Raw genomic sequence first — 72,089 nt, 5'->3', positions numbered from 1 at the left:
TTTCATTTTTCCAATTTACATTTTTCATCAAGTTATTCCATCTAGTCATGCAAATTAATAAGACGCATTTTGAATATTTACCTCTAGTACTATATATAAGTATTTCTAAGGAAATCATTACCAAAAAAATGACAAGTTTCAGACGATTGTTACAGAGACAGAAAGGTAAAGTGTTTTACCAATGTCTACGAAAATTGCATGTTTGAGGTCATATGTTTCATAATATAAATGAACTCTTCTCTGCAGAGTCAACCTAGCATGTGTATCTTAGTTACTGGATAAATGATTATCAAAAATTTAGTACACATCTCTGAAATTTCAGAAATAAGAATGAGAGCATTAGTTGTGTATTCTTAATTACTGGAACACAGCTGGTATTCTATGGGAAAAATAACTTTGTATTAAAAATTCTGGTGCTGAACTGTTTTACATTACTTTTTTCTGCATGCTGTGGAAACATATTGGAGATATAAACGTATTTTTTTCTCCAAATGCAACACATAAGTAAATCAAACCCAAATGTCCAAATGACAGCTAAGACTTATGAGCAGCAGATGGCAGTAGGTTATTTATTATTTTTACACTGTGTTGCAGTGGATCTGTCCTTCTATAATCTACGTCTATCATTTATAGAAATTGCAGGAAGTATATGCATATTAATTAATGGGTCATCTAACTACTTTTTGTTATTGTTTACTGTTGACATATGCATCCTGTCTCCTCATCTTGCAGTGGAATCTCTCAATAAGAAAATACAGGAAAGGTGAACTCAGTAATAAAGTTGTGCATTGTCAAAGACATGGTACATATCTTTATAATCCCTACTTGTTGCTGCCTTTTGTAAAACAGATAACTGTAGCTGTCTTATAAAGCACTTGCAGAAGTTAGAGGGATAATAAAGATAATAGAGGGAAAGTCATAACTTTAGGAAACCAGTGTGCCATATATAGCATTATATGTACTGATTGATGAGAGCTGCTGTTAACAGCAGATACAGCAGAAGGAGGAAATAAGTGGCTGAAACTAATATGTCTGAGAGGAGAGCACAGACAGTATCAATAATATAGGTTTATTTGTTGGAATTATACCACTTCACTCTAAACAGTCTTGCTCAGAATTCCTAGTAATTTTGAGGAAATTGCAACACTGCTCAAGACTTCGGTCATAATGCTTTATCAGAGTATGCAATTGAACTATAGAATGAGGAAATAATGGCATAATCAGTGGTAGCTTACTATGTAAGAAATGCCTCTTCAGAGTCATGACTGCAGTAGGGAAAACACTAGAGAAGCACTGTTTTTTGAGATGTGGCATTCTAATTAGATAAAGAAAATGCAGAAACTTATAAAAGAGGAAAAAATAGCATTTATGCTTCATATCATTTCATGTAAACATATTTTCTCTGAAATTTTGATAATGATGATATTTTCATTATAGATAAAGAGTATTATTATTATTATTATTATTATTATTATTATTATTATTATATATTTTTTTCTCCCTCTGGAATTGCATGTAGCAGCCTCTACTATCCAGGTCACATCTACCAACTGACAGCAATTTATATCAAAGAAAGTGTGTGTTACATGTCTTATAATAGGCAAAAATATGATCACTTTGAATACTAGTCCAGTTAAAAAATACAGTCTCTTTACACTTTGGAATACCTACAAGAAAACTGAAGCAAAAGGTAAAGCAGAACTTGGTGGGAAAAAAATCTTTGGTAAATATTGTCCTTGAAATCTGTTGCTGTGTGCTGATTTTATAGCCATGGAAAAGCATAGAAGAATGATGTTTAAAGTAGAACATACTTGACGATTATGATTGTGAAATAGATGAATGGTCTTGAAATTCAGTTTCCTTCTGAACTCTAGAAAAACTATGACTTGGTGCAACGTTATACTGGAAAGATGGCTATGAAGATCAAATTTTAATTTTGTGATATTTAGAGTAGTGTAGGTAGTTGATGTTCACATGCTGTTATGCATAATGATCATAAATACATGCACAAATTAGAACAATGTTTAATGTACAAGGTACCAATCAAGTCAGTCGTGAAAATGTTTGTTGTTTTTTTTTTTTTTCTTTTTCATCTAAATGTACTGGTATTGCCACAAAGGCATTATATTATAAAAAAAAATCCTTATCTTCCCAGTATCTTCCAGATTTACAATAACCTAATTTACAGAGTTCACTTTCATTTAAAATTACCTGTGTGTTATGTTCCAAAAAATGAGAAAGGATTGAATATGCTTTCTTGCACGACAGCTATTTATTTCAAGATACTAAAACATATATAACATAAGGAATTTATCATACTCATGTTTCATGATGCAAAAAAAAAGATTGCAAGCTCCTCATTTAGCAGAACATCCCTCTTAGATGTTTAATTCAAACTGAATACTCTCACAGAATTTAATTGTCAAAAGATAAGAAAAAGTATGGATTAAACTGTTTCATGGTATTCAGTCACACATGCAAGAGATGAAACAAATCTGATAAAAAAAAAAAAAAAAAAAAAAAAAAAAAGTTAAGAGTTGAATGTACATGCCTTATGTTTAAAAAAAAAAAAAAAAATCCGTTCTCTTCAGCCAAAGGACACTGTATTTGTTTAGACATGAGGACTATACCATGTTCAACATTATGAAGAGTAGGGGATGTCAGTGACTTGCTGGAGGACCTGTGGAGGTCCTAGACCTCAAGCCCACATGGATGGCACTGTTACCAATGCTAGTCAGATCTGGTGTTTTAATATAGTCAAGCATTGAAAATATCCAACTCCTGAGAATCTAAATAAACTGAAATAAAATTGTTTCAAAACATACATCTATTGATTCCCTTTTTTTTTGAATATTACCTCTGACATCACGGCAGCTTACTGAGTTAAATAGTCAAATGAAAACTTATACATTGAAACAGTCGATTGTTGATGAAAAGGTATGTACTCCATTTTTTTAACTACTACTGTCACAGTCAATCAACTAGACAAAGCAAAACACTAAAATGAAAAAAAATGAAACAAAACAAAACAAGAAACAACCTTACATGTAGCATAAATCTCCTGCAAATATAAACAGCTTCACACACACACACACACACAAATAAATAATAATAATAATAATAAAAATCCAAAGAACATAAAATTATTCCTTGAAAAATAATGGAGTGAATTTTAATTACAATTTGACCACATTTGGCAGTAGTTTGCATAGATATTCAACATGTTATGTTTTACAAAGGACAAATATTCATCAAATGTTTCTAGAAATTGTAAATATTCAAACACTTAGTAAGACACATTTCAAGTTTGCAATTCACATAGTGCTTTTTATAAACTTGCATACAAGCTATATAATCAAGCCAGTCATTTGCTGAAGCAAAACTTAAGTAATAATAAGTTAGACACCTTGCATCTGCTTATGAATGTTTTGTAATATGTGAAACACAAGTAGCACCAATGCCTTTTACTCTTACAGGAGATGCTGGCTCCTAATTTGTATTCAGGTGACCACGTTCCTTCGGTTTTACAGTCTCTTATATTAAAATTAGATGCCTACATATCTCCGAGGCCATCGTCACCCATTAAAATAAGCTTTATAAATAGTTAATTCAGGTTTTACCAGTATATTGCCTCTCCAATGTCTGTGAGAAGAGCTTTTCTCTAGGTATTCTCTGAGCTACTGTCCAAAGGAGTCATACAATTGTTAATCAGACAGGTTTTTGCTAGTGCAGGAAATCAGTCACAGCCAGGGAGCAGTTACAAGCTTCTGATAATAAAAGCACCACTGGTGCTCAGGACAAAGATGGGTGTTCTGTTTTCTCACCTACCAGTGCTGTAATGTTACAGACAGAAACCCCCTTCCTGCTAGGACCAATGCACAGACACACTCACACAGTTTCTGGAAATTCTGCTGCTAAAATTACTCCCACTCCCATTGACCTGCTACTGTTCACCTACTATTAACATTTCCATCATATCCAGGATTTCATTATTACTGTAATTATTTTCATTTGTATGCTATTGTACATGCTTGTTTATCAAATGCTCAGAAACTTCCAAATTTGTCTGATGTTAAATTGAAATGTAAATGTTTAAAATTTTTGTTCATTGTACACAGAAAGACAAAGAATATTTGAATGATTTTTAAAATATTCTTTTTACTACTTAATTTTAGGTTTTGAATGTCAAGATTTAGTTCTTTCATCTTAAATTATCCAAAGGTCTAGGTTTGTGATTTCAACATTCTGTGCTTTGACAATGATTGCCTTGTGGTGATGTTTAGCTTTTACTGAAAACAAATAAACAACAACAACAACAGAAAACAACAGCAAAAAGAACACCCCAAACCCTCCAAAACATTATTTACTGTGATTTGCCTTGTTTATTCATTGAAAAGATAAGTGTATGTAGCATGTTAAGGCTTTTCTTAATTTATAAAATATAAAGATTCATCTGAGTAGACAAATGTCATGGTAATATCCATGCGTAATTGAGATCTGAGATACAGAAAATGAAATCGTAAAGTAGGAGAGGCACAGGTAGTAAGCAGATAACACAGGAGAGATGAAATGAGGTTATCAGCACTTGTATTATAACAAACATCTGACAAACACAGCTGCAGTGATGATCAACAGCTGCATGAGAAAGGAAAAGTCCCTGAAATTGAGGACATTTTCAAGGTTGAGGAGAAGAAACCATCAGCAACTGAAATGAGGAAGTCATTAAGTTGGTGGAGGAGAGTAATTTCCTTGTGAAGGCCACAGAAAAATCCCGATTAAAATCAGTCAAGGGTATTGTTGTGTGCAAAATGTTTCTGATGTGGTAAGAGGCTACTTTCTTGAACCTTTTTCCTGTGAACACAGAAATTAGAGATTTTCTTTAAGGTCAAGCGAGATTTGTAAAGGATTTGTAGCTCTTTAAGCTATTTTTTCTGTTATATATTTTTTTTTTTTCTTGGGTTTATCACAACTACAGCATTAAAATAGACGACATATAAATTCAGATAGATCATGGAAAATATTGAGTAGACAGTGGAAGAGAGAACAGACATTGACAATGTTAACAGTAAGTGTAAGATGTTAAAAAGAAGCATGCTGTTAAAAGCTGTGCAGTTTTATAAAACTGATTGATATCTGGAGACTTGACTGATAGTGTAGACTAAAACATGTACATTTTGGAAATAATTCTGTTTTTAATGTTCCCTTGATAACAGGTCAAAGCTGGAAGAACATTTCAACAACAGAAAAATGCCCACTGGGCTGATGTGCCCTGGGTGTACACAGCAGGATGGAAACAAACAAACAAACAAAAGAACTTACAAGGCAGTGTTAGAAGAGATTGTAATGTATAATAAAGATGAGTTAGATGAGTTCATCTGTGTATTTCTTAAAGGTTTTAATGACTTTATTTAGTCTTGTACTACAATATTATTACGAAGGAAATGATGAGAATAAAGACTGCAAATCAAAATCTGTGAGGTAGTTAATTAGGGAGACATCACAAGATATTATTGGGGGATTAAAAATATTTAATAATATTTAAAAAACAAGTTGTTTGTAATTAGCACAATGGATTTAAATAATAGAATGGAAAAAAATAAAAATAGGCAATATAGAAAAAATAAAGACCATCTTCTGATACTTTTTGTGTGTAGAAAGATCACAAAAATAAATCCAAAGGTAAATGCATTTGCTTATTTTACTTTAATAAAACTTATGACAAAAAATGTTTACTTTCTGGTTGCTTTCTTAGCTTATTTTATATGGATCCATGTTGCTCCCAAATTAACTGTTTTTATTAGTATTTTGAATATATACTGAGACTGTTAAACCAATTCATACAGTTGGTGGAATATCAGAGTTGTTGTCTTGAAAAGAATACTCAGCTATGCATCCTTGTCAAATACAGTGGGATAATAGCTTGTGACTGAACACTTGTCCTCTGTCAAATTTCTATTATAATTATTTTTCCTTTTTTTTTTTTTTTTTTTTCAGGTTACCTAATGGTAACCTAGGTTACCATTTAGGTTACAGGCATCATCAGAAATAATGTTTCACCTGTTTTTGTACCCTAAGTTTTTTCAATCTGTCTTGAATCTTGTACAGTTTGACATAATTCAAATAGTGTCTTTTTCTGAACATCCCCAAATACCTGGCATTCTTACTGATACCGTTGGTAACCTCTGTGAAGGGAGTTCTTGCTGCTGCATGCAAAATGGCTGGTTTCCCGGGATGTGTATGTGAGGTCAATACAACAGCTGAAAAAAAGGAATTTTTTTCATTGTTTCATATTAAAATATTATCCATGATAAAGTAATATGGTAATTGTTTTGACATATGTATGTGCATAAATACGCTATTCATTACTTCATCTTAAAAAGATCTTAATATTTTATATTCTATTTACATATATTGACTATATATATACTTTTAATGATGTAAAAAATGTGTGTATACAATGGATGTCCAACCAGTGTTGCTCACAGCTTGGCTTTTGCCAGGGGCAGATCCATTTTGTAGCTGGCTGGATCTAACTCCTCCCTAACACTGGGCAGCCACTGGACTCTTTTCACAGAGGCCTCCCCAGTGCCCTCCCTGCTACCAAGTACTTTCCATGTAAACTCAATAAAATGGATTATTATTCTAGAAGATTAAATATGTAGATGTAGCTGTACATGGAAAAAAAAAAAAAATCTACCCCTTGTTTTTTCCAGCATATATGACATATTTTTCAACATATTTTTCATATTAACTGTGAGATATTCCTTTTGCAGAAGATAGTTTTCTATATTATTAGCTTTTCCTATATTTTTATTTTCTGCATAGCTTTCCATAGTACTGGTACTTCAAGAGGTTATTTAATATTTCTATCACCCTCTAGAACAGTGTGTTAAGAAAGCATATAAGAACATGGCTTCACAAATCATTCCTGACTAATGCGGAGGCCATCTAAAATAGATTGACAGCATTGGTGGACAAGGGAAGAACAATTGATATTATCTACCTTCACTTAAGCAAAGCCTTTTTTATGGTCCCACACAACATCCTTGTCTGTAATTTAGAGAGACATGGATTTGATGGATGGACTGTTTGAAATTGACTGGATGGCTGCATCCAAAGAACTTCAGTCAATGGTTTACTGTCAAGGTGGAGACAATGAACAGGGATGTCCCTAGGGTGTCTGTATTTGTGCCAGCATTTTTTTGTTTTCATTGGTGACATGGACAGCAGGATTGAGAACAACCTCAGCAAGACTGTATATGACACCAAGCTGAGTGGTGCTATTGATATGATAGGAGGAAGGGATGCTAACCAGAAGGACCTTGACAAGATTGATAGGTAGGTCCATGCAAATATCACGAAGTTCAACAAGGCCAAGAGCTGAAACTGGGTTAAGGCAACACCAAAGATCATTACAGACTGGATGATTAATTGAGAAAAGACCTGTGGAGAAGGGCTTGGGGATACTAGTGGATGAAAAATTGAATATAAGCTGGCAACTAGCTCTTGCAGCCTAGAAAGCCAGTCATATCCTGGAATACATTTAGCTGCTAGCCTCAGTAGTGGGATGAGGGAGGTGATTCTCTTCTCTCTGTTGTGAGACCCAGCTGGACTACGACATCTAGCTCTGGGCCCTCCAGAACAAGGACAAGAGGATGATCAGATGTCTGCAGCACCTCTACTATAAAGAAAGGCTAAGAGAGCTGGGGTTGTTCGGCCTAAAGAAGAAAAGGCCCCAGGGGGACCTTGGAGTGACCTTTCAATATATGAAGGGGACTAACAGGAAAGATCACATTGCCAGTGCCTCCAAGGACAGGGTAAGTGGTAACAGTTTTAAACTGACATGGTAGGTTTAGATTAGACACAAGGAAGAAATTCTTCACTCAGAGCGTGGTGAGGCGCTGGAACAGGTTACACAGGAAAGCTGTGGATGCCCCATCCCTGGAAATGTTCAAGGCCAGGTTGGGGCCTTGGGCAAACTGATTTGTTGGAAAGTGTTGAAATTCAGTGATATTTAAGGTCCCTTCCACCCTCAACCATTCTATGACTCTATGAAACTCTTCTATGTTCACTGAATGAATATGTTGCAAAGATGTGAATAGCATTAAGAATTATTCTAACCATTTATTAAATCATCTTCCTTCTTCTTAATCTCATTTTATATGTTTTTTTTTTGTTTATTTTGATTTATAATGTGAACCCATAAGTGAATGCTCACAAGTGTCAATCAGAAAATGTAATGCATATTACAGTGGTGGTAAACATGCCTTTCAAAATGTAGTTGTACTTCTAAAATCAGAAATTGGGCAAGGTATCTTCAGTAGTTTTCATTACATAAATCATGTCATCTTTTCTGCCTTATGATGCCACATTGCTTTTTCTGCAACCAGGAGATCAGTTATCAATTTCAGTTTTGCTCTCAAAATCAATAAATCACAGAATCACAGAATTTCTAGGTTGGAAGAGACCTCAAGATCATCGAGTCCAACCTCTGATCTAACACTAACAGTCCCCACTAAACCATATCCCTAAGCTCTACATCTAAACGTCTTTTAAAGACTTCCAGGGATGGTGACTCCACCACTTCCCTGGGCAGCCTGTTCCAATGTCTAACAACCCTTTCAGTAAAGAAGTTCTTCCTAAGATCCAACCTAAACCTCCCCTGGCTCAACTTAAGCCCATTCCCCCTCGTCCTGTCACCAGGCACATGGGAGAACAGAGTCCCCACCTCTCTACAGCCTCCTTTAAGGTACCTGTAGAGAGCGAAATCATTGAATCCAGCTGTTTCCATAGATGAAGGGTGATTTTTAGTGGAATAGTTGCTTCGTATAAAAGACAGTAAACATATTCAATATTTTTTCAATATATTTTATTGCTAAGAAGTAGGAATGCATGGCTACTATATCATTGTAGGTCATTTGAGTCCTGGTCACATTTTCCAGAAAAAATGAACCACCAAATTCTGTCTCTCACACATATGGATTGAAGTCTTTTGGCGGTGTTACTGTCATAGAAGCAACAGTAGTTACAGTATCAATGATTGCTTTCTAGAAATGAGTGGAGATAACGAAAAATGTGCAGGATACACTGACAGTAGAAATAAGGAGTTTAGACTTCTTTGAATAATAAAATAAAAACAGAAAAAGATGAAAACACCATTAATATCTTTATATTTATTAGAAATCATCATTTATCACAATATGAAAAAATACATAAAGAGCTTTCTGACTGCCTAGGTAAATACAGGTCATAGTTATATCCTTTTACAAGAATATTTTGTTTTAACCATTATGGTGTTTTATTTTAAAGTGTTATTGTCATTTTAAAATCATATTTAAAATTTCCTCTATCCCTGACTTCTAGACATTCCAGCATTGAAGTAAATGTGTTTTCTTTTGGATGCAGCTATGCAAAGCTCCAAAAAGAATAAAATTTCAAACCAATCTGAATATCAATAGGTGATTTGAAACAAATTGGCCAGTTCTTTCTATAAATTCAATACCTAGTACAGAATGTATGAAGGAAAAACAAAACAAAACAAAAACTTTATGGAAGTACATCAAAGCAAAACAAAACAAAAAATAAAATAATTTCTGAGAGGTCTGTCCTGTTGGCACAGGCCACCTGTTCAGGGCAGCTCCTACCTATTGTTACAGTATTAAAGATCTTTTTGCTTTTCTAAGGGACAAATGCCAACTCACATCATAAGGAAATTCTTTCACTGATATCTGAAATATTAAAAAACAAAAATAAAATACGTGACTACAGCCTTTCATGGACATCACATACCTGAAGTAGTCTGACAGCTTCTCTTTTAGCTGAGACTCTTCATTCAGAAACAAAAACTGCTATAAAATTTTCAGGAGTGAAAGAACCATTGGAAAAGTAGGTCAGTTGGACCAGACATCTGCTCTTTTCTTAATACATGTAGGTGCATCAGTCTATGCTGCTAGTCAGCATATAGCCCTGCTCACTACCTGAGATTCTCTGAGGGTCTGTGCTTGAACATGTTTACATATATATATTTACATATATATACTTTTCCCCAGAAAGATTAGACAATTAAATTAGTGGCTAATGATTATTAGTAATCACTTTTTCTTTATGCTTCTGGCTGCATAGCCAAGCATCAGTGGTGACCCAGCCAGAGATTTCCAATGTATAGAAACTGTTGTTTTAGGTAACCGTTCCTGCACACCTTGGTGATAGGACACAATTCTTCATGTCTGGTGAGGGTCTCTAATATCAGAAAGATGAGTAGCAGCAAAACCTAGAAGACAATCCTCAGAATATTTTGCATTGTGTTTGCCAGCTCCTTTGTCCACCTCCTGTGGCCTCGTGAGGAAATAATGAGGTGTAGGTGCTTCTGGGATAAAAACTCAGTCCTTAACTGAAAAATACTTAATGAAAACTGCATTGATTAAAGTGAGATTAGAAACATCATAATGATAAACCGATATGTGAATAGAGAAGTATCTATTTATGCAAAACGACAATTTGAAAATCACAGTTTGTGTGTGTGTGTAAGACACAATCAAACTGCTGCATAACATCTAATTATAACAGTGTTTTTGAGTTTAACAGCAATCTCTGTGTTTGCAGTTCTTCTGAAGTTGAGGCAGAACTTTTATAATGTTCTCTGTTGTTCCCACAGGCATAGCAAAATGAAAACCAGATGACACAACGCTTGATAGTATTATCCAAATAGCACCATCCATCTGATCAAATGTCATTTTTTTCTTCCTCACAGCTGGTCAAGGCTTTCTGTTCAGCACTGCAAAATTCTGCTGGAAAGGAACAATAGTATTGATGCAGATTACACTTATGTCCACAAAGAGAATTGTGATAAATGCTTGCGGGATGGACACATGAAAAAAAAATCCCAGAAAATAATAAATTGTTCTGTCTGTCATTAATTGAAAGAGTTTGTCTAACGTGTTATTGATTCCAGATGGCATAAACAGAGGATAAAATGATAGAAGGGACTCTCCAATTCTCTCCCATTCCTATCCTTATCCTTCCATAGCCAAAGTGGAGCTAAATTTTACCAAGTTGCTTTGGGTCTTATCCAGGCAAGTTTTTAATATTTCTAAGGATAAATGGTTCACAACCTCTCTGAGCAACATGTAACCACCTCACAGTGAAAAAGTTTTTCATTTCATCTAATTGTAATTTCCAACATTGCAGCTTGTTTCTTCTTGTTCTGTCATGGGGCTCTGCCTAACACTACCTTTCAAAATTATATGATGAAACTTGTGTTTGTTAAGTTCACTCTCAGTAAGCCAAATTCCTGCTAGTCAAGGTTTGTACAACATACTGATTTTTTGAACCTTGGGGGTTTAAAAAAATAAAAAATATATTTTAAAAAAAAAGGAAAAATAAAAATAAAAAGAAGAAGAGAAAGAGGAAAAAAGAGTGAGATCCTCCTGCCCCTTACCTGACATGTGTTGAAAACAATATGTGGAAGTGATCCAGTTGTACTGAAAAAGGCAAAAGAGAGATAAAAGTAATTAACCAAGAGGAGTAGCAGAAGAAAATTACCCCAGCTGATGCACAAGTGGAGAAAATTAAATGAATAAACACAATTGCTATACAATTAAAATTTCGTCCTAGAAACATGTCCTAGTTCACTTGAGGGTGTATGTATGTATGTGCATATACTTTCTCGAAAGCTGCAGACCTTAAACCAGGGTACCTTTGATTGATGGCTCTCTGATTACCTGGTAACCACCAGGCATCTTGCAGCTTTCACCTCCACATCTGTGATTGCCATTTTGAGGAGACTTAGTTGCTGCTGTCAGACCACTATACAGTTTACAGTTACGTTTGCATTATCACTGTCACTTGTAATCTAGTTTAGAAAAGATATTGTGTTTTTTTTTTTGTTTGTTTGTTTGTGTGTGTGTGTGTGTGTGTGATGGTTTTGTGCACCATTGTTTGCAGCTCCTGTATCAATAAGCTCATTGCCATCTTAAATGTTGAAAGTGGAATTCTGGTTTTATGTCTATTGCACAAAACCTCTTATTATGGCTTTCACATAAATAACTACTACCTTATTGTGCATAGCTGCAATGCATTGAATAATTTAATGACATGAAACTATACAGGCTGAAATTTTGCAGTCATTAACGTATTATTATCTTCTGCCATCTGCCTGCATCTTGTTGATTTTCCACTTGAACATTTCAGTAGATAAGGAAAATCTCAAATGCTCCTTATAAAAGATGTGCCAATGGCATTATTTGCAGTACCAGAAATAACAGTAAGGCACCCAGTGTTCTTTGAATTGCATTGAAAACTACAGCAAGTGACAGAGGAGACTAACTTTCTAACTGAACTTTCAAAAAACTTTATGCATAGGGCATTAAGATGATTTCCTGTGATTTTGTTGTTGTTGTTGTTTTCCCCTAAGCTTCATGACTTGGCATCGTCATGGTTTGTAAAAAATAAATATTCCCCTCTCAAATATCTCCTGAGGAAATAACAGCTCCCTTTATTTTGCACAGAGAGTAAACTGCTGAGAGACTGGACTCAAATTTTAGTTGAAAAGAAGGAAAGAGAGAACATATTTTTTAGGGAATGGTCACCAATTAACTCTCTTTTCCTCTCTTCTTGAACAGAACTCATATCTCAGACCTAATTTGTTGCTGTAATCTGTTCTTAAAAAAAAAAAAATAATAATAAAAAATTATATCTGGTGCCAGAAAAAAAAAAAAAAAAAGCTAATATATTTCATTCAGGTATTCAGGTGTTGCTTGTAACTTGATCATTGTGACATTCCAGTTGGAGGCCAGTCACTAGTGGCGTCCCCCAGGGCTCGGTGCTGGGGCCTGTCCTCTTTAATATCTTCATCGATGATCTGGACGAGGGCATTGAGTGCACCCTCAGTAAGTTCGCAGATGACACCAAGTTAGGTGCATGTGTCGATCTGCTTGAGGGTAGGAAAGCTCTGCAGGAGGATCTGGATAGGCTGCACCGATGGGCTGAGGTCAACTGCATGAAGTTCAACAAGGCCAAGTGCCGGGTCCTGCACCTGGGGCGCAATAACCCCAAGCAGAGCTACAGGCTGGGAGAGGAATGGTTGGAGAGCTGCCAGGCAGAGAAGGACCTGGGAGTGATGGTGGATAGTCGGTTGAATATGAGCCAGCAGTGTGCTCAGGTGGCCAAGAAAGCCAACGGCATCCTGGCTTGTATCAGGAACAGTGTGACCAGCAGGGCTAGGGAGGTGATAGCCCCCCTGTACTCGGCTCTGGTGAGGCCGCACCTCGAGTACTGTGTTCAGTTTTGGGCCCCTCGCTACAAGAAGGACATGGAGGTGCTTGAGCGGGTGCAGAGAAGGGCGACGAAGCTGGTGAGGGGTCTGGAGAACAAGTCCTACGAGGAGCGGCTGAGGGAGCTGGGCTTGTTCAGCCTGGAGAAAAGGAGGCTCAGGGGCGACCTTATCGCTCTCTATAGGTACCTCAAGGGAGGCTGTAGCGAGGTGGGGGTTGGTCTGTTCTCCCACGTGCCTGGTGACAGGACGAGGGGGAATGGGCTTAAGTTGAGCCAGGGGAGTTTTAGGTTAGATGTTAGGAAGAACTTCTTTACTGAAAGGGTTGTGAGGCATTGGAACGGGCTGCCCAGGGAAGTGGTTGAGTCACCATCCCTGGAAGTCTTCAAAAGACGTTTAGATGTAGAGCTTAGGGATATGGTTTAGTGGGGACTGTTAGTGTTAGGTCAGAGGTTGGACTCGATGATCTTGAGGTCTCTTCCAACCTAGAAATTCTGTGATTCTGTGATTCCCTTGTGAAAGCACTAGGTGTTTACTTTCCCATACTTTCCTACCTTTTTACCAACCTGCAGTTACTGAGGAGAAGAGATGTCTGCCCATCTCTTTAGTCTACTCTCTCTTCTGCTTGGCCAGGTCTCACATAGCAGCTAAAGGGACTGATCCTGTAGATAGATCTGTAGTTTCCATAGATATGGTGCAACTGTGCAACTGCATGACACAGTTATCATAAAGTTATTCTGATGTCACTTGACACATATTTTTTCACACATTTAGAAAGCTAAAGAATAGAATTTAAACAAGTTCTTCTAATATAGTGACATTTCTTTCTGTATATTTTGACATGATATATCAATAGAATAAGATTTGAGATAGCGTGGCAGTGGCCTTTATTGTTGATACTCTGAGTAGAGCCCATGTGTTTCTAGTATTTACTACTCTTTCAGAAGCAGATGCTGAAGAATTTATTTTTCATACACTGTAGATATTCTGGTTCTGTTTTTACAAACATTTTCATAGATGTATAGTATTATCTGCCTAAAACTTCAGTGAAATCATCTCAGCTTCAGCTGTGGTTGGGGATACTACTCATATGGACTCATACAGACTGCTATATGCCTGGGGTCTAACCTGTCTATTGCATGCTTTACTGCCTAATTACTGTGGTTACAGTTGCTATTGTTATGGTTATTACTTACTACACTTACAGTGACTGCTACTGTTACATAGTTACTATTTACATAATTGCTATAGTACTACTACTGCATTTACTTAAAAATTACATTTTGCAGGTTTTCGACAAGTTATAGAGCTGAAACTCTTATCGAGAGTTAGCTGCAGTTGATGTGTTGATGCTTTTCTGTGTGCATGAAAGACATGTAGGTTCACTTTAAAAAACAGGGAAGTTTGGCTACCTGTTTTATTTGCTTACAGTGTTGTTAAGGAAAATCACAGAAAAAGCAGGGGGTTCTGAGAACAGCATGCTTATAGTGAGGAGCCTCAGATTTCCTACAATAAATCTATACCATAAATGTGACAAACCATGTTAGCACCAGTGCACTTTGCTGCTGCTTTAAAACTGGAGGTAGGTCAAACCACTGTAGGAGATATACTCCAAAGGAGACAGATGAACAGTTTTGCTGGACCTGTGAGAATTTTTCCTACAGACACTGTAAAACTACTCAAATAAGCAGTTTCAGCCAGCTCAGTTAAGAAGCTTTTGTTAAATGTCCATTATATGTTCAGTCTTTATACAGGTTGGAGTGGGGAAGAACACGGTCATTTTTTTATTGTTGTTGTTGTTTGTTTGTTTGTCTGTTGCTGCTTATTAGGATAGCAATGTGAGAAAGAATTAGTTATGGGATGGAACAGGTCTACAGTGCCTTGATAAAACCAAGTTGCTTGTAGTGCTTTTCTTCCTCAAAGACTCACAAAGATAATTAATCATGTGACGTTTGAATAACAGTAATATTTTGTTTTATTATTTTATTTTTTCTGTGATTATCATTAGTTAAAAGAATACTGTCAAAAATTAATGGAAGCTAGTACATCGGAAGAAATTCAGTCTGTATATAGAGTTCATGCTGACATCACTAATTACATGGCACTGCATCATCAAATACATCAGATACGAACCATATAAGATTTTTCTCTTACCAGATATCACCTCTTTGTTAATATCATATCTACGCATAAAACCATATAGTAAAGTGTTATTGAATAATTTGTAGGGAAAAACAAAACAAAACAAAAAACAAACTTTAGAGGTTATAGAGATGTGCTTTTTTCAATGTACAAATAGACACAGAATACAAACTAATTTTACAGAAAATCACCATTCAATATGCTACATTGTGCATGTTGGACTGAAGTTTTCTATTGTGATTCTTGTAGTGGGTTTATGTGGCAAGGTTTTGATAGTGGGGGGCCACAGGGGTGGCTTCTGTGAGAAGAATTTGGAAGCTGCCCCATGTTAGATAAGGGCCAGTTTCAGCCAGATCCAAAGGGAATTGCTGCTGGCCAGAGCCATGCCAGTAAGTGATGTTGTTTGTGCCTCTGTAGAGCAGATTTAAGAAAGGAAACAAAAACTGCTGGTCAGTAGCAGCTGGGAGGGCAAGGAGTGAGAGCCAGCCCTGCAGCCCCCAGGTGAGTGCAGCAGGAGGGCAGGAGGTGCTCCAGGCAGGCAGCAGCAGTTCCCCTGCGGGCTGTGCAGGGAGAGGCCCCTGGTGGAGCAGGCTGTCCCCCTGCAGCCCATGGGTCCCACATGGAGCAGATCTCCACGCTGCAGCCCCCCCATGGGTGAAGGAGCCCCAGGTGGAGCAGGTGGATGTGGCCTGGAGGAGGCTGCGGCCCATGGAGAGCCCCTGCAGGAGCAGGCCCTGGGCTGGAGCTGCAGCCCGTGGAGAGGAGCCCCCGCAGGAGCAGGGGGTCTGGGGGGAGCTGCCGCCCACCCGTGGGGGACCGTGCTGGAGCAGTTTGCTCCTGGGGGATGGATGGACCCTGTGGGATAGAGCCATGTGGGAGCAGTTCCTGAAGGGCTGCAGCCTGTGGGCAGCCCCCGCAGGCTCAGTTTGGGAAGGACGGCATCCCGTGGGAGGGACCCCATGGGGAGCAGGGGCAGAGAGGGACCCTGAGGGAGCGGCGGAGACAAAGTGTTATAGACTGACCACAGCCCCCATTCCCCACACCCCTGCACAGCTTGGGGAGAGGAGGTGGAGGAAGGTGGCTGTGGGGTAAGGGTTTTTAGGTTGTTTTTGTTTATCACTTCTCTAGCTTCGTAGTATGTCAATGTATTTTCTTAATCTCTCTACTCTGAGTCTGTTTTGCCCATCATGATAATCGTTGAGTGATCTCCCTATCCATACCTCAAAGCTTGAGCCCTTTGCGTCATATTTTCTATCCTTTCCCTTTGAGGAGGTGGAGTGGGAGAGTGGTTGTGGTGGAGCTCAGCTGCCCACTTGAGTAAAACCATTACAATTAGCTAGTGTAACAGCTATCGCCAGCTCATATTTTAATACTTCATGGTGTTGTATGAAATTCAGGAGGAGCCAACTGCATGAGAGTTTAAAACCTGGAGGACCTTCTCTGCTTGTGGATTTCATTCTTATTTTAATGCTTATTCATATTTATTTACTTTAATATTATTACTAATTGCAAGTCTTATATTCATATTTTGAAATGTGCTCCAGAGCAAAGAATAACAATAGAACGGAAGAAAGGAAGAAAGAAAATCTTTCAAACCAAATCCCCCAAATGGATTTTTTCCTTGTTTATTTGCTGGTTTTGTTTACAGATATATATATACCAGGACAGTTTGGACGGGACTTTGAGCAACCTGATCTATGAAATGTGTCCTCCATGTCAAGGAAGTTGGAACTAAATGTGTCTCCCTTTCACCCAAAACCACTCTGTGATTCTATGATATACACAGAATCACACAGAATCACAGAATTTCTAGGTTGGAAGAGACCTCAGAAGCAGATACTGTAGATATTGAGAAGTATATCATGAAACACACAGCTAAGTGTCGGGTGCTGAAATTTGTTCTTTTCTACACTTTTTTGAAACCTTCAGTATTAACCTGAATATATAAATTTTATATATATATATATATATATATATATATATATATATATATGCCTGAATACCTGTTTACAGAGGTCTTCTCTTATTAACACAAGAATAACAAAATAAGCATTATCCATAGATTCTAAAACATGATTGGTACAGAGGGGACACTGAATGTTTATGCTATGTATGGTCTCCCCTTAGCTTCTTTCAAAAGAAGGTGGAAGCAACTTTGAAACTACAGAAAATATAATTACAAATTACGAACAAAATCTTTATATTTGTAAGTTGAGAAAAAAAAAAAAAAAAAAAAAAAACTTTCTTAAGCTAATTTAGGTTTCTGTTCAACAGCATTAGTTTAAGAGAAATTTCAAACATTAAAGCTCTGTGTCTATTAATATATTGAGCATGTAGGCTTACTTGTCACCTTAAAAATGTTTACAGTAATTAGGATATTTGTGTTCTTCTGTTTGAGCTGGGTTTTGGGTTTACCACACTCCTATGTGATTTGAGGAGCTCAACTCATTCCTGAAGAACCACCAAACAAGATCTAGCTAACTAATAAATAAATATATAAGCAATAATAAAAATATCTTCATAATTTCAGGAACAGATCAAGTATGCCTGCATTTTCTTATTCAGAGAATTGTACTTTTTCTTTCTTATCCCCTTCAGGGTCTCACAAACTTAGCAGAGCTGCAGAGAAATAAATTTGACATTCTCCACATTTCTTCACAGATTGCAAGATGGTGTGAGTAGAAATATCATTTTTATTTTCCTCATCCATTAAGATCAATGGTATAATATATACTGCCCACAATACTTGGAAAAATCTAGACAAATTGAGGGATTTTTGAATAAAACAAGGCAAACTAAATTAAATTCAGTTTTAATTAGGAAACTATACTGAAGAACAAGGATCAGGTTCTGTACTGAATTAACACTGCATAAGAGCAATATATTGAATGCCCACTACAAATAATTACACTTGCACAGAAAAACCATTACTGTACTTTAGAGGAAGGCAAGCTAGCTAGCTATGCATCAGTAATTTTTGTATACCCTCGAAATGTATATATGTACATGTATATATGTATATATATATATACATAAGAAATATATGCATTTCAAACAATAACATATATAATATTATATATAATAGTTAATATATATAATACATTTCATATACTTCTACTTTAATATGTTATATGTTATATATATATAACATATATAAGATATATCTATTCTTATTTATATATAAGAAAGATAAGTTTAGCTACCTAGCAATTAGTAACATACGGTAAATAATATTCATCTCTGTGAGTATTGGTTTTCAATTATGACACATTAGCCATCTAATAGTGGCAGTCATCTAGATGATATTTTAGTGGGATTAGTATTAACCAAAAGTTAGAAATCAAGAAATGAGAACAGAAATAATTGTTACAGGCCTACATATAATATTCAATCCTGAAGATGTCTTATCTTCATATTCACAAAAGTGGACATGAGGTGTTCTTTTCCTAAATCATTAAGGAATGTTGATTGAAAAAATTGTATTGTGTGTGTGTGTGTGTGAAAACCATGCAAATATATGGTTTTGTTTGTTTGTTTGTTTTGTTGTTTATAAATCTTAATCTCTCCCTCCCACACCTCCTTTCACTCAAAAAAAAAAAAAAAAAAAAGTAGGAGAAAATTTTGGAAAGAGTTTAGTTATAAGGAAGTACTTTTCTAACTTTTTTCAACTTTTATCACTTATTTCTAACTTTTATCAGAATTAATATATCATCTAAAGCTTTAACATCAGACTGTAATTAATTTGCGAGGAAAATCTGTGAGGAAGTTGTGTTTTGGTTATTAAAACCCAGCAATGTGTCAATAAAAGTACGAGTTGCTACAAATGACATTGGCAATTCTACGAATAAGTGTATTCCTTTTAACACGTTAAGTTATAAATCTAAGTGAGTAAACAGATCTTGTGAGAATGTGGTCTATGTAGCTGACCCCAAACTGCTGTTGTAGAGATAGACATACGTTCACGTGTGATGGATGAGGGTCAGTCTGACACTCTTCCAATGTTGGCAATTTGAGTTCTTTATTCTGTAGTGACTAAACATGGCAAATTCTTGCTTTTAATTGGCAGAATGAAAGATGAGTGTCTACTTTTCTCTAATTTCTAGTCAATTTCTGAAATAAAGGAGAGAAATATTTATTTATGGTTAATCCAGTTCCTGTGCTTCTGAAATACAGGTGAATGCCCATGAGTAGTCATAAGATTTGTGGCTGTATTCTGCAGTGGGTGATTATGAGCACACAAATTTCAGAGGTTTGCAAACTTTTTGGTACAATAAATATATTTTATTTTGAGACACTACTCAAGCTCTTCCTTTCCCGTTTTTGTCTATATTATTCACTTAGCAATCTTTATAAAATATTCTCTTTTTGACTCATGTGCACATGAGTCTACACAGATTCTAACATGACAGAACCCGTAAAAAAGCAAGCAAATGTCTTCATGGTAGCAGAAAACATGGTAACAGAATCTGAGCAAGTTAAAATTGCTAATGCTAGATGAGGATAATTCATACTTTTCCATTTGCAAGTGCAAATACAGCAAAAACCCTTCACAAACTTAGCAGTAATGGCTATCTCAGTAATATTATCTCTGTACATCCTATAATCAAGGTGTTAGAATTAGACATTAGACTTCCTGATGCCTTTTTTTTTTGGTTACAATTTACCAATTCTATTGTTCACTAGGAAAAAAAAAAAAAAAGTAGTTTTCAAATAATCCAAAGACACAGCATAATTTCCATAAAGAGTCAGCATTTTTTTTAACAGCAGTGTTGTATAAATCAACAACAGTTTATAGTTTTGCTGCAGTCACTTTTTGCTGCTTTGCTAATTTTTGAGCATAATCAAGTAATCTGATATTTAAAATAATTCAGTGAAATTTTATTATTTCCTCTTTCTAATTTTAAATGCTATAGAATCAAAGAATTACAGACTGGTTTGGGTTGAAGACCCAAAAGACCTTAAAGACCACCTAGTTCCCCCCCACCCTGCCATGGGCTAGGACACCTCCCACCACCCCAGGCTGTCCCCACCCCCATCCAGTCTGGCCTTGGGCACTGCCAGGGATAGGGCAGCCACAGCTCCTCTGGGCAGCCAGGGCCTGGGCCTCTGAGTGAAGAATTTCGGCCTTGTATCTAATATAAATCTACCCCTTTTAAGTTTAAAACCATTGCCCTATCCCTACGCCCACTGACACAGAGTCCTTCCCCAGATTTCCTGCAACCCCCTTCAGGCACTGGCAGGCCGCTCTGAGGTCTCCGTGGGGCCTTCTCTTCTCAGGGCTGAACAACCCCAGCTCCCTCAGCCTGTCTTCGTAATAGAAGTGCTCCAGCCCCTTGATCACCCTTGTGACCCTCCTCTGGACATGTTCTAACAGATCCTTGTCCTTCTTGTGCTAAGGTCTCACAACCTGGATGCGGACTCCAGGTGGAGTAGAGGGAGAGAATCACTTCCCTTGTCCCTGTAGCTTGCTCGCACATGCTGGTGAACCTCCTCCCTACACTCTGCAAGCAGGTAGATCAGCTGTAACAATTAAAATGTGGCAGAGAATGTTTTCATGACATAAACACAAGCAATATAGACACTGCTCATTACACATTCATTTATAATTCATTTTAAGCCCAACAGTGCCTGAATTTTCCTCCCCTTTTTCTAGTCCTATCTTCTCAAGCTTCAGGTCCATGAAAACAGGCCACCACTTGCCAAGCTGTTTTTCATTCAGGTGGACTCCCTGTCCATGGGTAGGGTCATTGAGCTTATCTCCAGACAGGATCTGGACTGTAGTACTTCAGCATGTGACTCTGAGTTCTAAGGATAAGGAAAAAGACATAATAGGCTCCACATACACTTCAATCAGTTCATGTTATAGTGACTGAGGCATCCTTGGCTGCAGGCTACCGTGTTCCTGCTAGCTCTGTGGTAAGACTGTGCAAACAGCATGAAAAAACACCATGAAATACAACCCTACAATTGTCAAACAACCCTTAGCAATTCTTTGTGAAAAGAGGCTGAGGACATTCAAGGAGAATGGAGATTCTCAATCCTGCATGTGTTCAGTTTGGGCTAGAAATACTTGTGAAAAACCTTTAACACACTGCCTCCTGTACAGCAGAAGGGGATTTCTCGCATCTATACTTCCACCCTGGCAGCAGTTTCTCTGATAGTTTGTGTCATGTTTATCAGGGTGTAGATCCACCTACTTCTCTTTTCTTGTGCTAGCTATCTCCCACAGTTCTGATTTCTTGTTGACAAAGATTTGTCACTTGATCCTCTTGGGAAGGATACCAAAGAAGGGGAAACAATCTTGGGATCTATTTGCAAAGATTAATTTTAGTGAGCAAGAGCCAAAGAAGGATGATTCAAAATGAATTACACATGCAAAGCCTACGAAAGTATAATATACTTTTTGCCTTTTTTTTTTTTTTTTTTTTTTTTTTTTTGTTCTTTTGTTGTTGTTGTACATTTCTGTATAGGCTCATCTGAGAGGAAACCTGAAATATTTTTAATTTCTCAGTTTTCTTTCAAACTCAGCAGCCTTCCAGTGGAAAACTGGAAGTGTAGAGAGAGAAACTCATTGGCAAACTCCAAAAGGAGACAAAAGAAGTAACACAGTCTTAGCTAATAAATCTGGACAGGCAGCTTTTGGTTTTGTCTGAGCAATGGCAACAGGGAGAGTTGCCACCAGCACCCACTAAGACAGCCATTGGTGCAGATTTCTTCCTGCAGGCATATCTGAGTGGGAGCCCAGAGGATTAAAGGAAGACAAGCCAGGATCTCTGGAAATATCTGCTTCTGACATGAGAGGTCTACCTTGATCTGGAGAAAGAGAATGTGAGTGGAAATCTGCCAGGGAGAGAGCCCGGTGACAAAGAGTGTGTCACTGTGGTCTCGATGACTATTTATTAATATATATCCTAGCTATAGGATTATTTGATTGGGCTTTTGTTTGATTGTTGTTTCACTTTGTTGTTTGTGTGTTTGTTTGTCTGTCTGTTTCTACTTTGATTTGTTTTATATATAAATAATCCTGGGTGTATATATGTATATATATATATATATATATAATATATGTATATTCCTGGAAAAATAACACTTATTATTTATTTATTTATTTTTGTTTGAAATTGAAAGGGAGAAATTAAAAAAAAAAATTAATTTTAATTTTTTTTCAATTAAGGAAGGAGGTGTTGTCTTTTTTTTTTTTTTTTTTTTTTTTTGTGTGTGTGTGTGTGTGTGTGTGTCACAATAATAAAACTCCTAACATTTTCTAAGAGGGTGTGTCAAACTCTAGATGAACTATCTAACTATCTTTCCCCACTTATTTTCACAGTTCATTCATGCTGTTGAGAAAGTGTATTACTCTGAGAAGGTGTAGTGGAAGGACTGAGTCCCTATTTAAATGATAGCTATATGTTTGCTCACTGAAAATGTGTTACAAGATAAAATGGAACTCCTAATGGGCAATACTGTTGGGAGAGTATCTTTGTTGATTGGTTGCTGTTCTCTTTTCTGTGGTTAATGAAGGGTAATTGCTGGACAATCCTGCTTCACCAGAAAGTATAACATATGCCAATGTGTTTAGGCTGGAGCTTCCAAGGCAATGTAAGCATCTTGTTACAGGAGAGGGAGGAAGGGGTTGAATTATGCGGTATGGGAAAGGAAACCATATTCATAGAAGGTTTGGACTGCGCATGGATAAAATGACAAAATGACATTTCTCATCATGGAGGGGAGATAGCTTTCCTCTTAATGTTATCAAAGGCCCTGTAGGTTGTATATATCCATTTTGTTCATGGACATCAAACAGTTCCAAAAACCAGGTCAAGAAAAGTGCCCTCAAGGATGCTGTTACTTCCAACCAAGTGTGTGTGAGGTGGCACTGTCCATCCCTATTTTGATTATTTCAGAAGCAGACATCCTTAATCAGACAGGTTTCTTAGCAATACTCCACACGGCAATGAGTACTTTCTTGATGGAGCTGTGTATGAGCCCAATCCAGACACATACTGTCAGTGCTTTCCTGTCAGAATGGCTCCGTATGGCTTCAGTGTAGAATATGTGGCTTGTATGGAGGAGAGACCACAAGATCTGCTTTTGCGTCTTCACAGCAAGGAAAGGTAAGCATACTGCAGCCTAGGGGATCCAAGCTAGCATCCAAAAATGGCTCACTGCAGGATGCACAGGTATGTAATGTAATTGGTACACTTAAATTCTCTGCCATACAGTCCATGAATAAAAAATGCAAGACGGTCACTTGGTTCAGTGACCTTGAGTCTGAATTTAAAAGCTAGTTTTCAAATCCAGTACAGATGTACATCAGTACAAAGTCAGCATTTACTGCTCTAAGGACACTTCACCCTCGATCCTTCAAATCAATGAGGATTTTCTTTGCATATGAATGTTATCAGAACAACAATTAGAAACAGCTAATTACAGTTCTACACCATATATATTTCAATCCCTAGACTTTCTTAAAATTTGTCTTCCTAGTAATAGCTTTTGACTTTATAGAGCAAGTCTGACATGTCTCAATTCGATATGGGCTGATTTATGCTGCTTATTAAAAACAAAAAAAAAAACAAATGAGAAAAACTTATAATTGTAAAATTGTGTTTTTCCTGGATGTCACAGTTGCTTTTCCAGTCCAGAGTGAAGCCATGGCAGGTTAGTACTACCGTAGATTACAGAATTTTGACTCAGTATTTAATCTGTCGGGTCATTAACATACCAGACAAACTGTGAACTATAGGATATTATTTGTTTGCATTAGTACTCAGTTTCTATTACTTCTCAGCAGATGCGTGACACAAGTCTTTCTTTGACTTGTCACATTTGTTTCCATTTTTTGTGTCAAGCCTGAAATTTTATATCTTTACTAGTAACTGTGAGTTCTATTATTACCTTCTTTTTTTCACATGGCAGAGTAAATCTGTGGGTCAACTGGTATCTGTGCAGTTCCCCAAAACCATAAAAAGTATTTAGTGAAATTGATAATTATATGTAGGTTTGAGATTTGGGAAAAAAAGGAAAAAAAAAAAAGTAAATACATTTTTTTAGACCACTGATATGGTACATATTCAGGATCTTGAGAAAGAAGTCACATTCTTTGGAAGACTTTATTAAAACTTGTTCAACTGATAGTACTGGTTAGGAGAGGTGAGAGATTTTTGAGAGACTCCTACTTATAAAAAATTCACAGAACATCTTGAGTTTTAAAGACGGACTGCTTTGAGGATGCTATGCTTGCATCATGTGGAAGCATTGAGATAATCTTTCCAATTTATTAACTGAAACCACCTCAGAGTTTATGATTATATTGGACCTGTTTTGTTTGACTTTTAAGTTTAGCTGAATGCTGGTAGCCTGGTATGGACATATATCTTTAATAAAACCCTAGAGTGTGATAAACATAGTTCTGAGCATATTATATTCATAACTTAATAATATATGAAAAAATATTATAGGAAATATGGCAATAGTTTTCTGATTTCTTACAGAGACCAAAAAAAAATGCCAGTGAACATTCATCTGCAGGTAACTTTCAGCACTTAAGTAAAATGGTTGAAAATAAGACTGGAATGGTGGTGTTAGGTCTGCAGTGACATGCCGCTATGTTAAAGAGGGCTTCAGTCAAAAGTAAAGACACTGTTTAAAAAAAAAAATAAAAATTACATACTATAGATATGTATACCTATGTGTACAAGCACATCTGTCATAAATCAAATAACATGGTTTGTAACCAGGAAAAAAATAAACACTGACAGAACAAGTAAAACTAGATGTAGATACAATGTTTTTAGCACTAGCTATGTATGGGAATTAAAGGCGGGTTCACATTCTTACAGATTTTGTTCTACTTCTCTCATTCGGGGAAAATATTCCAAGGTATAACATTGAATAGCAACTTAACAATTGTCTCTAAAATGTTTGTTTGTTTGTTTGTTTGTTTTTATTGTGGCTTTTTTTTTTGTTGTTGTTGTTTGTTTGTTTTGTTTTTCCCTGAAAACAAACAAAAAAAAACATAGTTAATCCTTTGTTGACAGCATGCACTCCACCACGCAAACATTTCTAAACTATTCTATGTCCTGCTTGTTCTTTTGGAAGTGAAACCACTTCTCTTACACAACTTATTGATCCATTGATCTAGTTTGCAGCACACAGCAATGCCAACTTCCATTTTCATATTTCTCAGATGTATTGAAGTACTATTGGTTAAAATTTGTCTCTGAAAAAAAAACAAACGCATGGTTATTCTATACTATCTATATGTTGAAAATTGGAGAGTTCTTCTTAGCTTCCCTGATTCATTAGAATGGCAAGACAAATTTTATTCACAGTAGGAATTTGTTAAAATATCAGAAGCATAACCTTTTCTTTAAATTTGAAACAAAAAAAAATAAATTCAACACCCTACTTTTCATTTTCAGACTTCAAAGACATTATTTGTTTTGTTTTAGATGTGTTTCTCCATGTTCCTGTGTAGCTTGCCCTGCTGGCACTGCACCAGCTTGAAAGATAATAGCCCTTAAATGTGGTTTAAAACCTACCTTAAAATTGATAATACACTTAAATAATAAATAATTGATAATACACTTAAAAATACATAAAAGCAAATACTTTGTTATTGCTTTGGAAAGTCTAGTTGCCTGGCAAATACACACTCTGTGTGATGATATAGAAAAAAAATATTTTTTTCCTATATTAACACAAAAATATTTTAATATCTATTCTGTTTGTACAGTGCTTGAGTAGATAAACATAATATTGCTAACAAGGAAGCTATTACCCATCATAACAGTCCCCCCTTTTAATATAAATTTATAGCAAATTAATCAGAGCTTTGCAGTCCTCTGATCTAGATTTCAGTACAAGATTTGCAGAGAAAATAATGAAGTGAGAATAACTTATTTAAACCATGTGTTTTAACAGTATGATCCAAGACTTGCTACTACTTTATAGATGTATTACTATGGTTCAGTTCCACTTACCAGTGTCTCTGTTATATGTTCCTGTCAGTAGGTTGTTTATAATTTTGTTAAATGCGAGTTTGTCAAATGCTCATCATTTGCATCCGAAATTATCTTTATTTCCTTTTTTTTCTGGTAATTGTTCCCCAGCCTGACTCGGAACTCCTCTTCATCTTGTCTGCCAATAGAAGGAGCTCCTGCATTAGGCAACACACTGAATCTCCCAGGAGAACCTTTCCTCTCTACCAGACAGATGGATTCTGGCTTTCATACTGTGTGGTGTGTACAAAAATTTTGAATACACTTTTTGTATAAACTAGCCAGTCATATTGCAAACAAACCCTGTGAGATTATTGTCAGATAGGAACATAGCACTTTTTAGAGGAAGGCCTATTCAGGGAAAAAAAATAATAATCAGTTGCATTTATCTGCTTGCATCTTGTCAAACTGCAGTGGTTGGGAGCACTGTGCTGTAGAGGTGGTCAGCATTTCGTTTCCCCTGCTCTTCATGAAAAAGGACATCTCCTGACTGCACACATAAGCTACTGAGTGGTGTTAGAAAACACTGAAAAACAAAATAACATAGAACATCAGGTCCTGAGGATTTTAAAGGTGCAAATGTATATGGGCTCTGTGTGGCAAGGGGTGATGTCGCTGGAAGAAAGCAAAACAAGCACAGCCTTAACAAAAGGGTTTGCCACAGAGCATTTTCATCTTCAAGGTAACTAATGGATGGTGACAAAATGTTCCAAAATACATGGAGAATTTGGGCTACTGTATTCAGGCAAAATAGACATAATCTTTAAGCTGATTTTAAAATTGGTCCACAGAAGCAAACTGTACATTTAGCTTGTTTTCAAAAAAATCTTCATTTCAATAATTATACCCAGTTTTTTTAATTCATTCTTATACTTTCCTTTTTAACAGGTACAGGTATATTTTACCTTTCTAATTTTCCTTGCAATATGTTGAACTTCTAGTAACTGTTGTCTCTTTCTTTTCATCTGTTGTCTCTCTGGCATGCAGTCCTAGCTACCAGGACCCACCATGGCCTATGTAACACTCCAGTAGAAAAATATGGAATACCCTAAATACTGTGACCCAGGCCACAACATCAAATCCCCTGATGCATAAAAGTCACTGCATTGTCCCAGGATTAGAATACAGAACAAGCATTCACCATTGGGGTGAATTCACCATCACCATTCAAGCATTCACCATCTGGGCTGCTGATAGATGCAACTCAGGATAAAAGGAATTAGCAGAGCTTGTGCAGATGATATGATCGTTTGGATGGTGTACTCCCCACACAACTAAAATATGGGCTTTCCTAAAAGTCCTTCTGCTTTTAAAGTACCCAAAGTGTAAGGAATATGGGATGCCACTATGTCTCCTCAACTGTCTTTCATGTATTGGCCTTCTGATCTTGTTTCTACTCCATAGACAGAGAATTACACAGTTGCAAAAGCTGCAGTTGAGACAATTGTCATGAAGTGACTACTAATGTTCATGTTATTGAAGGGAAATGCTTTCGCTGTGTCCTGATGCTAATAAGGTTAATTCTATGAGCTAATTCATTGCAAAAGGGAGATGATAGGAAGTGCGCTTCTTCATCAAATGGTATCTGTACCAACAGATACCATTCTTTCACCACCTTTTCCACCAGACTTTTTTCTTCCTGCTGTCCCACACCATGCCTTTAAAGATACCTTAATGAAGCCTGAACTGCTCTGAGACTTAACTTTTGCTGTTTTTAAAATCTTCCCTTCTTTTTTTCTTTCTTTCAAATATTAAAATCCTTTATGATTTTGTACAAAAGTGTTATGTGAATTTAATGCATTAACTATCCAGTGAATATGGGTAATTAAAATCACTAACAATTTGATGTCTAGGTGGAAGTGCTGAGGCAGCAGTCTTTGTTCTTATACTCTCCTTGTTGTAACCTGTGCAAAGTCAGTGTCCTTTTTAAAATTTTGTTTAAAAACAAAATCCTTTATATTTTTCATTAGTTTCCTTTTTATTTTTCATTCATTGCTTCCTTACCCAAATAATTTTTTCTCTCGCTTTTCAGTACCATGGTGTAAGAAATAAAAAAAAAAAAAAAGCCAAAAAGCATGCTTTTCTTTCCAAAGTATACTAAAATAGGTGGTATTACACAAGAAAGATCCTTCCTGACTTGTTTCCTATGGCACTTTGCGCACATAAGAGTGAATGATCTCCCTTATTGAAACACCTGAAGTAAAAATTGAATTGTATTGAATTGCCAAGAAAAAAGCTGTGATACTTGTTTCCAGGCATGTAGACTGGAACCTTTACTTGCACTAAAGCTGCATAATAGAGACCTTAATACACAATTCAGCTTTTATGGACAAATGAAAAAACATTGAGAAGACAAAATGAACATCACACCACACTAAAGAGGTACCGCAGGGGTTTGAGGATACTACTTCTTTCTGTTTCTATTGGCTTTGTGAAGTCAATAGAGTTATGAAAATTCCCATCACAGGATGCAACCTCTAAAAAAATCAGGGCCATATTCTCTTGTGCTTCTTTTATCCTTCCTATCACTCATCCAGTGTAAAAAAGACTGATAAATTGGCAGCATAGAGCTGCCAAGGTAGAGCATTCTCCCAGTGTGTGGAGAAACTACATGGCTGATCCAGTCTGGATTTCTGTTTCTCTTCTTGCTAACTTTCTGAGAGAGAAGCAAAGAGACAATAAGGCAGAGCTATGCTCCATCATATCTCCTGCTTGAGTGAGTTCTATTTCTTTTTTCTCTTTAATGTGTCTCTCCTATATAACTTTGCAAGACAGGCTTGCACTCCCATTTTCTATTTTAATACATGGAGAGTTGAGGTACATGGAAACTAACCTTCACCTCAAATCCAGTTACCGCAGTACCCAGCATGTTGAAAGCAGCAACACTCAGGTGATTTTGTGGATCTATGCTTAAGTTTTATAGGAATCTAATTTTGAATATGTTTAGCTATTGCATGCCTACAAATGCCTCTGAGCATCTTTTATATAGATAAGAGGCTACAGCAAAGCTCAACAAAATTCTGTTTCAAATAGTTATTTCCCTTAAATTCTGTCAAATCCAAACAAAACAAAACAAAACAACAACAAAAAAAAACTTTAGCAGGGAAAAAAAAATAAAGGCGCATGATGCCATCTGTCAAGGTCACTTAGTTATAGTGACTCCAAATGATTCAGGTACACAATGTCTCTAAATTTGGAGACTCTTTTAATGCTGTGTTGAAATTATGTTACCTGTGTCAAGAGATCAGAGTTCAAATCAATGTCTTGCTAATAAATACGCTGCCCTTACAAATGATCTGAGAAGTGGCAAATAACTATCACTTGGATTTAGTTTTTCATATAAAAGTGTATGGGTTTGGCATATCTGTCACATTACAGGCTAATAGCAGCATGGATTTGAGAGCCTATTAATCTCATAATTACAATGACAAGCTTACACAGGAAAAGGGAACAATTATTTTCAAGCTCAGATTTTTCCCTCAGCCTGTAACTTTCAATCTTTAGTTTTACTCCAAGGGAGACCACTTTCCCTGCCACCCTCTGGACTTAGCTGCACATGCCAACATTCTGTGTGCCAGGAATGCCTTTGTGATCACAACTGGTGATATGTAAATATTTCTCTCCCTCCTGGTGTTCCTTCTTTTACTTCTTCACTTAGTCCTTGTGGTTTATGAGAGGATATGCTGTTGAGTTAGTGCACTCGACAGGCATCCCTGTATGTGTGTGAGTGTGGCCATGGGGGTCAGCAAGCCCCATGGTTGGTGATAACATCAGACTCTTAAGGATGAGGCCATCAGTAATGTAGAAAGTTTATAGGGAACCAAGAAGGGTGATTCTGGAGATGCCTTGCCATCTTGGATTGCTTGTTCTCCAGCCACCAAGGCATGGAAGTTGCTAGTGGCTTGCTGATTGCCAGGCAAAGTTGTTGACCAATGAATAGTTAGTGGAAAAGTACTGCTGTGGGGTGAATGGTTTAAGAAGGGAGCCTGTTCTCGATATGGGGATGCAACAGATAGAATGAAGATATGCCCTCAATATGAGAGATGAAGTTAGGCCTTGGTAAGAGAGAATGAAGTTATGTCATTAATAAAGTAGTAGCAGTTACTGATCCTAGAAGACCCCTGGTGTCTGTGTGGTCATTACGCCACATGTATGTTTCATGGGTTTGTCACAAGCCTGCTGTAGTGTAACTATCTTTAATCATACTGAGTCTTGGTTGAGGGAAAATGGAAAAAGAATGATGCATTAACTACATCAGAAAAAATACATTGTAGTCACAAATGCTTTTAAATGACACAAATGAAGAAATAAACAAACGATCCCCCACATCTTTCCTGTTTATATGAAAGCTAAATCAGAAAGGCCTCTCTTCCTTGTAGAGTAGGCTCACAGTTTTTCCCCACAAAGCTGCAGTCAGCTTTTCAGTCTTTGTAAATAGCACTCAGGGAAAGATGCTATATGGCAGAATCTCTCAGAAAAAAAAAAAAGACATTTATAAGGGTGGTTTCTCCTTTGTGTCATCAGCAAAGCATACTTTGCAAAGCAAACTTTACTAAGCTGTTCAGATCTCTGATCCTACAGAGACTTACGAGAGATTTGTGTTGGTGGAACTGGAATCCAGATACTGTCTTACCTCCCAGTAGCTGTTATATTGCTTCTTTATTCACTGATTGCTCTTCACCATCACAGGGAGTAGTTTTGATTATAAGATATGCAAATGCATCTTTACTGATACAGGTTTAATCTCCTATAATTTTCTGGCCAGGAAAAAAGGTTCTTGCACCAATAAGCAATATTCTCCTTTCTTTCTGGTGACTCACTGCTGTGGTTCAGTATCGAATGTGTCTTTGGGTGATTTTTATCATATACGCCGTTTGCCAATATATACTGCATACACATCTAAATATAACTAATATAAACAACTTGTTAAAATTCATCGGTATCAAATGTGGCTCTAATTAATCCTTTGAGAAAAGGATTATATACTCAGATATATTAATATATCTGAGGATATATTAACTATATATGTGAGGATATATACTTAATATATCCTCAGATATATTAATCCTCAGACTTCTTTCTAAACATTTTGAGACAAGAGGTTTTCTCTGAAACAAACAAACAAACAAAAAGCAATCAAGCCTGTGGTTAGGAGCGTTAATATTAACAGTTTATATTTGTTTAGATCTATGTGATAGGCTGACCTTGGCTGGCCACTAGGTGCCCAGCACTCCACTCTCACTCCCCCTACACATCAGGACAGGGAGAAAAAACTCATGGGTCAAGATAAGGATATGGGCAGATTAATTTACTAGTTACCATCACAGGCAAAACAAACTTGGATAAGACTAATTTAATTTATCACCATGTAGAGATAGAGTAAGAGAGTGAGGGGAAAAACAAACAAACAAACAAACAAAAACCAACATTAAAATCACCTCTCTCCCCACACCTCTTTTGAGGAGGATTCGTCTTCACTCCTTCATTCCCAGCTCTTCTACCTACCCCTTCCTCCCCCCAAGCAGCACCGTGGTATGCCGAAGGTTGCAGTCCATCCATAATGTTTCATTTCTTCACTCCTTCCTTCTCATACTCTTCCTCTGCTCCAGCATGGGGTCCCTCCCATGGGTTACAGTCCTTCAGGAATAAACTGCTCAGCATGGATCTCTCAGGGGCTGCAGCTTCCCTCCAGCCTCATCCACTTGCTCTGGCATGGAATACAATATTGCTGGCAGTGTGGAGATCTGCTCCAATGTGGTCCTCTGTGTGCTGCACAGGGACAGCCTGCTCCACCAGGGGCCTCTCCACAGACCACAGGGGAACTTCTCCATCACGTGGAGTTCCTTCTCCTCTCCTTCACTGACCTCGGTGTCTGCAGGACTGTTTTTCTCAAATGTTCTTTTTCCTCCCAGTGTTTTTGCACAGTGTTTTTTTACACTTTGGTTGTTATCACAGGCACACCCCCAGAACTGATAAGGGGCTCATCTTTGGCCAGCAGCAGTTCCATTCTGGAGCCAGTTAGAGCTGGCTCTTATCTAACATGAGGCAACTGGTCTATTCACACAAAGCCCACCCCTGCAGAAGCAAATACCATTCAACCCCGCCTCACTACCAAAACCTGGCCTCCTACACCCAATACAGTAGAAACAGAAAAACTCTGAAATGTATTTAAAGTATTTTTCTATGGATCGTGCTGTTTTGTGCAGATAAAAATTTCTGTATCTTTTCAAATGGGATACTCAGTCTTTTCCTAGATGACCTTAGAAGAATGTGTGAACTTATTTGTAATTTCTGGCAATGATAATTCTCTTAGTACTTGCTTCTGTAATAATATCACAGTAGAAATCTGTGTCTAGGCATAAATTAGGAGTCCATATCCTGAAATACGCATTTTCTTACATTTACCACATTTACCAGTAATTAAGTTTCCATACAGTCATAGTGAGATACTGCTTCTCTTTAGTGCTCATCAGTTATCACTAGCATACATATTTCACCTGAAAATTCTTCTGTTCTTTCCCATCCCTTTTTTTTTTTTTTTTTCCATTGAAATGTTGCAGAGAGATGTCTGCGTGCTATGTTTTTTATGCCATAGAATGATCCTTTTTTGTTCCTTTAAAAATACATGTATTTATATATTTAGGTCTTGTTCTACACATTTTCAATTTACTTTGTTGTCTGAATCATTGTCTTGTGATGAACAGACCCCTGGTCTCTATTAAATGATATTATCTAAAATATGAACTCACAAGATTTAAACAAGCAGAATGTGTTTATCTCTTTTTATATTAAAATGTTTTATCCTTTGTGAAAAATAATTGCTTTTCACTTTATGCAGAAACCTATAGAGTCAAACATTTAGCAGACAACTGTGATTACAACTTGTGCTCCCAAGGATCTGAATCACTTAGGGAACAGAGAGCAGGCAGTTCATCTCTAGGTCACTACTTTTAAGGTAATCCAAGTCTGCCTGAAAGTTGATGTCTGAGGGACATTATCAGGTTTATTCAGACATTTCATTCTAGTGAATGAAATTTCACTTCAAACTAATCTCTGTCACAGCTGACACTAGCTACCAATCACATGGCCAGTAGCTAGAAGACACAGTGGTATCTTCTTGTAGCTTGCTACAAAGTTTGAGAAATATTACTTTTAACTAGCTATTTACTCTCTTTCAACAGTATTAGAAAGGATTTCTATCAGCTGTTACTCTTTTCCCAATCAGTCAGAAATGAGTATTGGAAAAAAGTTAATGGCTCTAATGCATTGCTGCTTTATCACTCATTTCTTTTCTTCCAGTCCTATGGAAAAGATGTACAGAATTATGTTTTTCCTGTCCCAGACCTTTTCCCAGTTTCCCATTTTGACTACATTCTTCTTTACTCTTAATGACCATGAATCTATTCAACTGACACTTACTACCTGTTCCTCTTTTCTGGACTTCTGGTTCCATTTGTGAATAAACACCAAATCGTGCCATTTACTGTACTGTAATAGGAAAGTTTCAGAAATTAATTCATTTTTCAATCTTAAAGAGGTTTCTGTAATATTATTGTACTTTACATATATCTTTACTTCCAAATTGGCTAACTTGTTTTATTTGGACAGCCACTTGAATGCTGTCATATTCTCCAATTTAAGAAAAAGTCTGCATGCATAATATCTAAATGAGCAAAACATCTCAGAGTGTCTTCTTATAGTTTTTTTTTTTTGTTTGTTTGTTTGTTAGATTAAAAAGTTGGGAAAGCCTTCCTGCTTGCCTTCTCTTGAAATAAAGGAAGAGAAGAGCTACAAAAGATTTAAAACCTCAGAGTGAAAATTTCTGACATTCTTGTGTCAGTCCTAAAAGGCTTTACTTCTGGCCAAAGCAAAGGAAGAAATGAAATGCTGCCTGTGACCTTTGGAAATCTTTATAAGCAGGTACAAATTTTATTCTATTTTGTTTTATTTTATTTTTGTGTCCCACCATTCAATAACTTTGAAACAGTATGTTTTTCCTAGGCTATATTTCCTATTCCTCACATCAATAACTTTTGTTAGCATTTTCCAGTGACTGGCAAAGTTTGATAAAAGGAACAGATGGACACTTATCTTCACACAGACAAACAGCAATGCAAAATACCACCCTTCAGAATAATGTTTTAAAATGTTCCACAGCGGTGATAGGGGACAAAATGCTAACTTAACATTGTTCTTGTTTTTATAGTTGCAAGTCTTTAAGTACACTTTAGAATGTCATGACATTCTTTTCATGACCTTTTAATAATAAATAGTAAAAATAGTAAATTATTATTATTATTATGTGTGCTTGTTTTGTGAAAATATGTAACATCAAGTTGAAATGTAGGGGAAAAATATTCTCAAGAAATTAGTAATTATCGATAGTATCTACATGACAAATGTAACATTAATTGTAACATTAAATGTAACATTCTATAACTGATTCTATAACACAAGAGGCACAAGAGGTTCCATCTGAACATCAGGAAGCCCATCTTCACTGTGCAGGGGACTGAGCACTGGCACCCTGCTCTGAGCCATCCTGCATCCAGAGCAGGAGAGTTGACAAGAGGATCTCCAGAGATCCCTTCCCACCTCCACCACTCAAGTCATTCTGGTCTCTATTTTCTCCAGCACCTCATGAGCATATTTTATATGAATCAACTGCTAATCTCCCTAGAAATGGCTGGATTTATTTATTTATTTTGTTTAAAGTCTACAGAAGTTTTGGCTCTACACTTTTTTTTTTTTTTTTTTTTTCTTTTTTTGAGGAGAATGAATGAAAAATATATAATCTACGGTAAGCGCATGCAGACCTGGAATGAGAATGGTACGTAAACTCGTAGACTCAAAAGAGTAGATGCAAATTAAATTCTCTCCGTGTACAATGGAAGTGTCCATCCTGAATCTCAGAGAAAATCGTCATCTCACCTGGTCTGGAGTTGCATTGACACCCCAATCAATCAGTTTAAAGAATAAACTGGAAATGTAGGAGAAAAGGACAGGACAGACAGAGTGTGTCTGCAACACAAGTCACACTCTAAAAATATGTCTGTTTAAATATGCTTTTGTTCAAATCCTGCATCAACCATGTGAAGGAAAGCCTGTATTTTACTAAAAATAAACTATATCCTCAAAAGACATGATGACCTCGTTAGCATAGACCTTTTTGGAAAAATAAAAGAGCATTTGTATAGTGTATTTCTATGTTGTACTATATATTTTGTTGAAGCTATCTTCAAACACCACATTTATAATGACTGAATTTGTATGACAAAAAACATATGCATTTGTTTCTGGTCTTTTTAAATGTCACCTCTATTTGGCCTAGTGACTGGAGGTTGCTACCCACTTAAGTTATTCTGTCATGGTTTTCAGGCATGCTATTTTTATGATCCATTACTTAAATTGGGTGCACAGTGTTCAAAGCTCTAGCTAAATCTTGCAAAGCATGTGAGCGTCCTGCCTCTCTGGGGACGTGTCACCGCCTTTGCAGAATTAAAATTCTTGCAGAGGAGATCCATACAGACATTGCTGAGATGATGGCAGCTTTTACATATCAGAAACAAAAGACAATGATAGATTAAGAAACCAGTATCACTAGGTATCATCTGTACCAACTGTTTGGGGCAACTTGCTTACCATATATGATCAGAGAATTCCATTAGCACAAGGTGTCTGGTGATCGACACATTTCAGATGGGAACTGAAACACTATTAAAAAAAATAATAATAAAAAAAAAAAAGAGCTGCACAAAGAGGTTGAAAGGTTGAAACAGACAATCTGGGAAGACAAAACTTTGTCCAGGACAATCAGACAAGAAGAGGCAGCTATGCAATACTGCTACTGAATGGTTTCTAAAAAATATATAATTTCATTTTGGATTTTTTTTTTTTTTTTTTGTGGGCAGTGGCATTACAGAAATATCAGGAAAGATCACTGTCCAGCATATTTTGCTATAAAAATTAACTTTTTTAAATATAACTTTATCATACCCTAAAACATCAGGTATAACATTACCAGAAAAACACTGAAAATTATACTTGATGAAAATGCTAGAAAGAACATTTAAAATGTTCTCAGAAACATGTTATTGATAAGTCAGCATACATGATTTTAAGAATCCAATTTCTAATGCTGCAAATAGAAATGCTTCTTTTTTTTTTTTTTTTCTCCCAGCCTAACTACCAAATAATGCTATATATAATTGTCACTATATGCATGTGAAAAGGAAGAGATATGGGTAATTTAGTTTTCTTTGGTGTATCTGATCTTCCTGCTTTCCCAAAAGTGATTTCTAATTATGGTGGAAATGCCTCTTTGCATCACTGAAATTGCATTAACCTAATCATTACATGTTTTAACACTTTTTTTTTTTTTTCTTTTTTCCCAAGCAATAAATCTTCATGCCCTTATTGCATCTGTTGTAATCCCTTAATGGTGAATGACCTCACCCAATTGGGGAGTCTCTTTATGTGGCTTCTTTCTCTTGGCCTTTGCCACAAAAAGGAGTAAGACCAGCCATAATTACTAAGCAAATGAGCCAGTCTTGCTGTACTAATCCAGTCTCTGTACATTGCTCCTTTCTGTGATCCATATGGGCATACAGCAGTTTTTAACTACATCCACATACCACTCATCATCCCGAGAGCTGCAGATCCGTTCTAAGAACAGGGGATCTGAGGCTAGTTATGAAAGTTTAATGTTGTTGTTCTCTTTCTCTTTACCCTGCAATGGGGTTATCCTTGAGAAGCTTGTGTAAAAGATTGACCTACTTCTGGGACACACACACATACACAAAAACACAAACAAATAAGTAAATAAATAAATAAATAATTAAATAAATAAGCAAGAGGCTATGTTTTATACTATGCGAAGCCTTTAGGCTCCAAAGGGGTAGAATCTGGGAGAGCAAAAGCTAGATAAGGAAGTAGAAGGTCAGATGGGAAAAGTAATAAGCTCCAGAATTTAGAGGTCCTAAGGAAACCTTTTTAGATTTTTTATTTTTTTTTAATTATTTTTAAAGTTAAAACAAAGGAAAATACTATAGTCAAAATATAGTCAAAATTTGTTAGTAGGCTACTATTCCACACTTCAGACTCTTTTGTTGTTGCTATTGAACATGTAAAATCTATCTGCCTGAAATCTTAGAATTTGTTCTTTACATTTACTAGACACAACAGAACAATGGATAGGTCTGACAAATTAAAAACATAAATCCAGTTAGCTTTCACAATCATTTAACCTTCATGACAGGATCTAATGAATCCTCTGAAAAGCCATGTGTAACTTTCATACTGAGGAACCAGTATGCTTCGGTCCCATAACTGAAGCCAAAATTGCCTTAAGCTATCCTTTACACCCTGCAGTATCTCAGTGGCTCTTGTAACCTATGTTGCGTCTGGCAACTCAAAATCAGCAGACAAACTTCCCAGTCCATAACCTCCCATGGGGAAACTTTTTCATCTGTTTCTCAAATAACTGCATACAACACAACATTAAGCAAAATTAGGAGGAATATTTCTCTTGCTGAAATCTCACTCAGCCATTGTCAGCAGAAACTCACTTTGCCAGTTATTAGGGAACCATAACATACCAGGTATGGTTTTTAGCTCAATCAGTGGTACCCTGGTGGTCCAGTGAATGAAGGGAGAAACAGTAGAACAGACTCCTAGAAGTGGAATTGATAAGGTAAGTACATTTATATGACTTGATAACATGAATGTATTTTTCCATTGGACTGGGAGAGGGAAAGATATTCTTACCTTCAACTATTTTGAAATGTTTGAAATGTACCTGAAGGTACAAACATGCCATTCTTTCTTTTCTCTGGCTATGCTTGCATCCTCCTGAGATATTCAATTTCCTAATAACTAGTTGGCAGTTTCATAGATATGCAGTATTTTTTTCTTTCATGGGACAGACTGGTGCTAATGTTCAATGGAAAGAATGAAGCTGTATTTTTTGTTGTCCCAGTGCAATTCCGGAAACTTTCCACTCCCTGATAATTGCCCAAAGTCATATTTACTTTGTAGCCAGGTGAGCCTCATGATATTCCCTGCTTGAATGATGTTCTCTGCCTTATCACACTGGGAAGATAACTCGTGGATCACTGCAGAATAGATATATCTGACCTAGCTTTCTACAATCAACTCAGTTTTGTAACAGTGCAGATATCTACTGTATCTTCCAGCAGGGTTTTGCACTGAGCTTAGCTTTCTGATAATCTTTCCTATTATTTTTAGAAGATCCTACGGTGGTGTGAGGATGACTTTGCCGTGTACCTGAAGTGCCCATTCACATCAAGTGCTGCACCCACCATGTCTAATCATCAGCAAAACTAGTCAGCAAAAATTGAGCAAAAGAGTAAGAAAAATGCTGAGAAACAGTAAACACTATAGTTCAGAGAAAGGCAATTATGAGCAGTTTATACTGACCAGCTATCAGAAATATTTGCTGTTCATTCTTATGGCTCATTAATACACTCCAAGTCACCAAAGTAGGCTTGCTGATGATGCGCTATTTTCTCATAGAACATTTAATATGTTAAAGTTGGATCAATGGTAATTTCATCACAGTGTACATGCTGTCTCACATTCTTCAGCACAGAGATGAACTGAGTAAAGAGAAATGGAAGATAAAAATGAAATTTAATGAAATCCGTGGAATACTGAAAAAATGTTTAGAACAACTTCCAGCTCAAAAAACAACAAAGATAAAATTCTTTTTTTTGTGAGTTCTGGCCTGGAAAAAGTTACTTAAGGGCACAAAGCAGAAAGTGGAAGCAAGACTGCAGAGGTCACAGTGAGCAGCTTTGGCATTTTGTTACAGAATCAGCTTATGGAAGAGAACTGGTGCATAGAATTATTGAGAGTCAAGAGTAAGGTACCTAAAATAAGAATGCACAAGCAAAGAAATCCATTCAGATAATTTGACTGATTTTGAAAATTGTATTTTTTCATCTGGAAGATTTCCAGATGGACTCAGGCATGCCATTGATGTTTATAAATAATTGTATATTTCCAATGTGTAGTACAGTACTCCAGCTATGTCAGGGAGTACAAGTAATTAAACAACAACCACCACAACAATAAAAAAAACAAGACAAAACACTCCCCACTCCCTCCCTTTCCCCCCCTCCCCCTCCCCCCCAATAAAACAAAACAAAACTAATGGCCTTAGAATACACTAACTGCATAATCCTGCTACAAAGTGGCATAAATCACTGTCTCAATTGCATATAATTTATCTATGATCTGTCTAATCACAGTATATTCTCTTCCCTGTAGCTTTCTATTTGTGCATTTCTCTTCCTCCTGGGCCACAGGAATTATTATTTTTAAAGAAATTTGAATAAAATCTACATGATAAAAACTAAACAAAGAATAACCACTACTCGAATCTGGATCCACAGGTGTAGCTAGTGATTACTGCTTTCAGGACATTTAAAGATACTTGAATTATTTATTACTGTATGTGAGAAGAATTTTTTTCTTAATAAGCCATCAGTGAAAGATAATGAAAGTGACAAGATCTGCAGCAAGATTCCAAAAAGCTTCACAGAATTACAGACTTGAATTCAAATTATTGTTCTTTAAACACACAAAGCACACATACAAAGGCTGTGTGTGCTGTTCTGCCATCTACAGTGTAGAATAAAAGTACACATACCTATTTAAATCATTTTATTAATTCTCTTTCATTGAGTGGTTCTAGTACAGTATAAATTACTGGCTCTTAACTACAGGTAGATCTTTGTATGCAGAGATACTCATTCAGATTTCTGAAACATTTCCAAGGATTTTTTACTTTAATAGTGCATAGAGCTTTGCACTGAACAGAACTGACTTCTCAAACATTCAAACACTTAAAGTATATAACTAAATAAATAAACAAATAAGACACAGTTAATGATAATGTCTTATCAAGCCTACAGTGACAATGCAATGAGAAATAAAGTGGGTAGCTGACTGGCTATAAAAGTCCTTCACAAAATCTTGTGCCTAATTCTTTGAGAGGTATACTTGGGAATGAACGTTTTGAAGATGGTTAACCTCAAAAATAACCTGGTTCACTTTTGGTACTCTTGCACAAGCTGTCTTGCTCAGATGTGCATGCCCTCTCTTTTAAGGAGATAAGAAAAACAATGTTTGGATTTATAGTACTTGGTTTTAGCTTAATCAGTCAAAATGAATATATTGGATTCCTGACAAAATTTTTAGCTGAATAGAGAGCATTAATAGTGGACTGCATTTATTCATTCCAATGATAGGTACTCATTGAGTTCTGTCAGATTACAACAGGATCACTTTTTTTTTTTTTTCAATAAAATCTGATTTTATTTTATTTTATTTTTATTTTATTTTTAATTTATGTCAAATATGGCATCATAAAAAAAAAAAAAAAAAAGGGTTCTATCTGTACTTTCATGTTGACTTTTTGCTTACCTATATTCATTCGGGGTGATATTTCTAAGAAGATGATCTAACCAGCAAAATCTACTATAAACCGTCCAGTAAAGGGGTCTAATCCAGGTTTTATTATGTTTTCCAGTGTGGAATTTGATCCTACTCTTCAGAAGACATAACAGGAAAGTAAAAGTGGTTGACTGAAATCACTGCCATTGATTTACATTATAATTAATGACAAGACAATCCATTACTGAAGAGAAACGTCAGTGGAAGGTTAAGGCAAATATTATATCCTATTATTAATCAAGTCTTTTTTAAGAACTTAAAATGGAAGGAAAAGATAAAAGACAGGAATGAGTCTACAGAGCAACAAAATTGGTATGAATTTTAGAGAACGTAATTTTCTTCCTGTGGAGGACAATAATCAAATCCATGTGTACTTCCATATTTGAGTTAATAACATTTAATTTTTGCTTAAACTCTTGATAAAGATCTGTCTTAGCTCAACTCCAAGATAATGCATCAAGAAAGGGATTGAAAATGGTTTTTATTCATCAGTCTGTGTAATGACTTTGTAATACTAAAATGGCATATGATGCTTTTGGGACAGAAGAATTTGCAGCATCAGCCAGTCAAAGGTTCTAACTCTGCAATTTCAATGCTGAATTTATCACTTTTGGCACTGATGTCAACCATACGTCAATGCTTGCTCATGCGATAGGGACTAACTGAAACTAGACTATTAATTCAAGGCCATAAAGAAAGTATATTTAGCTCCAAGACTTAGTTATTTAAAGTTATAGGAAGCTTTGTCGATGGATAACAAGGTTGTTTAGTTGGAGATATATTACCTATTTACAAAAGTTACTGATGATTTTGTAACCTACAAGTGGCAAAGACATTACTTTTTATCATAGAAAATGTGGAGTGGACAAAAACAGGAAAGTCAGAAAGTAAAAAAGGTTATCTGCACAAGAATCTACCACCCTCTCGCCCCTCCCCAAATGGAACAAAGGCTGTCTAGCAGCCTGTAATGCATCTTCTTATCACATCTCTCCTTACCAGCATCAAAACCTTCAGAAAGGGCACAACATACTGCGAGAACATCTGCATTTACTGTGGAAGAAACCTCATTATTACTAAAAAACACAGAACAAAAATAGAGAATTATGTATTTCTTATGGGAAGGGACCCCAGGAGGCCTCCTTTCTGACCTCCTCAAAGCAGGTCCAGTTCAAGATAGAACAGGGATGATTAGAGCTTTGTGCAGTCCCATCTTTAAAAACCCTGAGGCTGGACACTCCTTGGGATACCATCCCCCTGCCTGGCATTGTCATGGGGAGAAAGTCTCTCCTTTTATAGGGTCCAAATCTTTCTTCATTTGTCCCACCTCCAGGCACTACACTGAATGGCCTGTCTCTGTCTCCTTGATCCCTTTCCTGCAGGCTGCTGTTGTGTCCCCAAAGATGTACCTTCCTCTGGATGAAACAGCCCTGGTCTCACAGCCTCTTCTTGCATGGAAGGGGCTCCAGCCCTGACCAGAGTAGTGGTTTCCCCTGGCCTCAACCTAATTCATCCATTTTTTTCCTGAACTTGGGGTCCCAAATCTGAACACCTGTCCTCTTTCAGGAGGGCTGTTCATCTTGTTGATTTTGGTGTGATTTTCATTTCCTTCCTCTGGCATGGCTGGGCCTCTCTGGGTATGGCAGGTCTGCAATTTAGAGTATCCACTGGTCACCCTGTTTTGGTGTCACCTGCACACATGCTGTGAAAAATGAGTTCATCACCTCCTTCAGAATGCTGCTGAAGATGTTCCTCAAGTATGCCACTTGCTACCAATTTCCAGGTCGAGTATGTCACCTTAATCACTACTTTCTGAGCCTTATCATTAAAATAGATTTTTACCCATGTTAATTCCATTTATGCTATACAACATATAAAATGAAATATGAACTGTAAAAATATATCTATATTTTACAGATAATACTATAATATAACTATAGCTAGAAGTATAACATAATCACTTATTCTGATTATCCTGTTTCCTACAAAATCTTACATTAGCAACTTGATGACCATACTGGAAGTAGTTTACAGCAAAATTTGTTAGACAAAATAAAGTTATGAATCTGTTGCACCATTCATACAGTTCATAAGTTCAAAATATCAATATCTCTTTTTTTAGTCTGCTGCCTTTGCTGCATACCTAACTTTGCATACCCAATTTTACTTGGATTAAATAAATATGGTTTCAGCATATAAATATTGCTTTAAATTCTGTGAATAATTCAGTCAACTTTCTTTTTCCCTTCCCTTCTCTCCCCTCCCAGGACATTGTAAGAAATGTGCAATAATTATCTGATCTTTCTGAGACTGCTATGATGGTTTAAAAACATACATAAAAATAAAAAAAAATATTATATATAATAACTGCAAACTTTGTGTCATTGAAGAAAACAATTGATATTTTGCTCTCTTGTGAGAAGTTTTATTAGGACTTGAGTTTAAATCATGAGATTTTTCAAGATAGTTTTTGAGTGCATGATAAATAGATTAAGAATTAATGTTTCTTTCCCTGATGTAGTTCTTAGCATTTTTAATTATATTTAAAAAAGAAAAATAAGAAAATAAAAAATAAGCTTTTTAGTCTTCATGAAAAAAAAAAAAAAATTCTTCAATATGGAAAATAAGGATCTCAGATGTATGGTTTAAAATAATAGACTGGTTGTCTAAGAACAGTCATTAACTTCGAAGACCAAAACTTTCGGGTAGATGGAAAGCAGCAGGTATTTTATTATTGCCATCAGCAGGTAAAGCATTAATTGCTGTCACTGTTCATACTTTGGTACCATGTGGGGTGCAAATTACATTTCTCCAACCTCAGCACCTTAATCAAAACCAATATGATCAGAGCTCATATTAATCTGCTGCAGCCAGCACCAGCCTTTCAATTCCAAATGAATGCAAGGTCAGCAGTATGGACTCATGAAAGCAAGTAGCAAGCTTATCAGGAAAATGCACATGGTAAGGTCCAGAAGCAATGACAATGTGAAAAATCAAGTTAACATCCAGTAAAAAGGCATGCACATTGCAGGGCTGCTGCCTTTCTGTCAGCGTGTTCTGTGCTGAATCAAAACAGTGATTGTATGTGTCTCAAGTGCCCACAAGCTCTTGGTAATTTGTCTGCTAGATATCTGAACTTCCATTAAATGGTTAGATACAATACAAAAAACGGTGTAAATGGCAGATATACAGAAGAGTTTTTTGCTTAAGAAATGAAATTGGACTTCAAATGCACTATGTTTGATAAACAGCTTTATGTACACTTTAGGCTTCCCTTCTGTTTTTGTGTGTCTATTCATACTCTGGTTGGGCAGTAACATTTTTGACTGCTTTATGAGGCAAGTAAAACTAAGCATGAGCTATATGGCTGAACTTTGGGTAATAGCTGTAGTCTAAGGAAAGAGGGATTCATTTATGAAGATTTATCTTCTGGGTTGCTAAAGGAAATGATCTTAAAACACTCGGCTTATACTTTTTCTAAACACAAATCTGTTCAAAAAGTTCTTTGAGAAGTGCATTCTGAAAAGAAGAGCGCTGTTCTTCCTGCATCATTATCTTTAAGACCATTTGAAAATATTAGGAAAAGTACTGAGTTGATTTACAATCATGCTAACAATACCAGGCATGCTTTGAGAGGATCATTAATCATAAACTGTGGAAGTGTGATGAAAGACACAATCTAAAACTGTGCAAGGTGAAACCACTTAATAGAAGAGTTCAATTATTCTGTTGCTGAGAAAGTCTTTGGCCAAGTTTTTAAGCCTACCAGAAACTGAGCATCTGGATTTCTATGTTTGTGTTCATACATATGACTTGCTTCCAGCATGCGAAATTAAATCACGCTTTAGACATACTTAGTACCTTAAACTAAAAAGTTTTACATCAGATTTTTAGTTTATATTCATAAATTAAAATATTAACATAATTTTAATTCAACTTCAAAAAGTAGAATTATTTGATACCAGCTATTGGCTGATTGATCCATGTCTTCATTTCAGGAGAAGGTATTCTCAGTATCACAGACTGCATATCACTATCAGCCTGTGACTTAGAAAGAAAACTGAAACATATTTAAATCTGCTCTAAAAAGTGCTTTAGAATTGTTGATAAAGTATATTTAAATAAACCATCCTTAGCTATGATGTTTCAGATATGTCTCTTTAATGATTTATAAATGATCTTGATGCAGAAGTCAAAACCATACTAAGTATGGTTGTAAATGACACTAAATTAGGAGGAGCAGTTGACTGCCTTGAGGGTAGGGAGGCCTTGCAGAGAGATCTTAATAAAGTAGAGAGCTGGGCAATCTGCAACAATATGAGGTTTAGCAAGAATAAGTGCCAGATTCCATACCTGGCAAGGGACAACGCTGGCTGTAAGGACAATCTGGGGGATGAGAGGCTGGAGAGCAGCCCTGAAGAGAGGGGTTTCGGTTAACAGCAAGCTGAACGTAAGTCAATCATGGGCCCTGGCAGCCAGGAGGGGCAACCGCATCCTAGGGTGCCTCCAGCACAGCATCGCTAGCCAGTCGCAGGAAGGGATTGCTGTGCTCTGCTGTGCACTCTTTCAGCATCACTTCGAGTCCTGTGTGCAGCTTTGGGCACGGCAGTATCAGGAGGACATAAAACTATTGGAGAGTGTCCAGACCCTTCAAAGTGGTGAAGGGTCTGGAGGGCAAGATGGATGAGGAGCGGCTGGGGTCCCTGGGTTTGTTCAGTCTGCAGCAGACTGAGGAGAGGCCTCATGGCAGCCTGCAGCTTCCTCACGAGGGGAGCGTAGGGGCTGGCGCTGAGCTCTGCTCTCTGGGGACAGCGACAGGACCCAAGGGGATGGCATGGAGCTGGGACAGGGGAGGGTCTGGCTGGAGGTGAGTAAAGGATTTTTCACTGACAGGGGGCTTGGCCAGTGAAACAGGCTGTGAAGGTTTTACTCAGGTGGGCAGCTGAGCTCCACTACAACCACTCTCTCACTTCCCCTCCTCAAAGGAAAATGGGCAGAAAATATGATGCAAAGGGCTCAAACTTTGAGATAAGGATTTGGAGATCATTCAATAATTATCATGATGGGCAAAACATAGTAGGGAGATTAAGAAAATACATTGACTATTACTACGAATCTAGAGAAGTGATAAACAAAAAAACTAAAAATCCTTACCCCACATCCACCCTCCTCCACCTCCTCCCCCCAAGCAGCACAGGGGAACAGGGACTGGGGGCTGCGGTCAGTCCCTGACTCTTCATCTCCGCCACTCCCTCACAGTCCCTCTCTGCCCCTGCTCCCCATGGGGTCCCTCCTGAACTGATCCTGTGGAGGCTTCAGGAATTGCTCCCACATGGCTCCATCCCACAGGGTCCATCCATCCCCCAGGAGCAAACTGCTCCAGCAGGGGTCCCCCACGGGTGGGCGGCAGCTCCCCCCAGACCCCCTGCTCCTGTGTGGGCTCCTCTCCACAGACTGCAGCTCTGGCCTGGAGCCTGCTCCTGCAGGGGCTCTCCATGAGCTGCAGCCTCCTCCAGGCCACATCCACCTGCTCCACTGGGGCTCCTCCACCCATGGGGGGGCTGCAGCATGGAGATCTGCTCCATGTGGGACCCATGGGCTGCAGGGGGACAGCCTGCTCCACCAGGGGCCTCTCCCTGCACCGGCTGCAGGGGAACTGCTGCTGCCTGCCTGGAGCACCTCCTGCCCTCCTGCTGCACTCACTTGGGGGCTGCAAGGCTGCTTCTCCTCTCTTTCTCTCCCAGCTGCTGTTCTCCAGCAGTTGTTTTCCCTTTTCTACTCTCACAGGTGCAAACAACATCGCTTATCATCTAGGCTGTGGCCCGCAGCAGGTCCCTTTGCAGTGGGCTGAAACTGGCCCTCATGGGTCAGCTTCTGGATTCTTCTCACAGAAGCCACCCCTGCAGCCCCCCAGTACAAACCTTGCCACATAAACCCACTACATAGATTTCCCAGTCTATGTAGTCTGCCCAGGTCCAGGCAGCAAGCCTGCTGAATTTCACAAAGCATTTGGACAATGCTCTTGGATTTGTGGTTTGTTTTTTGGGGAGCTCTGTGTGCAGCCAGGAGCTGGACTTGACAATCATCATTGATCCCTTCCGACTCCAGATATTTTATGATTCTGTGCCAAAAAAAAAGTCCAGTGACAATGAACATCTGCACTAGTTCAGATGAATATCTGGTCCACAGTACCCTTTAATGGAAAAAGAAAAAGAAAAGAAAAAAAAAAAAAAGTATTTAAGTATTTTAGTTAGCCTGATGACCATGAAATAAAATAATTGACGAATGGCTGTTTTTTTTTTTTTTTTTTTTATTTTATTTTATTTTTTATTATTATTATTTTTATTTTGTTTTGTTTTTGTTTTTAACCGAAGATTACATTTTTTTTTTCAGTTGACAGGTAACCAGCAAGACAGACCAACAGTTTAGATGTACTATTCAGGCTTTTCAGACATCTCAGACATACAAATTGATGAAGTAGTGATTTCCAGATTTCCAACTAAAGCAGTCAACTAGAAAACTATATAGAAAACAAAGAAAACACAACTCAATGAAATGTAATGAAATTGTGCAAGAAGCAACAGACATATTCATATTTCCACTACTTTGATAGGTGTTGTTTATATCATGCTACAGAAATAAATAAATTGAAGGAGGTCTTGTTCCTGCATGATAATGTTAGATATATGTTCAGAATTCAGCATTCAGGTCTCTTGAGATGTAGTTGAATCTCTTCCTTAAGCAGAGGGCTTAGAAACCCTTGCGTAGCTCAACACAGAGAGTACTCCTGGAGCTGCAGTTAAAACATGAGGTTGTAAACGCAATTGGCAAGGCAAGTTTTCATGAAGAAACTCCCAGTTACTACAGACAAGAGCATCCCAGAAAAAATAGAACTGCAGCCCTTCTCTAAATAATGAATTCTCCCTGCCTTGCTGGAATAAAGAAGGAAATTGGAAATACTATTAATTCTCTGTGGTAGGTTTCTACTTGCTAAGTTTCTTGGGGCAAGAAGATAGCAACTTTGTTCTGCAGCATTACTGAACTTCCTGTTACTTATTTTCAACTGAGTTCAATCAAGTTATGCTACTTTATGCCCATGTCAAACTACGATGCTTCAGGGAAAGCCACTCATTCATGGAGTGCTGAGGAGGCAATTTTTATTTCAGACTTGTATGGCAGAAGTGGAAGAAAAAGTCCCTGATTACTTCTCCTTTCTCCCCACTGTTCAGCAAAGCCTTGTGACATATGCGTGCCGTGCTGTACAAGCTTCAGAGAAGCCAAGGCCACTCATTTACTGAACGCTGACTATGCAAGTATTGTCTCTGTAACCTTTCTGGTCTACTTTTATGAAGCAACTGATGTTAAAACATGAATTTGAAGCAATATGTGCTGCTACTCTTGCTGTTTCCCTGTTTAAAAATTAACAGGATCTCATAAATTTATAACCATTAAGAGGCAGGCTGCTACTGAAATGTAATCGAAGGTTTAAATTTGTAGTGAAAGTTGTCCATCTTGCAGGTACAGAACATAAGGAGATTTTGCTCCAAGAAATGACCCCTGTGCTATGTGGGAGAATTGTGTAGCAACCACAGAGGAGTCAGTTCAGGGATGCTGTGATATAAAAGAGTACTGCTGAATTTACACAGGAAGAATATAAAACAGTCTTTTACTTATCTAGTAGAAACTTTTACAAAAAAGCTTTCACATATGTATAAAGCCCTCTTGTCTTAGGCCATATCTTTAATATCTGCCAGATCGTGTACATCTGTATTCTCTATTTTACATTGTGGCATGACATTTATGAAACAAAGAGATGATGAAATTAGTTTATGGGAGTGGTAGTTTTAACCTTGAACTGTAAATCTCAGAATGTAGTAAAGAAAGATTTTAGATTTGTTATTAGTCTGACAGGTTTATTCAAATATTCTTTGCTGAATAATAAAAACTCTTTGTTCCTGCTTACAAAGTTCCTTGGAGAAAAAGGCAGCCATATTATAGTTTGCAAAATAGTGCAATGGTTGCTTTAATTCTTATTTATGTATTTATTTATTTATTTATTTATTTTTTCCCTGCAAGGTAAAAAGTAGGAATTTTTTGGAATGGGAAATGGGAAAAAATATGTAACCACATAATCTTTCTGTCATAAAGCTTTGTGTAAATGTGAAAAAGAATCCCTTTCAACAAATATAATGACTTAAAATATTACTGATAATATGCTAATGCATATGAGATCCTGAGCTTTAAAAAACATTTATTAATATCTATTCATTTTTTGAAGTTTCAGAAATGAAAATTAAATCAGAAGGATGTTGACAATACTATTAAGTATGCTTTCACACTGTGAGGTGTACTCTCTACTTCAGCACAATCTAAGTGTGAGACACCAGTCTTTGGTGTGGAAGAATGAGTTCAGTTTAATTAACACTTCAGCTAACATATCAAAATAGCACAAATGCTACTTACCTTATTTACAGTCACTCTTTAGAAATGATTTTTGGAGCTTTCAAATGGTGACCGACATCTTTTATGTATAGTAGCTACACTGTATTTTTAAACATATCTAGTAAATATCACAGATAAAAATAAAATAAAATAAAATAAAATAAAATAAAATAAAATAAAATAAAATAAAATAAAATAAAATAAAATAAAATAAAATAAAAATTAAAGAAGTGAGAATACCAAAATGTAAAATGTCATAACAATTCCCTCAGTGTGAGACCTGAAACAAAAATTGTCTTTGAAATGTGCTCAGCATTTTAATCTGTTTGTGTGTTTATTTGTTTTCCAGACTGGTGAATGAAACAAAGAAAGGAAGCACTTAATGCCATTGATCACATCATGCTGTGAAAGTGGACCCTCGATTAATGGGTTTAGGAATGTTCGTCTAAATTACAAACAGCTGAAATGATTCTCCAAGGGCAAAGAGGGCACTCTGGTTCAATGAGTAAGTAATGCAATTTCTGTATAGCTCTCCTTATCAGTATGTGAAAGTTTACTGGTGCTGCAGTACAGGATGCCCCAATGTCCCAGCAAATCACCATTGGCTTATCACTGTAATTTCCCATATGTGTCCACAAAAACCTCCTATATATTTATATTCACTTTTTAAAAGCAGCCTAATTAGAATCTGACACTTTGATTTTTTTGTTAATGTGTTCTCATACACAACTTGACATTACTGTATTTATATACAAATGGTTTTAACAAGTGTATTTTTCAAGCCCTGGCTGTAATAGATATTATTGTGGAATATCTTTTCATTCAAGATTTGCTTGCAAAAATTAAGTTTGGTTTCAGGATGAATATGATTTATCTATTACACTTACTGTCCCTCTTGTTCAATGCAATCATTTTTAAGCTTTCATGTATGGTCTTATGAACGTTTCATATGAAATCAAGACATTACTTTCAAAAATTCTTAGTGAATTGAAGCTAACCATGTTAAAAGGTTAGCAAATCTCTCTTAAAAGAAAAAAAAAAAAAAGTTGGGAAAAAAAAATAATTAAAAAAAACTTTCAAAAACCTCATAATTTCACTCCTCAATCTGGCCAAAAATCATAAAAGGAGTCATGGCAGCCAGCTTTTGTTTCAAAGTGAAGTAATTCAAGGAAGACTGGATCATTGATATGAAAACATTTTTATCTGTTATCTTAAATACTTCATTAGGAAAAAATATATACATATGTACTTTGTGAGAATCTCATCTAATCCAGATATCTGAACATTTTGAGAACCCTCTGTTTCTCTCCCTTAAAGAGAGAAGCACTCAGATCTCCAGCCTCATGCCATGCAAAGGTACGATTACCTTTAAAGCAGGACCAGAATCTGAATATTTTGTCAGTTTTGTTGCAGACCAGATTGCAAGCCTCCACACATAGCTGGCTTGCTGTGTTTCTTCTGGAGAACTGCAGGAGCAAATCCTTTCTGTTCCAGACCACATGCCCAACATGGCACATGAGTCTGTACTTGGAGCAGAGTCACAGTAATGTCAAAGAGTCTTGCAGATGCAAGGAGAGACAGGTATGCATTAGGGTATTTATTAAGACAATAACAAGATGCAAGAACTGTGTACTGATGAAATACTTCAACTCCCAGGAAATGGCTTTAGTGTGACCGAAAGCCATGGAGAAATGTTTAAAAATATATTCTTGCATCTCTTCTTTAACCAATGTAGGTTTGATATTTTGCTTTAGTTACCTCTGATATCCATCATTTTTCTGCATGCAACATTCAGACAGCAGAGAATTTTTTTTTCAGAACACTTGAAAATTATCACAGCTTTCTGAGATTCTTTTTTCTTTCCTAATGCCAGTTTTTAGGTTGTGTAAGAAAGTCACCTGCATTTTTTTCTTTCCCTAATTCAGAGCAAGTAATAATTTATCCTGTTAGATTATATGAAAGTTGGACTCTCTTCTATCTTTCTGCAGGTAGGCTTTAAAATGATCATTTAATAGCCACAGGAAACCCAGCATTCCAACAATGAAAAACAATGAAATTTTTCTTTTCCTGAGAGTTGTTAAAGAGATTTCTTCCCCATGTCATCACTTGAGGTGTTCTAGATCACCTGGAACCCCCCTTGTTGTGTCCAGAACAAACCAGTAATATACCTTGAAATGAATTTATGGTTCAGCCATTGGTATCTCCTATAGCTGACCAATACTCTCCTCTTATAGGTCATAAAGACTGCTTTCCAAAGGACATGCAGAAGATCACATGTGGACACACAAACCAAAGAGACTATGGTTTTCTCAGGCAAACTATTTAAGAACCATTTACATGCTGTCACCTTATGAACCTAGTACTGACACATCTCCATCAGACTGTGTGATATAGAGCCTAAATGAATTACTGAGTGAATTCAGGGTTACGAACAACAGAATTCATTACAAAAGATATAAAAATGCAGAATTTGTACAGCAGTCTGACAGAGTTGATTTTTTAAAAACATTTTTATTCTTACTGTGAAAACTCAAATCGTCAAAATAATGATGATTCCAGTACTAACTTTTGCTTACTTTAGCTTGCAGCTCCCTCAAATTTGCATTATAAATCTCTAAAAATGAAAATGTAAGAATACAGATATTTATAGAAGGTCAGTTGTAATACCAGTGACATGACAATCATAACTGTTGTTTTTTTTTTTTTGTTTGTTTGTTCGTTTGTTTGTTTGTTTTGTTTTGTTTTGTTTTGTTTTCAGGGATGGAGATACAGGCTACAAAGGGAAATATTATGCAAGTCACACCTGAATTTGAACTATCCAAGACCACCAAACCATAATAAACAAGTGTTAGTTTACTGCAGGTAAATTATGACATTCCTTTGTCACAGACAGATACTCATTTTGATAGCAATGTGGAATTGGTAAGTTTACTCTCCAATATTGTGTTCATTTTGTAAATCTCATCAGTTGTGATGATCTGTGGTGAAGTGTTGGCATGTATCTTTTTAAGTAGTGGTGCTGTAGGTGTGCAGAGAGATGCAAAGGACATCACGCTACTCTCACCTGATGTACATGCCACTTGCCGAGGCGATCGGCTCCGGGTCAGATGCTTTCTGCAGCGGAGCAGGGGATTGGACAGGCAGGGCTAATTTTTCTGGCACCGAGCCCACTTGAGGGAGCCACCAGAATCCGGCAGCCCTCATGAGGGAGGTGAACAAGGCGAGAAGGAGGCATAGGCGGAGCCAGCAGCACTCCCTCCCTGGTCGTTCAAAAGCTGCCCCTAGGGAGCGCGAGCGACCAGGGCAGGTAAACAGGGCGTGTCAGAAGGGAGTGGCACGGCAGTTAGCGCGGAAATTGGCGCAGGCAGGGCGAGCAGGAAGGGCAGAGAGTTCCCCTCCCTGCCCATACGAACACCTCCTCTAACGGCGGTCTACTGCTAGCTCAGCTGCAATAGTGTACACCAGGCACAGTGCGCTCTGTAGGAAGTCTATACACACCCAGACTGACTGCCCACTCAAAAACACAGCAGTTCAGGTCTCTGGATGCAGGGAGTGTCTGAGCCTTTTGCTGCCATCTGCAGGAGGCAGAGACACCGTGTGTGTGAGGTGAGAGCAGGTGGATGACCTGGTCCACCTGGTGGCAGAACTCAAGGAGGAGGTGGAGAAGTTGAGGGATATCAGGGAGTGCGAGCGGGAGATAGACTGGTGGAGCAACTCCCTGCAGGGCCTGAAGGGCAGGTAGTGGGGTGAGACACCCCAAATAGGGGTGGTCCCCCTGCCCTGTTGCTGTCAGGCAGAGGCAGGGGACCTGGGAGTTGAGGAGGAATGGAGACAGGTCCCTGTTCAACCTCGCAGGCGATGCCCTCCCCCACCAGCCCCACCTTCCCAGGTGCCCTTATGCAACAGGTTTGAGGCCCTGGAGCTTGAGAGACCAGTAGCTGAGGAAGAGGTAGGAAGTCTACCCAGGGGGATGCTTAGGGCAAGGAAGTTGACTCCACACCTCAGGAATGCCTCCACCAGGAAAGAAAGAAGAGTGATTGTTGTGGGTGACTCCCTTCTCAGGGGAGCAGAGGGCCCTGTTTGTTGGCTTGACCCTACCCGTAAGGAAGTCTGCTGCCTCCCTGGGGCCAGGGTCAGGGACGTTGCCAGAAAGCTTCCCAACCTGGTTCACCCCTCTGACTATTATCCTCTTTTAATAGTCCAGGCTGGCAGTGCTGACACTGAAGAGAGAAGCCTGAAGACTGTCAAACAGGACTTTAGGGGACTGGGACAGTTAGTGGATGGAGTGGGAGTACAGGTGGTGTTTTCGTCCATCCCTGCAGTGCCAGGGTGGGGTACAGAGAGGACACAGAAAGTCCACCTGATAAACATGTGTCTGAGGTTGGTGCCAGCACAGAAATTTTGGGGTTTTTGACCATGGGGCACTTTACTCGGCACCTGGCCTGATGGCTGCAGACAGATCCCTATCTATAAGGGGAAAACGGATCCTAGCCCAGGAGCTGGCGGGGCTCATTGAGAGGGCTTTAAACTAGGTAAGAAGGGGGACGGGGCTGAAACAAGGCTTCTTGGAGCTTTGCCAGGGGTAACAATGGGAAGGCCGGGAGAGAAGGCAATGGCCCAACTGAAGTGCATCTACACTAATGCATGCAGCATGGTAACAAACAGGAGGAGTTGGAAGCCATCGTGCAGCAGGAAGGTTATGACTTGGTAGCCATCACGGAGACGTGGTGGGACCACTCTCATGACTAGAGTGCTGCAATGCCTGGCTATTAGCTCTTCAGAAGGGACAGGCAGCATGGAAGGGGTGGTGGTGTGGCTCTCTATATCAGAGAGTTTTGATGTCGTGGAACTTGAGGCTGGGAATGATAAGGTTGAGTCCCTTTGGGTTAGGATCAGCAGGAAGGCCAGCAAGGCTAGCATCCTGGTGGGGGTCTGTTATAGACCGCCGAACTAGGATGAGGAGACTGGTGAGGAATTCTACAAGCAGCTGACAGAAGTTGTGAAATCATCAGTGCTTCTTCTCGTGGGGGACTTCAACTTCCCAGACATATTCTGGAAGCACAACACAGCCCAGAGAAAGCAGTCTAGGACGTTTCTGGAGAGCATGGAAGATAGCTTCCTGACGCAGCTGTTTAGTGAGCCTACCAGGGGAGGTGCCCCGCTAGACCTTCTGTTCACAAACAGAGAAGAACTGGTGGGAGATGTGGTGGTTGGAAGCTGTCTTGGGCAGAGTGACCATGAAATGGTAGAGTTCTCTATTTCTGGCAAAGTCAGAAGGGGGATCAGTAAAACCATTTTATTGGACTTTCAGAGGGCTGACTTTGAGCTGCTCAGGACACTGGTTGGTAGAGTCCCTTGGGAGGTGGTTCTGAAGGGCAAAGGAGTCCAGGAAGGCTGGGCACTCTTTAAGAAGGAAATCTTAATGGCACAGGAGTGTTCTGTCCCCACGTGCCCAAAGACGAGCCAGCGGGGAAGAAGACCAGCCTGGCTCAGCAGAGAATTGTGGCTTGAGCTTAGGAGAAAAAAGGGTTTACAGTCTTTGGAAAAGAGGGCGGGCCACTCGGGAGGACTATAAGGATGTTTTAAGGATGTGTAGGGACAAAATTAGAAAGGCCAAAGCTCATCTGGAGCTTCATCTGGCTACTGCTGTTAAAGGCAACAAAAAATGTTTTTACAAATACATCAATGCAAAACGGGGGACTAAGGAGAATCTCCATCCTTTACTGGATGTGGGGGGAAAATTAGTTACAGGAGATGAGGAAAAGGCGGAGGTGCTTAATGCCTTCCTTGCCTCAGTCTTTAGTGGCAAAACCAGTTGCCCTCTGGATACCCAGTACCCTGAGCTGGTGGAAGGGGATGGGGAGCAGAATATGGCCCTCACTATCCACGAGGAAATGGTTGGCAACCTGCTATGGCACTTGGATGTGCGCAAGTCGATGGGGCTGGATGGGATCCACCCGAGGGTACTGAAAGAACTGGCGGAGGAGCTGGCCAAGTCGCTTTCCATCATTTATTGTCAGTCCTGGCTATCGGGGGAGGTCCCAGTCGACTGGCAGCTAGCAAACGTGACGCCCATCTACAAGAAGGGCCAGAGGGTAGACCCAGGAACTATAGGCCTGTCAGTTTGACCTCAGTGCCAGGGAAGCTCATGGAGCAGATGCTCTTGAGACTCATCACCTGGCACTTACAGGGCAACCAGGTGATCAGGCCCAGTCAGTACGGGTTTATGAAAGGCAGATCCTGCTTGATGAACCTGATCTCCTTCTATGACAAAGTGATGCACTTGGTGGATGAAGGAAAGGCTGTGGGTGTGGTCTACCTTGACTTCAGCAAGGCTTTTGACATCGTTTCCCACAGCATTCTCCTCAAGAAACTGGCTGCTATTGTCTTGGACTGGCGCACGCTTCATTGGGTTAGAAACTGGCTGGATAGCCGGGCCCAAAGAGTTGTGGTGAATGGAGTCAAGTCCAGTTGGAGGCCAGTCACTAGTGGTGTTCCCCAGGGCTCGGTGCTGGGGCCAGTCCTCTTTAATATCTTCATCGATGATCTGGATGAGGGCATTGAGTGCACCCTCAGTAAGTTTGCAGATGACACCAAGTTAGGTGTGTGTGTCGATCTGCTCGAGGGCAATAAGGCTCTGCAGGAGGATCTGGATAGGCTGGAGCGATGGGCTGAGGTCAACTGTATGAAGTTCAACAGGGCCAAGTGCTGGGTCCTTCACCTGGGGCACAGTAACTCCAAGCATAGCTACAGACTGGGAGGGGAATGGTTGGAAAGCTGCCTGGCAGAGAAGGACCTGGGAGTATTGGTTGATAGTCGACTGAATATGAGCCAGCAGTGTGCACAGGTGGCCAAGAAGGCCAACGGCATCCTGGCTTGTATCAGGAACAGTGTGGCCAGCAGGGCTAGGGGATTGTCCCTTTCTACTCGGCTCTGGTGAGGCCGCACCTCGAGTACTGTGTTCAGTTTTGGGCCCCTCGCTACAAGAAGGACATCGAGGTGCTAGAGTGTGTCCAGAGAAGGGCGACGAAGCTGGTGAGGGGTCTGGAGAACAAGTCCTACGAGGAGCGGCTGAGGGAGCTAGGCTTGTTCAGCCTGGAGAAAAGGAGGCTCAGGGGCGACCTTATCGCTCTCTATAGGTACCTCAAGGGAGGCTGTAGCGAGGTGGGGGTTCTCCCACGTGCCTGGTGACAAGATGAGGGGGAATGGGCTAAAGTTGTGCCAGAGGTGTTTTAGGCTGTATGTAAGGAAGAACTTCTTTACTGAGAGGGTTGTAAGGCATTGGAATGGGCTGCCCAGGGAAGTGGTTGAGTCACCATCCCTGGAAGTCTTTAAAAGACGTTTAGATGTTGAACTTAGCGATATGGTTTAGTGGAGGACTTGTTAGTGTTAGGTCAGAGGTTGGATTCAATGATCTTGAGGTCTTTTCCAACCTAGACAATTCTGTGATTCTGTGATACATAGGCAGAAGACACATTTGCACAGTTAGGAAATAATGCACTCCTGTGCTTTTATTTCTGCTTATTTGAAGTCAAGATTTTTCTGGCTATATTATACTGTCAAGCAGATTGAAATGATAAAGTGTTTTAATAATATTCACCATTACCTCCATTTGTAAAAGATTAGGTGCTAAAAAGGAAAGTAGTGTTTCTGCTTACCCACAATGTTTAAAAATTATCCCTTTTCCTCTGATCTTTGTTTTTTCATACCTTTACTTTTACAGTCCTATAACTCCATATATGTATGTGGTAACTGGTGTATTTTTCTTTTCCTTTTTTTGCTAGTTAGGTAGCTTGAAAGTCATATAAATGTCTGAGATTAGAAAATTAATTTGAATACAGAAGACTTGCTGAGGCTAGATTCTAGCTCTGAAACTTTGCACTGTCTGACTTTTAGGATACAGTGTTTTGATGAATTCACAGAAGGTTAGTCTGAAAAACTTGTATTCCAGTTGTATAGACATGGATATATAAACACTCCAAATAATACACTTTGAGTTACTGTGCATGTACTGGGGAAATAAATTAAAGGTGATCACAGAATAAATCAAAATATATATTTATGTTTATAACATTGGGAAACTAGATATTATTATTGATTAAGACACATTGGTAAGTATAAGCAAAATGTCTAGAAATCAACTTGTATACCTTCTTTGAAATATTCGTCTGTCATATCAATGTAATTAGTTCAATTTACATCAGACAGAGATCTTCCTCCTATGTATAAATCAGCATGTTCCTAGATAAGCTTATTTTACTTCATGCTAACTTTAATAACCTGGAAAAAATCTTTTTTTTTTTTTTTTTTTTTTTCCTTTTACACAGCAGCCCATCATAAATTGAAAATATTTTAATGATTATGTTTGATACTATATAAGTTTCTAAATATTTCTTTTTGTTGTTGTTGTAGGTTTGGATACATAATAACATTACAGAGCACCGTCTGACTTTATGTATACCTAATTTGATATAAAATGAAATTTTAACAGAGGATTCTAACCATTAATGCAAGGGCATAATCAGAATGGCGTAGTCAGAAAATGCCATGCAACTAGAAGGGAGCATGTCAAGTGACAAGATCTCATTCTCAAATTATATTAGTGGTGTGAGGAAAACTGAGGCCTGATAATCAAAAAAACACAGCAGCTGCTCACAGGTAGCTCTGAGTAGGCTGAAGTTTTTACACCCTTTGTCCATTGGTTTTGTTGTAACTGTAAAAATGTATAGGCTTTATGTAAATATACTTATGTACATACATATTTAGATTAATTATACAACTTTCTGTTATATGTATATAATCCATGCACATATTGAGAGATTAGGAAAATGATATTGCCAATGGCTAGCTTGCAGTCATTGTCAATCCTTCTCACTGAATACACAAGCAGATAGCTCTTGAGAAGTTTACGATAAACCAGGTTTTTGTATGCTATGATGGGCAGCTGATGCATATAGCAAGTGCTGCTGGTGACAGCTTCTTGTGGCCTTAGTGGTCAAGATGCAGGTGATCAGGCTAGAGCTGGAGTAGGCAACCTCTGCTTTCCTCTTTCTTCCTCTGTCTCTTTTCCAATATAAAAGTAGATAACCACATTTGCTCTTGACAGATCTCATCTTAATTTCTTGCTTCATCAGACTCTTTTCCCACATGCTCTAGGACCCTTGTTCTTGCAGAATTTATAAGTTAAAAATCCTTTCTGGCAACTCCTTTGAGTAACTACACCACCTCTCTATATGCCCATGTGCACTTAAATGTAAATTATGTATTTATGCTTAGGTGCTTTTCGAAATGCTTATATCTGGTAACATAGGCTTTAGAAGTATTAGAATATTTAAATATTTTAATACTTTAACAAGTATTTAAATATGATCAAAGTTGCGTTGTTTCTCTGAATTTATGACCTGTTTAAAACCAAGTAACCATTAATTATATCCTTAGTAGTCTGCTACTAATGCATGGCTATAACATACCTCTGATTTGGATACAGTTTTCTCTAAGATCAGCCAGCTAATAATGAGGCTAAGGCAGTCTGTACAACTACCAAGGTAATAGGTACACAATCTGCATCACAACAAGACTGGCAAGTCTACATAGGTAAACTCAATACTTTGGAAGGATGTGGTGCATGGTATATTTGAAGACAGAGCTCATGTCAAGCCATTCAAATCTCATGCAACAAGATTGCTGTTAGGAGATTGTCAATATATATTTTGGTTACAGGAAGGCTTTTGACTCATTTTGAAATGTGTTTTCTTGTTTAAAAAACTAGTCTTACACAATTTTAAAAGCATAGTATTAGGAATGATGCAAAAGTGTTTAGAAAACCATACTTATAACAATTATAAATGCTTTACTGTTAACAGAAAAGTAATTGTCAAATAAGGCTTTGCAAACACTGGCAATATTTTCATTAATTACATAGGCAATAAAAGTAATAATGTTAAATTAGTAGCAGAACCAATCTGAGACGGCTTGAAAAGACCCTGGAGAATGGATTAGACTTCAAAATGGATTAGAAAGAGACAACATTCAATAGATATTTTAGTGCAAATTAAAAAAAAAAAAAAAAGATCTGAGATTATAGTCTGTGGCCAGCTGAGTAAGATCTAGTAAATGTATAACAAAAGCAATTGTCATATGAGCTATACTGTAGCCTGCAAGATTAGTGAAGCAATTATTCTGTCCAGAATTCGCAAAATCTCTTATGCTTCTCTGTGTCCTTTCAGATGCCAGACTTCAAGGCTTTAAGCATACAACCATGGATAACCTGTCCTGTAAGAACGCTTAATTTCTCTCTACTCAATAAAAATGGGAAGATAGCCTATAGGAACAGAGGATTTAAATTTATTTATTTATTTTCTATATGCTTGTAGTTCACATAACTGAGTGGATGCATTTGTTTTGTCCAATCATTTTTACAGACATTTAGTGGTGGTTATGCTTTGGTAAACCAACTGGTACAATGGGGTATGTCGGGCAGCTCATTAATGGCGATAATTTACAATACTGACAAGTATATGCAAAAGATGCTCTGTTTTGCCACTAATACGAGTGATTGTGTATGACTACGAATAAGGACTTGCTTCTTCTGAGACTGACAGCAACATGCTTTAGTTCTAAATTTAATTTTAATTTTTATTTTGTTGGGTTTATTTTACTCTCTTTCTCCCTTTCAGTGCATCAACATATAGCTATCCAAGTTTTTTTCCAGATGAATAATTGTCTTAATTACAGCACGACTGAACACTTAGAACAGACACTGCTAGACCAGTTGAAAAAACTTGCTATGCTTTCCTTTAACTGAAGAGTCATTAATTCAAAATTCATTCAAGATTCATCAGGGTAGCATGACTTTTTATGCCCCTAAAATATCCTTTCAGCTATAATATACAAGTAGTTGAAGTAATATACAATAGTAGAAGTAAGTAAGATATCATCTAAGTCTTACATACATTTGAGTCTAGTCAAATCAGATCATCTGTACGTAGTACAGAAGTAATGAATGTATGAGAAGGGAAGGAAAAAAATGCAAAGAATGGGACATTGTCCTGTTTTTGGTTGGGATGGAGTTAATTTTCCTCCTAGTATCTGGTACGGTGCTGTGTTTTGGATTTAGGATGAGAGTAATGTTGATAACACACTGATGTTTGAATTGTTGCAGAGCAGTGCTTACCCTAAGCTGAGGACTTTTTAGCTTCTCACACTGTCCTGACAGCAAGGAGACTGCGGGTGCACAAGAAGATGGGAGGGGACAGAAGCATGTGTCACAACAGCTGACCCCAGGTGGCTGAAGATATGTCCCATAACATATGGCGTCATGCTGAATGATTAATTAAGGGATGGGCATTGGTCAGTGGGTGGTGAGCAATTGCATTGTGCATCATTTGTATTTTACAAATTAGAAGCATTAGTACTTTTATTATTATTATTTTTCCCTTCCCTTCCCTTCCCTTCCCTTCCCTTCCCTTCCCTTCCCTTCCCTTCCCTTCCCTTCCCTTCCCTTCCCTTCCCTTCCCTTCCCTTCCCTTCCCTTCCCTTCCCTTCCCTTCCCTTCCCTTCCCTTCCCTTCCCTTCCCTTCCCTTCCCTTCCCTTCCCTTCCCTTCCCTTCCCTTCCCTTCCCTTCCCTTCCCTTCCCTTCCCTTCCCTTCCCCTTCCCCTTCCCCTTCCCCTTCCCCTTCCCCTTCCCCTTCCCCTTCCCCTTCCCCTTCCCCTTCCCCTTCCCCTTCCCCTTCCCCTTCCCCTTCCCCTTCCCCTTCCCCTTCCCCTTCCCCTTCCCCTTCCCCTTCCCCTTCCCCTTCCCCTTCCCCTTCCCCTTCCCCTTCCCCTTCCCCTTCCCCTTCCCCTTCCCCTTCCCCTTCCCCTTCCCCTTCCCCTTCCCCTTCCCCTTCCCCTTCCCCTTCCCCTTCCCCTTCCCCTTCCCCTTCCCCTTCCCCTTCCCCTTCCCCTTCCCCTTCCCCTTCCCCTTCCCCTTCCCCTTCCCCTTCCCCTTCCCCTCCCCCTTCCCCTTCCCCTCCCCCTCCCCCTTCCCCTTCCCCTCCCCCTCCCCCTCCCCCTCCTCCTCCCCCTCCCCCTCCCCCTCCCCTTCCCCTTCCCTTCCCCTTCCCCTCCCCCTTCCCCTCCCCCTCCCCCTCCCCCTCCCCCTCCCCCTCCCCCTCCCCCTCCCCCTCCCCCTCCCCCTCCCCCTCCCCCTCCCCCTCCCCCTCCCCCTCCCCCTCCCCCTCCCCCTCCCCCTCCCCCTCCCCCTCCCCCTCCCCCTCCCCCTCCCCCTCCCCTTCCCTTCCCCTTCCCCTCCCCCTCCCCCTCCCCCTCCCCCTCCCCCTCCCCCTCCCCCTCCCCCTCCCCCTCCCCCTCCCCCTCCCCCTCCCCCTCCCCCTCCCCCTCCCCCTCCCCCTCCCCCTCCCCCTCCCCTCCCCCTCCCCCTCCCCCTCCCCCTCCCCCTCCCCCTCCCCCTCCCCCTCCCCCTCCCCCTCCCCCTCCCCCTCCCCCTCCCCCTCCCCCTCCCCCTCCCCCTCCCCTTCCCCCTTCCCCTTCCAATTCTCTCCTGCAACCCACTGCAGGGGGAGGGTGAATGAGGCTGTGCGGTGCTGAGCTGCCCGACGGATTAAACCACAACAGACACAAATGGCCAAGAACACATTATCACAACAAATTATCACTGTTTATTATATGTTCATGGGTCTGATTCATGTATGTAAAGAAAACGTAAATATATAATGCACTTCATAACAGTAAAAGTTTTTAGAAATTCACAGTTTTTGCAATATTTAGAAACTTGCTACATACATTCAAAACCAGATTATCTTCTTTCCTGTTTTATAATATTAATGAAGATTGATACATATGTAAAATCGGTCTCTAATGAAAAAGGGAAAATGCAGCTTTCTGATAGAGTGAAAGTCCATGGCCAAATATATATCAGAAGTCTGAATCCACAGTGTAGCCTCTGCTACGCAGCGGGTGTGGCTTCAGACTTGACTATTCTTACCATTTACTCAGCTGGTGAAACTTTCACCTCTCAGGAATGCTTGATATTTTGTCTCAACCCTTTTTCAGACTGTTTCTGCATGCACCATCTGAACATATGCTGTGGGGATGTGTGCACGTGAGAGTATCTCAGAACCCTGTAAACATTTTATTTTGTGTTTTTGTGGTCCTTGCAAAGACAGCATTGCCGTGACCTTTGCACATTTTTTCTGTATAAGCTTATACATTTAAATTCTTCTTGGATTCATATAAAATTTCTGTATTTTACATTTACACCTATGCAGAATGAATCATAATTTTTACTTCTGCAGGGAAGGAAAAACAAGTACAAAATGCCATGGGGATGACAGCACTGTACACTCACTCTGTGTAGGTGTAACTGATTACTCAGGTGCAAGTAAACATCAAACCAGACCATGTATACATATTTGACTCAGTTCCATACTGAAACATAATCAAATTCTCTATTCCTTTGGTGTCTTTTCCATGATTTTTTTTTTACTCAGATGTTTTGTGACTCACTATCTATGAGTCTTTCTAACAAGAGTATTTGAGCTGGATGAACAGAAAAAATAATCAGCAAATGTTTGCCTAAGCAAACATAAATTAATTTCAGCTCCATTTAAAGACTATAAAGAAACAAACAAAATGGTCAGTCAAAATTTTTTCAGTTAAAATATGTAAGAAATTAGCGATGAATAGTGTATAAATAATTTATTGAACAATGAACATTGACAAAGATCAAATAAGTTGCTGTTAGAGCTGAGTAGTTATATTTAGGTAACTGCTATATCTATAGCAGTTACTGCTTTACTACTATAACTGCTATATTTAGGTAATCTGCAATAACTGCCTTTTAGCATTCTGACTTCAGGTACTGAGACAATAAGTGCATATTTAAGAAAAGTTTATTTTGTTTTAAAATCCAGTTAAAAGCTTCCTAGATTGGAGCTTGTAATTAACACATTGACTACAAAATAATTGGTCCCTGAAAAAACAACTGAATTTGTGGTTCAGTAGAACTGTTGTGATATTGTGTTATTGGACCTGAGACATGTAAGCAGAAATTTTCAAAAGGCTGGAGGACTTTAGTGGCTGATTGTCTTTGTGATTTCCACCCACCCCCCTCTTTTTTTTTTTTTTTTTTTTTACCAGAATATACTTATTACAGTCTGTCAGTCTGAGTAGGAGGGAATTTATCTAAGTCCATTATTTACTGTTTTTTCAGCAGACCTGAAATTTAGAGGTCTCTTGCTGCTACTCAGGGTTTCACGGAAATATTTCCCTACTTCCCTCAGCTATATGCTGCAATTCTTCCATGTGATGGATATGTCCCAGGCTCAACCATGCTCACTATCATGATAAATAATGATGACTTTTTAACATGCACCCACTGCTTTACGTGAATTTGTGTATTTTGTCATTAGCACCATGAAAACCAAAGTGAAATTTTTCAAGGCAGATGAGAGAATCAGGGAGAGTCATGCTCCTTAGTCACAGAAACCCTCATTGAACAGGAAGGGTTTGCATGCCCCTCACCAATGTAGCTTCCAGTTATTCTGTATGCCAGCTTAACAGGGAAACAAAGCCAACTAAGCTAACCACAGCAGGCAAAGTGTTAATCTGGCTTCATAATTAAAATTTAAACTAGGTATATCTATATTTTTCCATTATTATGGTTGGGAACCTTTTTTATACAGGTTAATATTGCAATTATCTATGTTTTCTTATCTTACATTGCCTGTAAATATTTCAGATCTATTCAGATGCCACAGATTTAACATGCCCATAACACTAGGCTGTCTTCTAGTCTGTGAAGTAACTTAAAAACTAGCAAACAGTCATGAGATCATTCATTCAAATAGCTCTATAGAAGTATAAATAGCATATAAAAATATAGCGTATCATAAATATACATACTATTATTTATAATATATTATTATTCTCCTATGTAGACAGGCTGAGGGAGTTGTGATTGTTCAGCCTGGAGAAGAGAAGGCTCCAGGGAGACCACATACTCACCTTCCAGTGCCTAAAGGGGGCCTGCAGGAAAACTGGGGAGGGACTCTGTCAGGAAGTGTAGGGTTAGGACAAAGATTAACAGCTTTAAACCAAAAGAGTGGATATTTAGAGTAGATATTAGGAAGGAATTCCTTACTATGAAGTTGGTGAGGCACTGGCACAGGTTGCCCAGAGAAGCTGTGGATGCTGCATTCCTGTAAGTGTTCAAATCACAGAATCACAGAATTTCTAGGTTGGAAGAGACCTCAAGATCATCGAGTCCAACCTCTACCTAACGCTAACAATCCCCACTAAACCATATCCATAAGCTCTACGTCTAAACGTCTTTTGAAGACTTCCAGGGATGGTGACTCCACCACTTCCCTGGGCAGCCTGTTCCAATGCCTAACAACCCTTTCAGTAAAGAAGTTCTTCCTTACATACAGCCTAAAACACCTCTGGCACAACTTTAGCCCATTCCCCCTCATCCTGTCACCAGGCACGTGGGAGAACAGGCCAACCCCCACCTCACTACAGCCTCCTTTGAGGTACCTATAGAGAGCGATAAGGTCGCCCCTGAGCCTCCTCTTCTCCAGGCTGAACAAGCCCAGCTCCCTCAGCCGCTCCTTGTAGGACTTGCTCTCCAGACCCCTCACCAGCTTCGTCGCCCTTCTCTGCACCCGCTCAAGCACCTCCATGTCCTTCTTGTAGCGAGGGGCCCAAAACTGAACACAGTACTTGAGGTGCGGCCTCACCAGAGTTGAGTACAGGGGGACAATCACTTCCCTAGCCCTGCTGGCCACACTGCTTCTTATACAAGCCAGGATGCTGTTGGCCTTCTTGGCCACCTGAGCACACCCCTGGCTCATATTCAGCCAACTATCAACCATCACTCCCAGGTCCTTCTCTGCCTGGCAGCTCTCCAACCATTCCTCTCCCAGCCTGTAGCTCTGGAAGGCCAGGCTGGATGGGGCTTTGGGCAGCCTGGTCTGGTGGGAGGTATCCCTCTCCATGGAAGGGGAGGTGGAACTAAAGGAACTATCTCTAAGGTTTCTTCCAATTCAAATCATGCTATGATTCTATGATTCTATGATATTATCACACGTAATGAACTTTTGAAGACGTATACTGTAAAACTAATGTTAATAAAACTGCTAGGGAATCCACAAGATATTACAGAAAGAAAAAAAAATAGAATAAATCTAAAGCAAAGCTTTCTTTTATATCTAGAATTAATGTTACAATATATATTTTAAATATATATACAATCTGCTTTTAATAACTGAATAGTAACATTTACATATATTTCACATTTAACCTATAACTTACATCTCTAAGCATATATCCAAATTTCTTCTAAGTGTGATTCTTGCTGAGTAAACATACATTGTTTAGACATACAAGATTAAAGGCTGCAAGCAAGAGGACTTCCTGGCCTCTGGATTTTATTCCACTGTTATCTATTAATACTACCAGGAAGTTTCTACATTAATCATAATATTTCTTCTTCCCTAATGCAGTTGCTACCCAATAGGATCTCCTGACAGCTCAATGAAGAATTTCTCTCTACATGTTTAGATGAAAAATCTAATGTCTTTTTTCTCAAATTGGCTCATTTTATGATGTCTTTTTATAAGATGCAATGCCATAATTTTTACTTGTCCTCTGTAATAATCAGTCAAATCACTTGCCTTATCTGTGCTCGCTAACATAAGTCATAATCCGTATGAGACTTCCTGACATCAGAGGGACCACATTTCAGACTACTCCCACTCTGTATTTGGGAACAACTTTTGGTTTGCCAGACCCTTAGGATAGAAAGGGTCTAATGGGCACTGAACTGAATTGTAACTCTCAGACAATCATCTTCTGCAAGACAAAGAATTCAAGATGTCAGTGTAAGCATGTGAAAGTTATCCTGAAAGATTAATAATACCTTATTGTGGTTAATAATTGATTTTTCTTCGAGGTAACACTTATCTTAATTATAACAAATAACTTCTTTACTATATTACTACATACAGAACTCCCAAGATACCACAGCTACCTTTATACTACCACCAAAGTGGCTGGTAAAAGATGGAGTCTTTAACATTATTATTATTTTTAATAGAACTAGTGTGTTCCCACTGAGTTAACTAGCTCAGTTCTTTTCCTTGCACTACTGGCATTGAAATATGATATGCCAAAACCATTGGTTTTGGCACCCCAAAAATTTCTTTAGAGTAAAGAAGAAAATGATGTGATGTGTATTGAGGTTCTCTTCCTGCTTACCCCAACAAATTCCTTGTTTTCCTGCTCACTCCAACAAATTCCTTGTTTTCCTGCTTTATACCTTCTGTAATTTCTGCATTGCTTAAGCGTACTCTTCTATTTATTTATTTATTTAATTTTCTGTGATTAAAATGTATTGTAATGGCAAAATATGTAGCACTTTTCTATTCATACATGTAGATTCACACAGACATGCTACAAATTTAATGTCACATTTTTCCTCTCATGCAATTCATGCCGTAGCAGTGCTCCAACATCAGCACACCATTAGCTTGTGCAGTTACATACAATGCATTCAGGTGGAGCTGTAACTACTGCCTGATTTTCCAAGCCATTCTTTTCCTGAGAATTGTCATGGATATCATGCAACTAAAATCATGTCCCATGAACTTCATATTTTTATTTAGATTTTCCCTTGCAAACATATATATTTCTTTTCCTTCTTTCCTTCCTTCCTTCCTTCCTTCCTTCCTTCCTTCCTTCCTTCCTTCCTTCCTTCCTTCCTTCCTTCCTTCCTTCCTTCCTTCCTTCCTTCCTTCCTTCCTTCCTTCCTTCCTTCCTTCCTTCCTCTTTCTTCCTTCCTTTCTTTCTCTTCCTTCCTTTCTTTCTCTTCCTTTCTTTCTCTTCCTTTCCTCCTTTCTTCCTTTCCTCCTTTCTTCCTTTCTTCCTTTCTTTCCCTTCTTCCTTTCTTTCCTTTCTTTCCTTTCTTTCCTGTAGTCTTTTAGGAAAATACAAGAAGACAACTGTTGTTGCTTGTAGAAAATGGATAAAATGACAATTTAGATCTAGACTTTATGCATACTGGTAGGTATTTGTTACCTTAATCCATCATATTTTAAATGAAGCAGTTAAGCTCAAAGTAATCTACAGAGATATTGAATAGGTGGTCACCTTAGCAACAGAAGGACAGTAGAAGGGAAAAAAGATTTCCTCTCCACCATTGTTTTCTTCCATTGATTCTGTTAGTCACCAAAACAATATGTTTTAAAGGTTTAACTAACTGTGATGGTATGTACATCAAGTATATTAATTCAATTTATTTTATGTGATGACTTAGCATCAATTCCAATGAAATATAGTTTATAAATAGGAGATATCTATTGAAAATATTTTTTGTGCCTCTCTTCCCTTTGGGGAAAAATGGCAAATATATCACTGACAATTACACAGAAAATAACTTACATCATGACCCATACGTACATTCATAAAGAAAGTTCTTGGAATAAAAATAAGGAATCTAAACTAAAAGCATGTTGTTGGTCTAATATCTATTAATTACTTGATGAAATGAAGAGCTTTCAAGGTTAACCTATTAATCAATTTTATAGGATCAGAATCACCTAAATATTTAATATAGTTTTTTTGTTCTATTTTAAATATGGTAATTTATAACTTACTAGTTTAATGAAAAGACTAAATGTTTATACTGCTTCAGGAAAACCATTTCACAGTACATTAGCAGTGTTTATATTGGAATCAACTGGAGCACTGCATCTGGCAGGCCATGGATACGTGCAAACTGATATATACATAATTTAAGATAGAAAAAATTTGTGACTTCAGTCTGTGAGGCTCTGAAATCAAATTGAATTGAATGAATCTCAATTGGTTCTCCTTTCTTTTAGGAAACAGAAAAGGAATTCTACCTGATAGGTAATTTTTTTTGCAGAGTATTTTTCCTGCGACTTGTAAAGGAATTATCATGAGATTCCACACTTTGTGCATTATCAAACAAGAAGAACACTAAATTTGCTGAAAATTATTTATTCGCTGACATGCCACTGTAGAAATCCTCCCCCAAATTATTTTTTTTTAAATACTTGGCTTACTAGCATAAAGAAAAACCTCACTTTGGTATTTGACTGCTACCATAAATCTGAAACTTGTAGCTGATGTTTCATCTAAAGGAAAATATTTTTTTTAAAGCGAAAGTAAAGCTTTTTTTTTTTTTTTTTTTTAAAAAAAAAAAAAAAGAGGTGTACATTAGTGAATTCTGCTAATGGTGGAAAATTTGCATTTTTGGAGAGTTGCTCATTCAACACAATGTTTCATCATGGAATTTTATTTAACCTCTATTTACATGAAAATTTAACAAATGTAATAAGTGGTATTTTTAAATGGATTCACAAAGCAGTGGTAAAAGAAACAAACAAACATTTGTCTTTGGACAAAGATCTCCATTGTCTCATGAGTTTGCTCTACTCCGACATTGTAGGGTTGTTAAAAGTTTATCTTTCTCAATTCTTCAGATAGAAACTCTATAAGAGTTTCTTCAGATAGAAACTCTATAACTCAATAATTACATTTTCTTTAGGTGGAGGACAGAAAGAGCAATGGTGACTGTGACCCCACTTTAATGAATGTTTTAACATTATTCTGTTATTATGAGAGAGATTGCTAAAAAAAAAAAAAAAAAAAGCAAACAACTATGTCTTTATTATTTTCTTAAAAATTATGAAAGTTTGATTCAAAGAGTTGTTCTAAATTATGCAAAAGAGATTTTAAACTCAATGGAAAACATAAACCTCTTTCTATCCAAAATGTTCAGAAATTATGCTTGGTAAGATAAAATTTCTTATCCTCCCAACATAAATAGGGACTACAAAATAGCAAACTAATACCTTTGTTTTGTTTTGTTTTTGTTATGTTTTGTTTTGTTTTATTTTATTCTTAAAATGTGTATACGTATCGTTTAGAAACAAGAAAGGAAGAAAACCATCCATACAATTTAACTGACAACAGAGAGCCAATAATGTGAAATGATTCTGAAAATACAAATGAATTCTCAGACAAATAAGGATTTCCAATGGAAGGAGATAATCAATTTTTGCAAAAGAATACCCAAATATCCTGTGAAAATATCTGAATTACTTTGGACCTAGTAAAACATAAAGGTTTTTAGAGTGATTAGAAATAGGAAACCTCTTTCTTAAGCCAAAAGGTGGTGCTAACACAAGAACAAATTAAATGGGTTGTTGGTCCAGAAATTAAAAGGAGCCTTGTAAGGATAAGATGTAAAGTACTATAACAGCTTCCCAAAATTATGAGTACAGGGTAAAGCAATGACTTCTTGCAAATTTAATGGAAAAAAAAAAAAAAAAAAAAAAAAAGTTTATCACAGAGATTTTACTGTAACTGTTATAAGAGTCCAGGAAACAGATGATCCTTTTTTTTTTTTTTTTTTTTTTTCTTTTTTTTTTTTTCTTTTTTTTTTTAAATTCTAGTTTCCCCATAGCATTCAGAAGAGGACAGAGGTAAAACACAATTATTTTTAAAATATCCTATTACCCAATATACCCAATACATTTTGCTGGGTAATTCCACTTCAAGTTGTTTTGCATGCTATTTAATTCAATGATCAATTTATGTTTATTTGGAGTTTGTCTTTTTAAAGTTCTTTTTTAATTACAATTCTTATGTTATTGTTATGATTTGAATCTTTGAGGAGACAGTCACACAATTCACAGAGCACAGAAGGAGAATCAAATGGGAGGGTTTCAAAGATGGCAAAATGTTTATTGTTGACTTCACCTGTATGGAGACTTCCATCATTTAACTACCTATCACAGGATGCAGTAGTAAGTAGTCTATACATCTGTGATGTTAAGTGCCTCTGCTGAGGTGTTGAGATCTCAATTTTCATATCAATGTTGACTTAAGTGAGAGGTATGCCTTCCATTGAAGGCATGCAATCTGTCACAGGACTGAAGTCACAATAGGAGAGATGCTAGCGGATGGAGTGGGAGGGGAGAGGAGATGGAAGTGAAGAGGAGGGGAGAGGAGATAGGGAAGGGAAGGGAAGGGAAGGGAAGGGAAGGGAAGGGAAGGGAAGGGAAGGGAAGGGAAGGGAAGGGAAGGGAAGGGAAGGGAAGGGAAGGGAAGGGAAGGGAAGGGAAGGGAAGGGAAGGGAAGGGAAGGGAAGGGAAGGGAAGGGAAGGGAAGGGAAGGGAAGGGAAGGGAAGGGAAGGGAAGGGAAGGGAAGGGAAGGGAAGGGAAGGGAAGGGAAGGGAAGGGAAGGGAAGGGAAGGGAAGGGAAGGGAAGGGAAGGGAAGGGAAGGGAAGGTTTGTGGAAATGTACCTGCTAAAAGAAACCAAATCAAAGAAATAGCTTTCTAAGCTACTTCACATAGGTTAAAGCTCCAAATAAAATCGGATGGTTCAACAGATCTTAAACAAACTATTCTAAGAGAATGTGTGATGATATATACCAATATACTGTGGTAAAGGCAGAGGTGAAATAACAAAGCAAATTAAGGTTTTTCTTAGGAATGAGAAGTGTTCACATGCTAGTAAGTGAGAATGTGCAGCACTGGGAGTGAATAAGAATGAATTATTTGTGCTGGTTGTTAAAAGAAGAATGTGGTTAGAATAATAGTAAAGAACAGAACAGAAACAATGTGATGAGAATTTACAAAGCCAAAAACAAATAGAATGTGTGATCTTTGGACAATGCAAACATGCTGTCACAAGAACCTTGAGCAATACTGTTGAAATAGCTTTCTTATATATTGGCAAACAAACAAACCGAAGAGAAATCAAATCAGTAACATCCTTTTGATTCCACAACTCAAAGGGAGAACAACTGTGTGATGTTTAGGTGGATTGTTACCTATCACACAACAATTCTCTCTGTTAGGGTGAGAAAAAAAAATGACAGTCCTCAAGCCTGATATATACACAAAATAAATAAATAAGTAAATAAATCTGTCAGAATGTATTGGAGTCAAAAAAAAAAAAATCTAGGAAGGTAAAGAAAACCAGAAAATAAAACCCATCAATATTACAAAAATAGTTTGCACTGTCCTCTAAAAACCTCTAAACAGAAATACATAAAACTAACTTTTGGTTTCAAACTGCTCTTTCCCAGCATTCTGTTGGATCTTAGTCCAACATCCTTTAGGAAAATCTGTAACTGAATTTTTGAAGGCATTGAATTTATGTGATGAAGAAAACAAACAAAAGTACTCCATAGACTAAAGAAGAAATAGAAGAGAGGGGAAAAAAAGGAATTAAATCACATACAGAAATATATAAATTATACACTTAATTGATATTCACACTGAGATTTTTTCTTTAATTATATTTATGTTAAAGCCCTTTCACACTTCCACAGAGGCTGTAATATAAGCTTCTTATGCTTATGAAATCTGAAAAGACCATGATCTGGGGTCTACAAGGATGTAAACTAGAGAGGCACTTGTCAAAACAGCAAGATTTGGCTTTGTGAAACAAGGAGTTCAGATCAACAACATTCCTAAAGCAATAAATTTATCTTCTTGAACCTTGAAGCATTGTTGCATGCTGCCAATACAAATTGCCTTGTGAGACCAAACCTTTCAGGGACTTCTGTTATTTTCATATTTTGTATGTCAGGCAGCTGTAACAGAAATTAAGCAAATCACGTCCACTTATAAAATCCTATACCTCAGTGTGGTACAGATTCCAACTTTTCACTCATAACTTCTGGATCTGAATTTAGCCTTTATGTGGTTACAAT

The 72,089-nt window shown here is 38.0% G+C and overlaps 1 long non-coding RNA gene across 1 annotated transcript; it reads left to right on the top strand.

Moving 5' to 3' along the window:
- Positions 1-21,906: 21,906 nt before the first annotated feature.
- LOC311427705 lies at positions 21,907-41,085 on the top strand. Its single transcript, XR_014687506.1, has 3 exons — positions 21,907-22,240; positions 34,145-34,335; positions 40,970-41,085. It is a non-coding gene; the product is annotated as an uncharacterized lncRNA (long non-coding RNA).
- Positions 41,086-72,089: the final 31,004 nt, after the last annotated feature.

This window comes from Aythya ferina (assembly GCF_964211825.1).
Source record: "Aythya ferina genome assembly, chromosome: Z".
Taxonomy (NCBI): Eukaryota; Metazoa; Chordata; class Aves; order Anseriformes; family Anatidae; genus Aythya; species Aythya ferina.
This window is presented reverse-complemented; position numbering and strand designations above follow the sequence as displayed.